This window comes from Chenopodium album, chromosome 15 (assembly GCF_948465745.1).
Source record: "Chenopodium album chromosome 15, dcCheAlbu1.1, whole genome shotgun sequence".
Lineage (NCBI taxonomy): Eukaryota > Viridiplantae > Streptophyta > Magnoliopsida > Caryophyllales > Amaranthaceae > Chenopodium > Chenopodium album.
Genome location: NC_137848.1, coordinates 13,576,146 through 13,648,234, shown reverse-complemented (window position 1 = coordinate 13,648,234; position 72,089 = coordinate 13,576,146). Strand labels below are relative to the sequence as shown.

Here is a 72,089-nt window from a genome sequence, read left to right as displayed (position 1 = left end):
CATCACCTGAAAAGCTTATCTCTACCTATTTCCACTACTCTCCATTAAAAATGGGTCATCATAGGGCCAAGATAAAGACAAGGCCAACAAACACACAAAACACACAATCAGCAAAGCTGAGTACATAAGCGCAATTAACACACTAGCATAAAATTCTCTATCAATACACTACTTACCTTGTTGCACCTGTTTTTCAAGCATACAACATTCAATACAAGTTCTCACTAGACACTAAATAATTTATTTAGCGTTGATTACGCATCGAACGGGTTTCCCACTAACCTCCCCAAAATAAATTGAGGTTACTGACACGGGAGTTAACCGTGCCAGCATCAAAAACCACACATAGGTGGCAGAATTCCTGCGCATAATAATAATAAAAGGAATGTACAGCGTCCTGTACTCCAATAGAAGTTATGGTTAAATATAAAACCCCATAACTCCCCCCATATGTTCATACTCAAGGTATATACGTTCCAAGAGTTTTGGTGCGTGATCTCTTACACTTTACGTTATTTACCGATTATTAAACTTGGTGATGACTCTCAAACCATAATCATTCAATCAACAATAATTATTCAAACAATTCAATATACCAATTTAATTCTTGAATAATTAGTGACCATATAATACTTAATGTTGAACCCTTTTAATTCTACCTCGGTGTCAAAGACACCTTAAACGCATAAAGCGCCACAAATCCTATCCCTCGGTGTTAAAAACACCTTAAGTGCACTAAGGCACCAACATACAATTTATTCCTCGTGTACATAGACACTTATATAGCTCCTTCCTCATGCTTAAAGCATCAATAAAAATTATATGAACCATAATAAACTTCCTTTTCAATATTCCAAACCAAATTAAACATTTAGTTTAATTAAACATGCTCTCTATCATGCCATAAATAAATATGTGGTTCATAAATAATATTCCAAGCTATTATTTTCCATTCAATAATCCATCACAAATAAATCATGCTTCATAATCCAATCACCAATAACATCCAAATCATAATTTCCAATCCAAACCTAGCATGATACTACTTGTAATCAATCAAACACATTTAGCATGTTATTACATCAACATAATTATGCTAAGTACGCGAACGTACCTCAAATAAGCCCTTAAAATAGCCGATTACACTACAATAATTCCCAAATCAAATCTCCTACATAAAGGGACAATAATACTATATTAATTCTCCTTGTATACACAATTTCCAGCAGCTTAAATTTACTTTAGACTACTTAAAAAATCTGAAAATTATTTAAAAACCCCTAATTAAACTCCTTTTTAATGGGTAATCACACCCTTTCATTAAAATCACAATTATACTACTCTAAATAAAATTCCAGCATTTTAAACTAATCAAAAACCCTTTAAAACTCAAGGATAAAATTTAAAGCATAAAAAAAACTTCGTCAAAAATCAAAAACTGCCCGAAAATCATATTTAGAGGCTGAATTTGGCCACGAGAGAATGAGTTTTAAAACATTGTTTCCACATGAAAAACACTACTTTTTTATCAAAATCGGATGAGTTCAGAACCTAATCGGGATTAAAACGGGATTAATATTAACGAATGGAAATCTAATAATTAAAACACGAATTTACGTGTTCAAAATATTATGGAATTAAGTTAAACTAATCAGTAGTTATAATCACCAAAATTTCAAACATCATTACTATAAAAGCCCTAAATCAATTGTTCGTAAAAACCCTAAAATCGTGATTTTCAATAATTAAAAACCTTAGGTTATAAAATTTACAAAATCTGAAAATTATTACATTTATAAAATCTGAAATTATAAATTTTAATCATCAAAATACAATTTGATACTAAGTAAACTAATTTCAAACAATAAAATCAAAACCCATAAATCAATAATTATAATTACACAAATTAATAAAACAAAGGAGAAAATAAGACTAACCTTTTTGTGTGGGAAATTTTTGGGGATTCATGGTGTATTTATAGAGTAGAGAGTGTAGGGTTAAATTTTGGTTTATAAAGATGTGGGCTTAAGTTATGGGTTTTGGAATGGGTTATTCCAATAAGAGTATGTAGGAATAATTTACATTGCCCAATAATTAATAAACATTTGGCCCAAAATATATTTTACTTTTATAAAACCTTATATTTAAAATAGTTTAACCCTTTAAAATATTTAATTAAAATACTTGAGCCCTTAACAATACATTTTATTAATACTTAAATACTTTATAAAAATACATAAAAATACGGGGTATTACAATTATGCCACGTCACTACTACTCCATATAAAAACATAAGCATAAGGAGATTTGAACACCCAACCTCTTGTAGGAAAGATGGTTATTTAACCATATAAGCCAATTAACAACCAAGTATAAATATGAAAGTAAATGTATATAATTGAAGAAAAGACACCAAAAATATTTAATTAAATACATATAATCACAAAGTTCAATTAAAGTAACAACCTGGTGCAACGCCCGGCTATACACTAGTTTAGTTGGAAAAGAAGATAGGGAAGTGTAATAGGATGATGACATGTGTCTTTCCTAATTTGATCTTTAAAATACTAGGTATAGACTAGGTACAAATGTAAGTCTAGTGTAAAACTTTTTAATAATGTAACGAGGTTAGAGGTGATTAACTATGGACCGGCTAAAAATAGGGCGGATTTAGGCAAGCCTAAAAATGCAATTTAGTTAAAATTCTAAATTAGGCCTGTGCTTTGGCTTGACAAGCCCACTACTTTTTATAGAGTTATGCACGAGACATAATGTTAAGGTCAAGTGCGAAGTTTCGATCACTTGAAAGAGGTTCAACTTACAAAGAATATGAAAAGACACAAAAGACATTACTAAATGTATTTTATGACAAAATCAACTAAATGTATTTTATGACAAAATCAACTAAAGATATTTACATATTCTACCAAGTAGATAGTATTGAATTAATTAAGGGTAATAAGCCATTAAAAACTCCCTGAAAGAAAGGGCGCCCTCTGTCGATCTCGATAGTTTACCTACTGGTGTTTGTCGGTAGCGCGACCGCTATGGTTGGTTTTTGTTCTTAATTTCGGGGATGGCGGACGATTTTCTAGAACAATATGTGAACCTTAACATTGGAGATGAATCTCGAGAAGCGATTGATTTAGGGGCTATAAACCCTAATGAGAATGAATCGAACCTGGCCTTAATGCTAATGGGACAGGTTCTTACTGAACGAAACTTTAATGTTGAAGCCTTCAAAAAGACGATGAAGAGCATATGGGGGCCTGCTCATGGTTTGGTAATTCGCACTCTTATTTGCGTTTTAATTCTTTCATTGGCGTGACAAGGAGAGGGTTTTGGAGGGTGGACCTTGGTGCTTTGACAACATGTTGATTTTACTAAAAGATATTGAAGGGGATGAACAACAGAGGAGGTGAAGATCACACACTCACCTTTCTGGGTTCGTGTTAAAAATTTGTCGTTCAATTGTTGATCGGATAGTGTAATCCCCCATATTTTCAACTTAATTATAATATATTTATTTGTTATTCATACAAATATTTTTATGTCGATTTCATTGAATAAATTATTTTTATGAAAAGATTTAAGTAAACTAATATGTTTTTGACTAATTTAAAAACAATTTTAACTTAATAGCCCAAAACCTCAAGTTTTACTCCTAATCTAATTAGGAAACCCAAGACCCAAATAAAACCCCCAAAAACCCTCACACCCTTTTCCTATCTCATGTAAGATTCATTCACCTCTTCCTCCTCACTTCTCCTCCGGTTTTCACAAAAAAAAAAAAAAAATAAATAAATAAATAAAAGAAACCTACTGCTCGCTACTGCCTTCACCGCCCAGCCACTGCCGCACCACCACCACGCCACCTACCGCGCCGCTGCCCAGCCGCTAGCCACCACTGCAGTTCGCCTCCTTCTTCCTCCCTTTTCTTTACTTCTTTTTATTAAATTGATTAAAGTTTCAATCTTTGTTTAAGTTTTGTTCTAAATTATTATTATTATGATTTGCTTGTATACATGGGTTATAAAAGATTATGAATTTATGAATTTTGACATGTTTAATTTATGATACAAAATTTCAGATTTTATATTATGTATAATTTAGGGTTTAAATGTTGATTTTTCATGTTTTAAGGCTTGAAAACGTGTTAAGCAAGTTAATTATCAATACTATGATTTCATAATGACAAAACCCACAATTTTATACTTAAAATTAATTTCCAGATTATATATTTTGTGAAATTGGAGTTTTATGTTGTTTATTTGAAGGATTTTAAGGTTTTAATGTGTAATATACTATTCTAACTATTGAATTATGAAAGTAGATCTTTAAAAGTTTGAAATTTATAATTTAAATTATTTTTCAGATTTTATATAATCTGATTTTTATTAGTTTTGAGCCAAAAATAAAGGTTTAGAATGCTTGTATATGTTTTAAACAACTATTTATGCAATGTGATAAGTATAGATTATTTGAATTGCAAAAACTATTAATAAAACAAATTTTCAGCATATGTTAGTAAGTTAAATTTGCTGTAATTTTGTATTATACACTATATTTTCATGGTTTTAGCATATAAACTTATAGTTGGAGTATTATATTATTAACTTTGACTAATGGGAACAATTTAAAGGCATTATTTTGATGGTTTAAGAGGTTTTAAAATAGTTTGGTATTGCTATAAATTTATTTGCTTGGGTGTTGATTTAATTCTTGTTGTTTGGTTTAGAAGAGGACTTTGTAGAAGGCGACTTCTAGTTCCTAAAGTGGCCAACCGAATCGTTTATACAAGGTACGTACGAGTTACGAAACCTTGCCTTTAGATGCATGTTTAAGGATGTATCGAGAACTTAGTATCATGTATAGAGAAGATTGGGCTAAATTGTTTGGTTATACATTGTGATTTCCGTATGTTGTGCACTATTCTACATTGCAAGTATTATTTATGCATTAACTATGTAAGATGCGCTTAGAGGCAAAGGAATGTGATTTGGTGAAATGATTTATTTATTACTCGTTCATAATTATTGAGATAGAATGAGTAAAGGAAGAATTTAAGTCTGATAAGACGAGGTTAAGATTGTAGGCTGCTTTATGCACTCAAGGTATTTATACACCGAGGTAGTTAAAGGAATAAATAATAAATATTGCTTGTCACTAATAAATCAAGAATTGAAATTGAAAACTTCCTTTACTTGATTGAATTGATATTGGATTGATTGTATTGTATTGTTTTGCATATGAGACATCACCAAGTCTAAACTTGTAAATCACGTAAAGTGCAAGATGGATGAGCAATAAAACTCTAGATTTGTGCACATCTGGAGTAATGACAATCAGGGGTTGGGGTACACGGGGTATTAGCCGTGCACTTTTCTAGAGGTCGTTTGATCTACGAGTCTCTTATTTCAAATACTTTTCAAAAACTAGGAGTTAGATGAGATCTCATACTAACTACGGTCACGGAGTCGCGCTTGTGGTCGTTGGATGTTTTTATTGATGTTTTCGAAAGGAGGCATGGGGTTTTTCTTTTATTGATGTTCCAAATGGAGCACGGGATGGACAACCTTGTCTATTGCTTAATCCAATGAATAAAATGAAATGATTTAATTACTATTAACTAATGAAGTATTAGTAAAACTGATAGTTGAGTCGTGTGTTGAGTCTATAATTTAATGATGCATGATGATTGATTATTAGTAGCATGCTAAGAATTTCTTATTATATTTCGAAGCTTGTATGTACTCAGCTTTGCTGATTGTGTGCTTTGTGTGTCTTTCTTTGGTCATGGCCTTCGCCTTTCAATGACCCTGTGACGATCCAATTTTTACACTTGTAATATTGGGGAGCAGATTAACCACAGGTTCTTACACATGCAGCATTTGCATCTAGGTGGTGGGATTTTGAGTGGAGTGTTGGTTGCTTTTCACAATTTATTTTGCTACTTACTTTTGAAGTTATTTAAACTCGATTTCATTTTTATACTACTTCTACTGGTTTGAGTTTTGAATAAGGGCCTTAATAGTTCCAAGTTGTAAGACTTAATTTGGTTTTGTTTGTTGGTTTTGAAACTTATTTACAACTGATTTAGTTTTTCCACTGCTACTTTCTGATATATCCTTAACGTTTGAACACATGCGCGGTAGCACGCTAGTAATTCTCTTGGATTTTGTTCAGGGTACTTACAGGTTTAAGAAGAGAATTATTGGGGTGTTACAGATAGTCATGTGCGTTCCTTAGTAAGGGGCATGGGTTAGGTGCTTGAGATCGAAGAAGACTTGTTGGGAATTGGTAGATATAGACGGGTGAGAATCATGCTGGATACTTTTCACCCCCTGAGAAGATTTTTAGCATATCCTTGATAAGAAGGGCCGTGAGATTAATGTGGATTTTTCTTATGAAAGGCTGCCTTTCTTTTGTTTTGCTTGTGGAATTATGGGACATTTTGAAAGAGATTGTCATGTTGTCCCAGAAGAAGAAAAGAGTAGCAAATTGGGGTGGGGAACAAACTTAAAAGCCACACCAAGGAAGGGAAGATTTAAGGAGGTAGACGAGATGGAGTTTTTGTCAAAGAAGAAAGCTCTTTTTGTTACTAAAGAGGAGGGTGAGGGAGATAAATTAAAGGAGAGTAAGTTGAGTGAGAAAGTTCCTACTTTAATTATTGGAGGGAGGAAGAAAGAGGTGGATATGGAGGGACCACTTGATACTAATTTTGAACTTAGTAGTGGAGAGGAGGGGTGAGAGGCACAAAATTTGGTGGTGAGCTAGTGTTGAAAAGGTGGGCGCTAATCCCATAGTTGAGCAGCCTTTTATTTTTGTGAGTGGGGGAAAGAAGCAAGGGGGCCATCAAAGGTTGGAAAAGAGTGGTCAGGGAGGGGGTGGTAAAGTTGATCCTGCTACTCAATCCCAATCACAAAAACATAGCTTGGAGAATGATGAGATGGAGATATAGGGCTTCGGTGTTGGTAAGAGAACCAAGAAGGAAGACCAAATTACTTCAATTGTTAGAATGGTGGGTGTTGGCGATGACCAACCCCGCCGGGCCCAATGAGTCTTCTATGCTGGAACTATTGTCGAGGTATGGGCAATTCTCGCTCAGTTCATCAACTCCGTAGGTGGAGTAATCTTTATTCCCCGGACTTAATCTTTTTATCAGAAATATGATCTAGAAAAAAGATGCTGAAAATGTGAAAGATCAACTGGGATTTTCGAATGCTTTTAGAGTTTCTAATCGAGGGAAGGCAGGTGGTCTTTGTTTATATTGGAGGAGCGATATGGACTTTACTCTTATTTCGTTTCACAAAACCATATTTGTGGTGTGTGAAGCATGATGGTGGTATTGTTTGGCGGTTTGTGGGAATTCACAGGTGGCCAAAGGAGGAGGACAAGCATAAAACATGGACTTTGTTGAAACATTTGTGTGAGGAAGTCGAGGTGCCTTTCAATAAGGGGGTAACAGTAGCAAGAAGAGATGAGCTGATGGAGGTTCTTAATATGAGGCAAGTTGACAAGCAAGAAAAATATCTTGGCATTCTGACTATCACGGGAAGATTAAAAAAAAGCAGTCTTTGGGGCTTTGTTGGATAGCATTTGGAAAAAGTTGCAGGGTTGGAAAGAAAAACTCTTATCTCGTGCGGGTAAAGAAATTTTACTTAAGGCGGTTATTCAGGCCACTCCGACCTATTTGATGGGCGTCTATAAAATTCCTAAGACTGTCATTAATAGCATTCACTTGGCCATGGCAAGGTTTTGGTAGGGTAACTCTGATACTAAGCGGAAAGTCCATTGGAAAAATTGCGAGGGGATGTGCACCCCTAGGTGTTTAGGGGGGAAGGGCTTCAAAGCCTCTCTATCCTTAATCTTGCTTTGCTTGGAAGAAAGGTGTGGCGCCTTACTCAATTCCCGGACTCTTTCATGGGTAAAGTTTTAAAAGTAAAATATTTCCTGAATAGCTCTTGTTTTGAGCCTGCGGTGAGGCCTAGTGTAACACCCTAGAAATTCCTTTCTTTTAAAATACCTGTTTTACTCTGTTTAAAACTTTAATTAGGAATATCTAAGACATTACCTCCACCGTGATAACGAATAAGGCAACTATCAAAGATACACAGCGGAAGACAAATTTCAAAAACCTCTCAAAACAAGTCAACTTAAAAAGTCAAACAACGAAAGTAAAGTCAAACCGAAGTCAAACGAAGTAAATAAACTCAACCTACAACTTTGAACCATTATAGTCCCTTATTAAAACCAAACCAAATTCAAAACCTTTTCGTTAGCCACGCATAATAATATTATCATAAATAATTAAAGCGATAAACACATCATAAACTTATGGAAACTAGCATGATACGCTCTTCACTCATGCCCATTCATGAATATGCTTCAACACCTGAAAAGCTTATCTCTACCTATTTCCACTACTCTCCATTGTAAATGGGTCATCATAGGGCCAAGATAAAGACAAGGCCATCAAACACACAAAACACACAATCAACAAAACTGAGTACATAAGCGTAAATAGCACACTAGCATACGATTATCTATCAACACACTACTTACCTTGTTGCACCTGTTTTTCAAGCATACCACATTCAATAAAAATTCTCACTAGACACTAAATAATTTATTTAGCATTGATTACGCATCGAACGGGTTTCCCCCCAGCCTCCCCCAATAAATTGAGGTAACTGACACGGGAGCTAACCGTGTCAGCATCAAAAACCACACATAGGTGGCAGAATTCCTGCGCATAATAATAATAAAAGGAATGTACAGCGTCCTGTACTCCAATAGAAGTTATGGTTAAATATAAAACCCCATAACTCCCCCCATATGTTCATACTCAAGGTATATACGTTCCAAGAGTTTTGGTGCGTAATCTCTTTCACTTTACGTTATTTATCGATTATTAAACTTGGTGATGACTCTCAAACCATAATCACTCAATCAACAATAATTATTCAAACAATCAAATATTCCAATTTAATTCTTGAATAATTAGTGACCACATAATATTTAATGTTGAACCCTTTTTAATTCTACCTCGGTGCCAATGACACCTTAAACGCATAAAGCGCCACAAATCCTATCTCTCGGTGTTAAAAACACCTTAAGTGCACTAAGGCACCAACATACAATTTATTCCTCGTGTACATAGACACTTATATAGCTCATTTCCTCATGCTTATAGCATCGATAAAAATTATATGAACCATAAATATCTTCCTTTTCAATATTCCAAACCAAATTAAACATTTAGTTTAATTAAACATGCTCTCTATCATGTCATAAATAAATATGTGGTTCATAAATAATATTCCAAACTATTACTTTCCATCCAATAATCCATCACAAATAAATCATGCTTTATAATCCAATTACCAACAACATCCAAATCATAATTTCGAATCCAAACCTAGCATGATACTACTTGTAATCAATCAAACACATTTAGCATCCTATTACATCAACATAATTATGCTAAGTACGCGAACGTACCTTGAATACGATCTTAATATCGCCACAATTAATAGAAATCACTCACTTCAAAGTCTCCTACAATTTAAAATCATAAAAGAATATTAAAACCCACTCTACACAAATTTCCAGCAATATATACTATTATAAAACTCCTCATAATTTATTTAAAATAAGCTGAAATTATATTTAAAACATCATAATTCAATCTCAATTAATGGGTAATTAAAATTCCTTAAAGAAACTTGATTTTTGATGCTTTACCAAAAATTCCAGCACTATATTTTAATTAAATCTTGCTGTAATTTAGTCTTAAAACACTTTAATCAAAGGTTTACACCATTATATATCATAATCCTTCAATAATTTATAAATCAAGAACCTAGGGTTTCAAAAATTGGGGCTTTTAAATTAAAAACATAATCTGAAAATTAATTAACATAATACTTACAATCAAACATCAAAATCAAATCACAAAACCCATAATTAAAATTTAGATCTAGGATTAAATTGATTTTTAAAACAAAATTTAATTTTTTTTTATATTTGAAAAAGAGGGAGGAAGGAGGTGGCGGCAGCCACCACGCCGGCTGCCAGCGCCGGTGGCCGCCTGCTGGCGGCGGCTGACGCTGCTGGCGGCGGCAGCCACCTGCTGCCGGCGACTGGCAGTGGTGGTGTGGGTGGCCGAAAAAAAAGAAGGGGAAGGGGAAAAAGGAGAAAGAAAAAAAAGAAAGAAAATAAGGAAAAGGAGAGAGAAGTTTACCTTGGGTTTTCTCCACTATGGGCAAAGTTTGATTTGCCTCATATGTGGGATATTTATACCCCTTCTCTAAGACCCTTCTCCCTAAACTTTCCCTTTTTAATTTTCCTAATCCCATTCCTAATAAAACTTTACTAAAATAAATTTTCCTAAATTAAACCCCAAGTTAATTAAAACAATTAATTAAATAAACTTTCCTTTTATAAAATATTTCCAACTTATTAAAATAAATAACTAAAATACTTTAAATAAAACATTTAAATTCAATTAAATACTTCTCAAAATACTTATTTTAAATAAAATACGTATAAAAATACGAGGTATTACACCTAGTTACAATTTCTCTTGGAGAAGTATTCATACTGCATCCCGACTTGTTAGTGAAGGCATTTTATGGAGGGTGGGAAATGGCTCAAATGTAAATGTTTGGCATAACCCATGGATGGCCAACGAGCTGGGGAGGTTTATTCTGAGCAGTGAGGTTAAGGAAATTTCTAGAATGCAGGTTCTGAGTGATTTCGGGAAGGAGTGGGATTTGATACCAGATGCATATTGTCAATTCCCTTAAGCAGTGTTGATCAAAATGATACCATCTCCCGGGCTTTTTCCAAAACAAGCGAGTACTTAGTCAAAAAGGCTTATATGTTGGGTAAGGGGTGCAATTTCGATTCTTTTCACCAAGCTTTTGTTAACATTTAGGGATTGAATGTCAGTCCTAAATCTTGGCATTTTCTTTGGCGAATTTGTGCCAACACTTTACCTGTGAAAAAGTTGTTGCGGATGAGGTATATGATCAAAGTTGATGACTGCCCTTGGTGCCACAATGTGTGTGAAACGATACAAATGTGATTTTTGATTGCTCGCGTGTAAGTAAGCTCTGGGAGGATTGTGAGTGTACAACCATGACTGATTGGAGCACTAAGGATTCCCTGTGTGATCTTGTTGAAAGTTGGAAGGACCTTAACCCAAAGGTTGTCCAAAGAGGCGTGTTTTTGGTTTGGTGTATCTGGGGGGAGCGCAACAATATGGTGTTTTGGAATAAATCCACCCCTAATAGCATTCTAATCAGTAGAGTGTAATGATTGGTGGATGAGCAAGGAAAATTCGCCAAGCGTATTTACACCAAGCAGCTAGGGAAGATGAAAGAGAAGTCTAAAACATGGGTAGCTCCGCATTTGGGGCGTGTTAAGGTGAATGTTGATGTGTCTCTGGCTGATGAGGGTTGGGTGGGGCTTGGAGAGGTTGCTCGTGACGCTGGTGGTGATGTGATTTTTGCTGCGTGCCGAAGACTGTATGCCTACTGGGATCCTGAAGTGGCTGAAGTTAGAGTGCTTGCTTTGGCTATCAAATTATGCAAGAGGTATGGGATCAGAGATGTTGTGCTTAAATCAAACTCCTTGTCTTTTGTTAACAAACTTGATAAGGGTGCTGTATTTTTATCAGAACTGGATATTGTTCTAGGGGAGATTCTAGCTACTTGTGTTTCTTTAATTTTGTTAGTTGGTCACATGTAAAAAGGGATGGCAATTTCGTTGCTCATCACTTAGCTAGGCTCATTCCGTTTGGGGTTGAACAAGTGTGGGAGAATTGTTGCCCCCGGAAATTTTCCATATGTATTACTTGACAATTTGTCTTAATGTTATTTCCAATTTGTCTTTAAAAAAAAAACTAAAGATATTTACATGTAAAGAAAAACCTACATATACTTAAAACTAGGAAAAATTGACATCTACTATTAGCGAAAGCACTCTATGTCACATTTGCTACCCATTTAAAAAAATATCTTATTTTACTACCACCTAAAATCACATAATTATAATTTCACTACCACTTAACGGAATCCGTTAAGATTCCGTTAAGTTTATTCAAAAAAAAAAAAAATTAAGAAAAAAAATAAAACAAAGTAACCCAGCCACCCCCTCCACCTCGACTGCCGCCCCCTCCCCCCCTGCCGGCGGCCAGCGCCCAGAGCTTCGGCCAGCGTCGGCGCGAACCCACCCCCCTCCTTTCCCCCACCCTACGCAGCCAACCTCCACCGAAAACCACCTTTTTCCCCTGCCCCAATCCCCACTGACAACCACCCTTTTTCCCTCTCTCCACTAGAATCAGCCCTTTCCCCGTAATTGCTCCACCGAAATTGACCCCCCTCCCCTTCCCTTACCCTTTTCGGACATCCCAAACCCTAAACCACCACAAGCGAAACCCTAAAATTCGTTTAGGGTAGTTTGGGGCTGGTGGTTTAGAATTAGGGATGGCCGAAAGGGAAGGGGAAGGGGTCGATTTCGGTGTGGGGAATAGGGAGGGGGGCGATTTCCGGTGGGGGAAAGGGAAAGGGAGTGGTTTCCGGTACGGGGTGGGGGTCGGGGCTGCAACAACGGGGAAAGGGAGGGGGGTTGTCTGCGTAAGTGGGGGAAAGGGAAGGAGTGGGGTCGCGCTGGCAGGGGGGATGTGGTGGGGTCGCGCCGGCAGGGGGGAGGGGGTGGCAGTTGAGGGGACGGGTGGCAGTGAAGTGGAGGGGTGGCTGCAAGGTGGTTGAATGGTGGCTACACCCAACTAACAGAGACAGTAACGGCATAAGCATGTGGTAGTGAAATATATTTTTTAGGCATTTGTGTGGTAGTCAAATAAATTTTTTTTTTAAACGGATAGCAAATGTGACATATGATGTTTTCGCTGGTAGTAAATGTCAATTTTTCCTTAAAACTAAAAGAGCTCTAAATATCTTAATCCCTAAACCCAAAAAAAAGGGAGGGATTAGAGAAATTTCGAAAGTTTTGAGTTTTGTGGTTGAGAGGGCATTTTCGTTGAAACGGCGCGTAGCATCCATCTTATATCCCCAAAACGCTATTTTTCCTTTTTATTAGCGGAATCCTATTTACATTTCTCTCATCTCTCTCTACATTTTTCCCAGCTTATTCTCTCCTAATTTTCCCCCCTTTCCCTTTCTCTCTCCTCTTTCTAGGGTTAGGGTTTACTTCTTCTGCTTGGCGATTCAATTTCAAAGCTCCTACTATGGCGATTGAGACTCCTTTGTCTCCCTATCATTGCTCGGTATCTTCTCTTTCAACTTTTTAGATCAAGTTATGACTTGATTCAGTGCTTTTTCTGGTAATTTCTCACTGCTTTTTATGAAAAACTACTTTTTTTGGTGATTTTTTTACATGGTAAAATTCTCTTTTTTGGATTCAATTTTGGAATTTTTCGCTGTAGTTGTTATTGAATTTTTAGGGTTTTGAATTGTTTGATTGTTTGATGGAGGATTGTTATCGAATTTGGGTTTAATTTGTGAAGTTGTTGTTTTCTGGATCTGCCAGTGTTTACAGGTAAAATTGCTGTAAAATGGGGTCCAATTGCTAGTTTAAAAATTTAATTTTGGTGTTTTCTGTAAGATTTTTCAATTTCGCATTGCCGTTTTGTTCTTTTCGTGTTTCTAGGACTCATTTTTTATTCCTTTAATTTGGGATTTTTGTTATGTGTTGTTTAAGCTCAATAAACGAAGTTCTCCTTTTTGTTGAAATTGAAGTTAAATTTAGTGAATAAAGTATGCTCTCTTTTCATGTTTTGAAGCATGCTATGCAGATGATTCTCTGTTATTATGTGTTATTATGTGTGCAATTCTGGTATTCACTTACAATTTTGACTTCTGAATGAATGCTATTTTATAGACTTAAGATGTGGTTGATATGTGCTGATTTGGTATCTGTTCGTTTGCAGGGTGGCAGTCTTGGATTTGAGATGTATACTGTTTCTGATGATGGAAATACTGAGACTTACATGGTATGCTGTTTGTGGATTACTAGTGATGTAATGGATTTTGAACTGTCATGTGTATGTATTTGTAACCATTTTGGTGTGTTCCTTTATCAGATGCCAGGTACTGAGTTGAACCCGCGCTTACCCAGTCTAGTTATCGAAAACTTTCAAATGATGGCTAGTGATGGATCTGCTTCTGACTTTGTTGTCGATCCGAGTTTATACTATCCTGCTGCCCCCACCTATGGCTATTATTGTACAGGTGTTGCATTGCTCTATTTGTTGTTTTAAATAGAAGCTGAAATTAAATAAGGGTCTTACCAGCCTAATTAAATGTGCAGGATTTGAATCACCTGGCGAATGGGATGACCACCATGCAGTTTTTGGTGTAGATGGTGCAGAAATCCAATATGCGGTGAGATTAGATTTTATGCTGAGCTTTATATTACCATGGATTACTTTCTTTACTTTCGTGCTCTTCTAAATTCAAATGTTTTTCTTTTCCATTCAGGGTGCACAAAGTGAAAATATGCCTTATGTGTATTATACTCCTAGTTATGGAATGGGAGACACTCCATTTAACCCGTACAATCCTTATATACCTGGTGCTATGGTAGGTGTTGATGGGCAATTGTTGGGGACACAACCTTACTATGCCGTATCACCATATCCCAATTCTGCCTCGTCTTCTGGATACTTCCCTCTTCTTGTCCAATCTGGTCATGATGCTGCAAGTAGTGCTACAGACACTATGTCAAATGTTGTTCCATCTACCATGAATCGATCAAATGGTTCTGCTGGAAAGGGGCGCACTCATTCCTCTTCCCCTGCTGCATTCTCCATGAATTCTTCTAAAGCTGCTTCCAGCCAGACGCATGCACTCACAGGAGCATCACAAGGTTCTAAAATTAGCACTGGAGCAAGCAAGAGGCCTATGAGTAGTAGAAGTGGTGGTTCTATTGGGTCAGTCCATGGAGCTTCGTCACATGTACCTCAGGTATGCTGTTAATGATAGGGCATTGTCCCTGTGAATAATAAATTGCTTATGTTTTCTAATAGAATTGATAAAGGAGATCCATATTTCATGACTTGAGAATGACTATTGTCTGATGCACATTTTCAGGACTTGAAAATCATAATTTCTTTGTTTATGTTTATGTACATTGACAGATGCTAATATCTCCCATATTTCTGTGCTAGGATGTGTTATCTTAGATTTTATTCTTGTTTTTTAGTTGGTCAAATATAAGTATGCCTTTTGGCATTGTTTTACTTGTTTAGCCTTTTTTGTCCTCACCATTCTTATCTTAATATTTTTGGTTGAGGTTTTGTTATTTGTGTTCATCGCCTTTCTCCTTTTTAATCATTCTGAAACTGTTGTCATCCCATATCTTTACAGGGTGGAAATGTTCCAGAATCGTTGCAATCTGCAAGGAACATTTCATATGGGAAGCTTTTATCTCAAGCTAATCAAGTCAAATATTCGTATCCTATGGGTGGTGGTTTGTCAGACTATGGAGCAAGTACCAATGGTCAAGCTGTTTTGAATGACTGGTCCAAATTTTATTACAGAAGACCTAACGATAGTAATGGTAATCTTGATCAGTTGGGCGAGCAGAACCGAGGGCCTAGAACCAACAAATCAAAAAATCAACTTATTGTAAAAGCGTACACAACAAGGGCCGGGGACCGCAATGCTGAAGGAAATATTGTAATATCTGCTGATCAGTACAACAAAGATGACTTTATCGTGGATTATACCAATGCAAAGTTTTTTGTCATAAAATCTTACAGTGAGGACGATGTGCATAAGAGCATCAAGTATAATGTATGGTCATCCACACCCAATGGGAACAAGAAGCTAAGTAGTGCTTATGAAGATGCTCTAAAGATAGCTAATGGAAAACCAAGAGGCTGCCCAGTCTTCCTCTTCTTTTCTGTAAGTGTTTTTGCTAGTAGGTTGAAGCTTAGTAGGAGTGTAATATACTAATATTAAAGACTTTAAATTTATCTATTGTCTTTAATGTTTTTTACTTATCTGAGTTGTCTTATATGCAGGTTAATGCAAGTGGGCAGTTCTGTGGTGTTGCAGAGATGATAGGCCCTGTTGATTTTGATAAGGATATGGACTTTTGGCAGCAAGATAAGTGGAGTGGAAGCTTCCCTGTTAAATGGCATATAATTAAAGATGTGCCAAACCCCACTTTTCGTCACATAATACTGGAGAACAATGAGCATAAGCCAGTGACTAACAGCAGGGATACTCAAGAGGTATATCATGTTTACTCTCTATATATCTCATTGAACCTGTTGTGGCTTAAGGACTAGATTAGTATTTGTTTTGGTTCAGAAGGGGGGTGGGGGGGGGGGATGGGGGTGGTCAATTTGATACAATTAATAGCCTTGACACGTGTTATTTCACGTTTCCCCTACAATGCTCTCATTTTATTGACGTTAAATCTGAGTTGTATTTTCATCAAGCAAATTATGAAGTCAGTTGATGATAATGGGTGGATGAATTTTCTTGTTGGATTGTTGGCACATTATTTAGGATAATGTTTTGTTGGCTATGTGGTGAACTGGTGATATCTGATGGATTCGTTTTTCAGATGTTACGTTTGATTTGTGTGTTTTTTCATGGTTTTTGAAAAGCAGTAATATTTATATTTGATTTGAACTTGAACACCTTGTTTGGATAGTAGAAAATGGAAGGAAGAGAAAGGGAGGGGGACAAACTCTCTTGTTTGGGTAAAGTATTGGGGGAAGGAAGGGAAAGGAGAGGGAGGGATTTATTTTCCCTCTCTCTTTAATAAGCATAATCCCTCCAAATTTGGAGAGATTTGGAAGGGAAATGGAGCCCACCTGCCCCTCCCTTTCTTCTCTCTTCCCTTCCTCTTCTATCCCACCCTTTTCTTTCCTTGTTTCCTATCCAAACAAAGCGGAAAGACAATTAGGAAATTTAGCAAAGGTAGCATCTGTAACTATGCAAGTCTTGGCAGATGTAATTGAAATGGGAATGATAGAGTTGATTTGCCATGTGAGAGAAAAAGCACGAACCTAGCTTGGCCTTTTGGATAGAAACTGAGTGTTAGAAATCACTTAAAGCTATACCATCAAGTTTTGCTTTTTGAACAAGTTTGGAATCTTATTCTTATGATACTGTAAGCAGAAGTTGGCTTATGAGTAATTGGTGTTGCATTGATTCTCTTTTAATATCACTAGAGGGGGGGGGGGGGGGGGGGGCTAACGCGTGCGATGTGCCCGCCATAGCTAGCCATGTCCGTAGAACTCTTTTCAATTTGGCCTTATGTCACAAATTTATTGACAACATTAATGAGGGAAGTTTTTATTTATAAATATTTTTAGGAATATAAATGTCGGAACACATTTTTTAAGAGTTAATAAAACGAGGCAATTAACATTAATGAGGGCAAATAAGTAAATAAACATTTTAAGGGTATATTTGGCCAAACAATTCTTAAGAGTATTTCAAATTTTTTTAAAAGGTAGGGATACTTGATTCTTTAAAGGTCTGGGTATGTGTTAAGTTGATTATGTTATGCTTTACATGAACTTAAGATTTTGAATATTGTTTTGTGCAGATAATGCATAGGCAAGGTGTGGAGATGCTTAAGCTATTTAAGAACTACACATCTAAAACTTCTTTACTGGATGATTTTATGTACTATGAGAACCGACAGAAGATTATGCATGAAGAGAGAACTCGTCTATTTCGCAGGGCTAATGGACATGTTCATCCAATTGAGACTCCTCTCAAGCATAATTCTGCTATGGATCATTCCCAGAAAGTAGATGAGGTTGGTACCTGGGTTGAGAAAGGTGTACAGCCTAGTAATTCAAGTGGTTTGAAGACACTGATCAAGTCTTCAGAGGTATCATCTGGTGATGGTGTTCATGTGCCTGTTGCAAGCACAGTGCAGGATCCCTCAGAGTTGCAGACAGGCAATGTTTCTACCTTGAAGATTGGTTCGTTATGTATCCATCCTAAGCCAAGTGAACGGCAGTCGACAGCACCTGCCACTTCATCTGCTGCTGCTGCTGCTGCTGCTCCTGCTGCTTCTAAAAGCTCTAATGCCACGTCGAATGTCGTAACAGTAGGTTCTATGCCGATCAAAGTTGATGGAGCCAATGTATCGACAGAAACACTTACTATTGGGACTATTGCACTTGATCCAAAAGCATTGCAGCATGGAAAGGTTGGTTCTGTTAAAGGGGGTGTACGGAAGTAAATATGGCAGGGGAGTATTGTGGAGTGTGGGTCCGCGGGTGTCTATAATGTGGTTGATGTCTTGGAGTTGTTGAGGGTTTAGTTTTTGTTTTCGACAAAAGAGTGTACCATATCCTTGTCTTGTGGCAATATTGCGGTAGTTCTAGGAGTTTTACTTTATTTTCTCTATGCATTTTTTTGGGGAGGTGGGGGGAGTGGGTGGGGTTTGGCCGGGCTGTATTGAGGGAGTGGTGGTAAGGCGGATTGATGTTGATGTGGACTTTGAAGGGTTTAGGATTTGTTCATGGAAGCAGCAGTTCTTTTGGGTTCACCTTTTGGCCATTTTAAGTTCTTATACTTAATGTAACTGTTGAAAATTCCTGATTTTTGTTGGCAAAAAATATTGCTGATGGTTCCTGTTAATTTGGATTCTCTAATGTCATCAAAATTCCAATACATTGTACCTGGAAAAGATCTCCAGTTGCTAATTTCAAAAAAAAAAAAAAAAAAAAAAAAAAAAGAGAGAACTTTTATGTGAATCATGTTTCCTTATAATACTGCTTATAAGTACTTTGTAGTTTTGTGCTATGAAGATTTCTGAATGTCCTCTTTTTCTCGTTTAACTTTGATTAAAGAGCTCTCACCAAAAGTAGTCAAATAGGCTTAAATAAGTTTGAGAGACTATTTTGTTTTTTTGTTTTTTTCGCTGTTTCTTATTATTTATATGTTAAACAACCAAAAAAATATATTTTATATCTCATTAATAATTCTTAGAAAAGGAGAGAATATTATATTTTGAAATTGCATTATTGCATGCCACGTACCTCTTGTGGTGAAATGGTTCACTCTTGTTTTGAACGATCTTGTTAGAACGCACTATTCACAAATGTGCGTGTTTGGAGTTTAGACTTTTGGATGGATATGAAAGGGGACAACCCATACCATTTAGACCTACATAGAAGTATATTTTGAAATAATTAAATTTGGTAATTTTATAATTTTACGTGTGAGTCGGTGTAATCAATGTTTATTTATACTTAATATTTCTTTTTTGGGTAATTATGTATGTAATCGGCTACATATAAGCATATAATCATACAATAGTCGAGTGAAATTAATGTTTATTTATCTTAATATTTCTTTTAGAGTAATATATATATATATATATATATATATATATATATATATACGTAGTCGAGCTACATATAAAGAGATAAGCATTAAACTAATTTCCTTAACTAGTACGAAGTATAAATATGAGAAATCATGTTATAAACACGTGTGAATCAATATAGTTAATGCATATTAATTCTTAATATTTTTTTTATACTCCCGCCATCCCCTTTTGATAGTCTCTTATGGGCAAATTTTAGTCCCAAAATGTTCACTCCATTTGCTTTTTTCAACAACCATTGATATTAATTTTTTTTTATCAAAATTCCCTCCAATTTGCAACAATATTTGTGCAAATTTAACTTTTCCATGTAAATTTTGTTTTCCCATGTACTTTTATTACTTTCTCTCTCTACTTTTTTGCATACCCAATGTCAATTTACTTTTTCAATGTACTTTTACTATTCTTATTTGTGTTTATTAATTCCCGTGAAAAATGCCCATAAGGGACTATCAAAAGAGGACGGAGGGAGTACTTCTTATATTTTCATTAAAAACTTCTTATACGTAACCCTTAAGAGTTAAGACTTTGTTTAACAAGTTTCTTTAAATTAAATAAGAAGTTTTTCATATAACAAAGACCCGAAATAAGTTCTCGATACTCGAATTACTCACGGGAAAAACCGTAAAAGGGTTCATTTATTTTAGACCCTCTCCAATAGTGAGACTTGAGTGAGTTTTTTTAGGAGAGAGAGAATATTTTTTGCAAAGGATACCAATAAGTTGGTATCTAAACTTAGCAACTCCAAAAGAAAGTTGCTAAGTTTAGATACTCAACTTTGAGTCTTATTTGACAAAAAGTGTGGACCCTTATCAATATTATAATATGTTTTGTAATTTATTTAAGTTTTAATTTTATTTTTTTTCTAAAAAAAACTTAAAATATGATTTGGTGGGCCATAAATTAAAAGTGACATTAGTATATTTTAGAAAGTCTCATCATTGAAAAATTAGACTTCACATGTAAATTGAGAAGTGGGTTAGGTATCACCATTGAAGGTAAAAAATAACTCATTTTGTATTTCAATATTCAAAGTTGAATCTCACCATTGGAGATGGTCTTATACTACTAGTTAGAAGTTACGTACAACCAGTCAAGCAAAAGAGTACAAAATCAAACGTTGGGTTCGAAAAATGTTAGTGTCAAAAAAACTCAAAACACAAAAAAATTAAAAATTACAAATTAAAAAAATTCCAAATTATTTAATTGAATCTACGGTCAAAGCTGTAGTCATACACAAACACACACGCGCACACTCACTTTCTCTCTCCTCCGCCGTCAGCGCCACCTGACGCCGCCATCTCCACCGCCGCAATCGCACTCTACGCCGTTGCGACGCCGCCATTTTCGACCACAGCATCGACTGACACAGGCGACGACACTGCTGGATTCTCTCTCATACAGTTGCATCCACTGAGTTTGCATGTCGTAAATTCGCCATTTTCTGTTTGTGAGGTTTGTGAGAAACCCTAACTATTTTCCCCCTTTTGTGATTGTTAGAATTCTTGTTTTTTGGATGAATTTTGGTCTGAGTTTGCATGTAAGTTTGGTGTCTAATTTTTTTTTGTTGTTGAATCATAATTTTGATTTTGGTGTCAATTTTTTTTTTTTTTTGTAAATTCTGTCTCAAATGTAGAAAATTGGTTCAATTAGGACTAAAATTGAATTCTTTGTTTCTGTCAAATATTATTCCGGTCAAAATCTGTTTCGGTTCGGTTCGGTTCGGTTTTTGGCATTCTCATTGTTGTTCAAAATTTTTTTTCAAGAAAGCTTTGATGTTGAGCCATCTTGAGATCATCACTTGTTTGCTTAACTTTTTATACGTGTGAACTAGAATGTGATGTACCACGTATTATATTGGACTATTGGAGTTGTGGGCTGGTTTAACAAAATCGAGTAGCGAACGGCCTTGCCTTACCTGTTCAAGGTGTAGGAACGTATTGTCTTTGGCGGTGCTATGAACATCTTAGTGCTTTTGTTTGATGATATTGTTTTGTTGTTGTCAATTTGGATGATTAAATTGAATGTTGCTCATGCTGTAGGCGATTTAGTTAGAATGTGCCATTCACATATAGTGTGCTTGGATGTGAAAAGTTAGAGGGAAATGAAGGGGAGATAGATTGAATGAACGACCCATTTTTGTCTTGTTTTGGGTGTGGAATGAGATAGGAAAGGTATTGATAGGTATCCAAACTTAATGTAAAATAATTATAATATTCTCCTATTTTTTGTGTTTTCCCGTGATGGGGTGATCGCTTTTTGCTCATATTTCAAATTGTCCTACTTATCTGGTACTAAATGAAGGAAATCCAGGATATGTGCTTTGTTAATACATTATGGCGTTGTTTTGTGTCTTTTTCCTTCTATTAATAGTACTTTTTATAAGCACAATGCTAGTATTCCCTATATTAAATGGCTAATCCACTGTATTCTTAAAATTTTTTGTCTCTTTAATTTCATCTGAAGAGTTAAAGTAATTAGAGTATATTTCATTTTTTAAAATAATAATTATTATTTTTGGTTGCTTCACTTGCATGTGTTTGTGTTTTTTTTTCAGGAATCTCAAGAAAGTGCTCAGGTTGTGTAGTTTGGGGGATCACCAAGTACACATCTTGAGCACTGTTGCTACTATTGTGTCTCATGATGGTATGCTCTCAAATTTTCTGTTGATTTAATAGATGATACATCATGTCCGCAATATGTTTTTTGGCTAATATATGTATTTGTAATTATTTTTTCTATGGCTCTTTCAGCCTAAGGTTTTAAACATCTCAGATACAGAAAGTTTATCTGATGGGGAGGATGAAAACCAAAGCATACGTGACATAGATGGATTGGGATTTGAAATGACATCGGAGGTTGCAGCTCCGAGGCATCTTGGGGTAATGTGAAATTTTCTGTTGTTCACTTATTCTAAATGTTGAATGGAGATATTGCAATCTGTTAAATTGTCCCCCCTCTTGCACTTGTAACCTCCTGTCCTCCTAACTGTGATATATGTATGCAAGTTCCAAAAGTAACATATCAACATTATGATGGTTTTTCCTGGGTTAATTATTTAGTGGTCATGCTAATGGCAATATATTTTCTATCTTTTATACATTTGTGGTTCTAAGTTTTGGGGACTTGCTTTTCTTTGCGACAAATTTTAATTGCACTGATGTTGTGCAAATTTGAGGATTTGGACTCATGTTTCTGGATCAGAAGGTTTCTTTCAGGACATATTAACGTCTTTTTATTGATATCATATTTCTCAGGAAAATGTTGCAAGCTCATCGGGAACTAATTTGAGATCTTCTTTCATTGGCATGGGATTTACTCCTTCTCTAATAGATAAAGTGATTAAAGAAAAAGGTAACAAATGTGATTTTATCTTCGTGAATATTTATGCAATGTATGCTGCAATATGTCAAATTAGAAAAAGGAAGTTGCAAGAAGAAATTGACCTAGTATTAGCTAATTCTGTTTGTGAATATATTTATGTGATTATTACTGATAAAATATATCTTTCTGAAAACCATAGGGGAGGAAGATGCTGGCTTGTTGTTGGACACTCTCTTTGCATATTCAGTAAGTAAGAATGTTTTGTTAGCTCTATCTCGTATGGTTTTTTGGTTGAGGGTTTGTTTATTTTGTGCATTTGATATATAATTTGCATGACTGGCTATTAAGAGATTTCCAAGCATTGCAATTTTGTCTATCACTTTCTTATCATATTTTGCTTTTCCTTTTACAAAACTTGTGTTAAAAATCCTATAATTTTGACATACCTATACACTTTGCTGCTAGTTATTTATTATCGGTATTCAGGAAAAACCTGTAGGTGGAAATTCAAGAATTGCATTGATTTGTAATTTTAAAGCAATATCATGGTTTTTTTTTTCCCTCTAATTTGTCACATGATTTTTGATGTATAACTTTGAAATTATTAGGGTTAAATAATCAACCTCTTTCGTTCTTTAAATATTGCACCATGGGGGGGAGAGCACAATTTTTTTTAGTGGGAAAAAAGAAGAGAGAGAAAAGAAAAAATACAAAATTGTCTATGTGATTGTAAGCATAAACTAAATAAACAAGTGCTAAAAAGTAAGGGTATATTGGGTATATGCAATGTGAATAGAGGTATTTTTTTTTTTTCCTAAAATGGTTATGGTGCAATATTTGTAAAACAACTCTAAAAGCTAGGTAGTGCAACATTATTTGAACGGAGGAAGTATCTAATTTTCTTGGTCAAATCGAAAAAACCACATTCAGATTGTATTATATAATTAAAAATTGACAATTCAAAGATTATGGGTAGTATTTTGTGTTCAATTAGATTGTGGTTGCCTAGAGGTTGTAGTTCCTAATGGTCCAAGTTCCAGAAATTTGTTTGGATACAAATTGCACATATAGGCTCTGTTTGGCAACTAACTTTTAGGACTAGCCGTTAACTATTAGTTGTTTGCATTAGCTGATTGTAATTAGCTATTTGTGTAAAAGTGTTTGGTAAATAGTTGTTAGCTATTAGCTTTTTTAGTGTATAAACATTTAAAAAGCTAAAAGCTCTTTAAAAACTCCTCATATGACCTTTTTAAAAAAGAGTTTTTTTTTTTCCTAACCTGAAAAGCTCTTTTAAGAAGCTCTTTACCAAACACACCAAAGAGCTTTTTGAAATGGTCAAACATCTTTTTTGGCTCCAAAGGCTCTTTTTACTCCAAAAAGCTCCTAACCAAACACCTTCATAGTGGCTAGTGATGTATGTTTTTTCCTGTTATTTTGTTGTGTGCTTAGCAATGGTGGACCTTTCTTTTTCTCAGCTAAGAATTTACTATTTAAATAGATCACATGAGATATAATGGGGATTTACTGGGCTTGATAGCAATTTCTGTGTTGCATTTTACTGGATAATTGTGGAAGCTCTGGGTGTTCTAATTGAACAGGGTAAGTATTTGGGTATACATGAACTTGTTTGGTGCTGTCCCTAGATATCATAAAGTTCTGCAACATAGTCCCATGGCCCATGAATGGTGATTGGTGAGCAGCAATTATATGGGATAGAGTAGTCTACCTTTCTTTTTTTTTTTTTTGTATTACAATGATGTAAACTGTGATATTGATGTCAAACGCCTCATTACATTGTTTGTATTTCCTTCACAAATAGTTACTGTCTTTTTGGGATTATGGGGTAATTTGAAAGCTTTAAACATTGTAATTGGTAGTTCTGTGTATTTTTTATTAGTCGTACAAAGTTGCTTTTTATGCGGATCTTGTATCTTTAGGTTTAAAAAGAGTTGGACACACCAAGGTGCTAAGGGTCCTTGGAGCCTAGGCGAGGGCGCATGCCTTTCGTATTTGAGGCACATTTTTTTAGTTTGAATTTTATTTTTAATCTACTGTTTTTCTTGTGTTAAATTTTTACAGGGTATTACGTATGGGATGATTAAATGGCTGATGGGTGCCACAACTTTAGCTTCGTCATTTTGTTTTCTCTGTTTTCTCAGTAGAAGTATTGATATTGAAAATTATCCGCTTAACATTGGGATATGAGATTCCAACGGTGCAGTGCCGTCTCGGACTTTTTTGGGGCCCGGTGCGAAATATAAAAGTGGGGGCCCTAAACAATGTAGATGTAATTCATAAATAATATATCGCCAATATTATATAAATTTCATATTAAAAAAGTTCACCAAAATTATGAATTACATGAGAATCATTTTAAAAATCTTGTTCTCCTAGCATTTTTGGAAGCAAATTTTATCGATCAAATCCTCACAATCTGTATTATCTAATAACTCATTCTCAATTGCCACCATAGCTAGTCCATTGAGCCTATCTTGAGACATAGAATTACACAAATAAGTTTTGATCAACTTCAACTTTGAAAAGCTTCTTTCAGCACTTGCTACAGTCACGGGGATGGTCAATAATATCCTGTAAGCAATTATAGCATTGGGAAAACAATCAACACGTTTTATAAGTTTTAATATATCAAGTGCCCCTAACTTTTCATTAGGCAAAAATTGTTTAAGCAACTTCAACTCCACATGTAAGTCACTCTCATTTATATCACATTTATCACCATTCTTAAGTGCTTCTGCCAAACAATAACAAGAAGATTTTAAGCTCAAATCATCTAATGAATGCAACTTGTTAGAACAAAACGGAAAACCAAACAAAGTTTCATATTGTTCGTATTGTTCAAACCTCTTATCAAGAGATACAATAGCTTGATCAATGATGCAATTAAAAAAATTAATTCTAAAAGACTCATCTGCAAATTGTACAACATCATCTTCTAAACTCTCATCAAATTGTTTTTTTCTTTTAATTTGACGCTTTTGAGGAAATGTTGGATCAACATCCATATCAATTGCAATTTCCTTAGCAACTTCAAGAGCATTAGAAAAACCATTTTCTCTATACTCTTTAATAAATGCAATCAACTTCTTCACATTTTCAATGGCAACACCAAGAAGCATGTCTTTTGATTGCAATTTTTTGCTAAATGAATTTACACTGCATAACAATTCATACCAAATAACAATAGAAACTATAAACTCAAAATCACCAAGCTCATTATTAGCTAAAGATTTAGCTTCACTTTGAATAGATAAATCATTGTCATTTTCGGAAATTTCAAGCAAAGCTTCTCTAAAATATGAAATTTGCAATCTTATTGCTTTCACACTCTCAACACGACTCTCCCAACGAGTAGAAGACATTGATTTAGGAGTATACTCTTTCACATTCTTTTGTAAAATCTCCCATCTCTTTGTTGATTTAGCAAATATGGTGTAAATTCGTTGTATTATACCAAAAAAGTCCCTAGCTTTTCTAGAATTAGTGGCCATATCACACAACATCAAATTAAGGCTATGGGCACCACAAGGAGTGTAAAACGCTCTAGGATTGATATCTAAGAGTTTTCTTTGCACTCCTTGTTTTTTTCCTTTCATATTTGATCCATTATCATAACTTTGACCACGCACATCATCTACATTAAGATCAAGAACCTTTAGCTCATTTAATAAAACATCAAAATGTCCCGGGTGTCATTCACATTCAGAAATCCTAAAAAGTACTCCTCTATGCTAACACAATTAGAAGAAATATCCACATATCTTAAATTATAGACATTTGCTCTTGGTGGCTAATGTCAGGAGTACAATCAAGTATAACAGAAAAATATTTAGCCTCTTTTATTTTCATAACAATTTTAGACTTAATAACATTTGCAAGCAAAAGAATCAACTCATTTTGAATGTTGTGGCCAAGGTAATGAATATGAATCTCATCATTAGTAATGCGCTAACATTCTCTTGCATAATAGGATCAAATTCAGCTAGCATTTCAATCAATCCCAAAAAATTCCCATTACTACTTTGATACAATTTCTCATTAGTACCACGAAATGCTAAACTATGTTTTCCAAGAAACTTCACAATTGAGATAATTCTCAACAAGACATTTTTCCAATGCACTTTCTCTTTCTCTAGTTGCTTTTGAGCTATTTGTCAATACCTTCTACCTTTTGAAGCCTTAGTCGTAGCTCATACCAAGTGGTCATATTTTGGATGTGTTCCATGCTAGTTTCATGCTCTCTAATTCTAACACAAAGATGTGCCCAATCGTTAAAACCCTCATTTGCTATTCGACCTCTACCAACCCCTTTCTTAAATAGTTTACAACAAAAACAAAAAACTTTATCAAGTTCTTTTGAATATACAAGCCAATCTCTATCACATTTCTCCCCATTTGGTAAAACTCTAGTGTAGAATGAAGTAGAAAAATGTCTCCCTGTTTTGTCAAGACGGCCTTTCTCAAAAGATAAGTCTCTTTTAGGCCCTTTTACTGCCAAAATATCAACCATGTGACGATCTAAGCCATCCATGTTCTAGGATCAAATATACCAGGCATATGAGAAACATTTGATGGCATTTGATTGCTGACATCATCATCATTTTGAGCATCAATTGAAATATTATTAGTAGCACAATCACCATTCTCATCATTATCAGAGCAAGCATTTTTAACATTCATATCCACATCATCATTTCTAATTTCATCATCTAAGTGGACATTATCATCATTACTAGTAGCAATATGATCAGATATGTCGACATCAGTAGGCACATTAGCATTTTCATCAACCACATCAACAACATTTTCATTACTAGTAGTAGAAAAATCCGATTTTTTAGAAAAGAATTTATCAATTGCTCCTCTTTGAGATCGAACTAACTCTTCTTTCTGTTTTTTCTTTTTTCGCTTTTCACAACCCGATTCATATTTTCACTTATGCTTCATAATTAAAAAAAAAAAAACAAATAAATGAAATAATAATACAGAATAACAAAATATAAATAATTAAAATTCAATCAAACAAAATTAAAAAAACAATTATAAAACATACAAAGTATGAATTCAATTATAGAAAAGATGAGTAGGAGCAATAAAACCTGATTTATTTTTCTCCAATTCGACCAATATAACCCTAGATTGCGGATATATGCTCTTGATATTATTGAAAATTGGTGTTTAATTTCAATTGCAAGCTTGAATTGCAAATAATTTTTTCTGGACATTGTATATATACCACTGCTAAAGGCCATGAATATGGGTTTAATTGGGAAAAAAATTATGAACGTTGAGTGAAGAATTCTAAGAGTTGCAATTTTAAGAAATAAATGAAGGGAGAGGATTAATAGGAAAAAATAAGTAAGAGTTTCTTCTTGGAGAATGAAGATAATCCTGCTTTCCTTAGAAGAGAAGATGGATGGGCTCAATTTAGTCTACTGAGCGACAAACAGCTTTATGCATTCTTTATTTTATTTTATTTATTTATTTTTTTAATGAAACAGATTTTTTTAAAAAGATGTGGGCCCCACAAAAAGGGGGCCCTGAGCTGTTGCTTAACCAGCTCATGCTAATAGCCGGCCCTGCAACAGTGTGAAATACTTTCCAAATAGGAGGATGGCGAGAGGTTTTGGTTTTTGTTATAATAGTGAAGAACTCTAATCGAATTGTTTAAACTAAATTAGTTCTGACCAACATCCACTTTGAATAAGTTTTTTAATTTTGATCACCTGGTGTTTTATCTATCATGTAAGTAATAAATTGTCTTGCTAACACCATGATACTTGGCTTAATTGTTATGCTGGTGTTAGTTGCTGACAAGTGGAAAAGACAATGCTTAAGAGCATCTTAGGAAAAAGAATAGAAAATGAAGGTGTTATGTCATCATGCATGATGTAAATAGAATTTATAATGATCTAGTCATTGTTTCTCCCTTGGTTGCTAATGCGTCAAAACCTTTGTCACTTTGTATTATTCATTGGTAGTTTTTCTATATTTTAAGCTACAATGGCTAATTATACATGTTTTTTTTTTTCCCTTTCTATAGGCTGATCAAAAGTCAAATTCTGAATCATCAGATTCGTTGGGTCCATTGGTTGATGAACGTAGTTACAACAGAAGCCCACCTGTGTCTGATGCTCGGAATCTTGTAGAGAAGGTATTTTATAATTGGTTTTTCTGCATCTTTGGAAGTTCTCGATGTGTCCTATTAGGGCTTTTGTGAATTCATTAGATTCCAAAGGAACTTCTTAGTTCTATTTTAGTTCTTAATGTATATGAACCTATACCTCTACTATCCATTTTATGATGTAATATTCATGTGCCATTACTTTACTTTTAAATTTAAATGGAATAAGTTAAAATGGCTCGCTATTTTACGTTGCATCTTAATTAGCGTGAGTTTGAAAATGGGTACTACATGCCGAGGACAAGTGGAAAGTTTGGGTTCCATACATTTTACCTTCATTACCCTGCCTGGGGTGAGATCCTCTTTTAGAAGCATTAGGATAATATTGATGTTGATATACAAATATGAACCTATCTCAACCATCCAAAATGTGCGACAAAGGTTAATTTCCCTTTGTACAAAGCATTCTATAAAGATTATTATGATGAAAAAAGAGAGACACAGAATGAGATAAATGAGCTAATGAATTGCCACCTTCCTTTCTAATTAATAGATCAATCAGCCTACGGCCTTAGTATGCGTCGGTGACATTGCAGTTGTGAGATGATATTTCTGCAACTTCAAACTATCATCATGAATGTGATTGCAGGCATTGCAGCTGCAATTTTTTCTGCATGCTTTCAAGTTTCAATCCTAAATGACCTATTTTACAGAGGTTGCAATATCATAATTCTCAATGAATGAACTTACATATGGTAAGTTTTCTTAATCAATCTTCCTTAATAAGAACAGACTAGGATACCTGACCTGTAAAGTTTAATCTTTGATGAGTGTTGACAAAAAAATTTGCTTAGGTGTATCTTTTGTCTTGTCAAAATGAGAGCACTGTTTAGGAAAGTTGGGAAATGATCCTCTATCTAAACGTGTCTCTGCTCAGTTGCAAATGATTTTATTTGTTAATATATCAGATCCAGATAATAACTTATGAAGCTACATTTGGTATACTTTCCCTATCATGTCTCATCTTTTCACACTGAGTCAATCATATCTTAACTTTGTCTCATTTTCTTTTTTTATACACAGACTCTGCAAGGAACAAAATCTATGTCATCAGAGTCATTAGATAGCTTGTTTGATGATGATAAAGATGTAGAAGCCATTACATCTGCAGAATTTCATCCAAAGCAGGTAATCTATGGTTATGTTTTTGTAGTTTGTTTTTCCATGGCGTGACTCATTATTCTACGTAGTTTTGCAATGAGAAAGAATGAATGCTACACAACATAGGAGCAAAGGAACAGTGATCAACTTGCCCATGGTTTTGTTTTTGTAGTTTGTTTTCTCTTTGTGGAGTGAGTAATTTATTATGTAGTTTCTACTATAAGAAAGTATGAATGATACTAACGTTGAAGAAAAGCAATTGTCCTAAGGTTATACATGCTTTTTAGGAAAGGAAATACTGATGAATCTTGCCACGTAGTATGATTTAGGTAAATGGGTGAGTAAATTATGCAGTGCAACGAGCGTGGTGATTCAAACAGAGATAAATGGACAGAAGGATTAATTTCGATTAATAAAGCATCAAGCTTGCGTACATAACAATGACTTTAGGCCATTACTCTCAAGTTTCTTAATACAATTTCTGAATACCTTTCTCTACCATAGCCTTCTCTATTTATACTACTACTACACTAGCCGTTGGCAAGAAGCCTTAATTGCTACTTTTACCATACTTTGTCCTCTTCCTAAGTTACCACAGTGAATGCCAATAATCCAACACTGACTTCTGTCCTGCTGCTCTAAGGCACCGTTGCTTGGTCTTGTAGTGGGGATGGTGTGTTGTTGAGCCCTCTATTCTGCTGCAGCTTTTGTCTTCGGTGGTAGGTCAAGATGATTGGAGGTGGTGGTGAGTTCATTGCATGCAGTGAAGTGGATGCCTAGAGTTTGAATCTTCTACTATCTTATTTATCTGTATGAATTGACATAGAAATACTGCACTTAACAGTTTGAACAGACATTCCTGCTGAGTTATGTATTTGTTTTGTTATAGGGAAATATTCTATCAGATGGCGTTAGATGGCTTTATTTTTTTTAAAAATCTATTACTACTTGCACTGGCAATCTGTCGTTATCATTGCTATACCCTATAGTTATAGTAGTTATTTTTTCACTTCTTTCTTTCTCTTTTTAAAAAGCAAATATTGAATATATTAACAACTACAAAATGGACAACATTACTGGTTAACTCAGTTTGTATGAAACTCATCAAGCAACTCTTAAAAGGCCAAGCCAACACACTTTATAATGACACTAAGTGATCTTGTCCCACAACAAACTAGAAGATAAAGAAGCTTGTGAAAAGACGCTGTAGTTTTGGCCCTACCAAACTTACCATATACTTCCTCCGTTTTTATTTACTTGACCTATGGCCTTTGGCGCAATATTGAAAGAAAGGAGAGAGAAAGTGTGGTTGGTGCACATGGTTTACTTCATTACCTTAAAGAGCAGATGAATTGTTGTCCCCTCATGAATTTTATAAGGGTAATTTATTGAATTTGGCTACCAAAAGTTTACTTGATATAGTATGGGTCAAGTTATATGATTTTCCCATTTTAGGAATGTTAGTCAAGTAAATAAAAAAAGGAGGAAGTAATTGCCATAGAAGCGTTATGCCATAGCGACTAGCTAGTTACCTTTTTTTTTTTTAAGAAAAAAAATTTTGCAACCTCAAGTAGGTGAACAAGTTACTATCAGCTCTGAAAATCAGACAAATATCAGGTGAAATAATGAACCCCTGCCTTCACTCTTGGAGCATATCATTAGTATTATTCCTACCCAGTGCCAATGTTCACTATAGATCCTCACTAGAAGAGGAACCGTTTCCTTCTAAATAAAGTTTGCTTTTGGAATAGCTGGAAATCAAGGGGCTATGATCAAGCCATCAAAAAGAAAATAGTTTGATTTAATTGGAAAGGACCTTGAAGAATTACCCATCCCCATTATTTGCTTTCTAGTTGAACAAGATTTAGTTCAATCTTGCAATGATGTTTTCTTCATGACTTGTCAGTTAGTCTAATAAAATTTACTTCTGGTTTGTGTTTGTAAGATACTGTCAATGAGTGCTTAGGTGGACCATGGTCTATAAAATTTACTCCCTAATTTCTCCTTTATAACCACCATCCATTGTGCACCCTCCATCGCCTAAGAAGGTTAATAGAATAAGTTAGCGTATCTAAAAAATAAAAACGTAAAGGGATTGAAATTGATTTAAAGCAAACTTACCAAAATTTCTCAAGGTTGAGAGAAAGCCACTCACAAATGCTTGACTTTAGGAATTTGAAGATGGCCATTGAGATGCCGGAGTCTTCTTGGTTGAATTTGACCTTCCAAAGGCTGGTATGCTTTCTCCCAGTAATATTGATTGGTTTTTGAATGTGTTGATGAGATTGTCTTAGAAATATATATATTTTCCAATTATCTCCTATGTTGTATGTGCTACTCTTTCTTTTTACTCAGCTTTGCCTAACTGAAATATGTATTATTGTTTAAAAAATCCATTTATTGCTTGATGACCTCCACTAGTGTGTCTGATTTTAGTTCTTTATAAGTTATAGCGAGTGTTCTTTTGCATTATCTATGCTTCTTGAGTTTCACCTTTGGTCACATTGTCCGTAGGAGCCTGATGCAGTTGAGGATCTTGATGGTGACAAGAGGGCATCATTATTAATGATGAATTTTCCTATTGCTGATGTTGACTTTGCAATCAGTAAACTTGGTAAGCTGAAGGTCCACCTTGTATTAGTTAATTATTATTATTTTTTTTTTTTCAAGTTAATATTATAGCTCATATTGCTTTTAAAGAAGATAGTTACGTGTAATTTTGTACATATGTGGCAAAGTTTATATGAAGTATTATTTAGAGCCAGTTCTCCTAATTAAAATAAAATCTGGAGACCAATTAGGATGTGACACATGGCATTTAAAATATATTTATTAATGTCATTTTAGGAAGCCCACCCCACTACGCATTTAACCTGGGATTTTTTTCAGTTAATCAAAAGGTGGGACAATTCAAAGAATGAATGTCAGGATTGTTCTTTTTTTTTTTTTTTTTTTTCTTCCCATTTTACATTCTATTATTTATTACTCAAAAGTCTTACTTTTGAGTTTACGGAGTAGAGATTACCAATGTGCTGTTTGACACCAATAGTATATGGTAATATTAATATAGGACAGGTACTCTATATATATATTTCTATTTTATGTTTAATCCTTCTTCCTGAACCTTCTGGCTGCTTGAATTTTTTTTTTTTTTTTTTTTGTTGTAGACTGAAATTCAGCAATATTAATTTGGATAATTGAAGCAATGTTTAGAGGAAAGGTTGATGGTGTTTGATTGAAAGTAGTCAAAGGATTACAATGATAGTGAATAGCTTTAGGCTATCAATCTCATGGGTAACTTGAGGTTACCAAACTCCACCCAAAGTCTAAACATCAAAAGGCATACCTTTCTCTACTTCCCTCCTTTCCTATATATTACAAATTACTACTTAGAAAGTTGACTACCAAAAAGTAGATCACTCCTTTTCATTACTTGGATTTTACTACTAAAAGAACAAACAACCTAATACTCTAATTGTCTACTTTACTACTAATGGCTGCATCACATGTTTGCCTTGGTTGTTGTTGTTTGCTTAGTTGTTGCCGTGACCTTGCTGCCCTTGCTGCTCTTTGGACCTCCGTGCATAGGTTCGGATAAGTGGAACCAATGGGCCTGGGCTAGGGTCCATCACATTACCCCCCCCCCCCCCCCCCCGCGTCAAGATCCACCTTGTCCTCAAGGTGGAAGGAGGGAAACCTCTCCATGAAGGCTGTCGCATCCTCCCACGTAGCCTCGAAGCTTGGCATGTCCTTCCACTTCACTAGAACCTCGACCTTGTTACCCCCTTTTCGACGAGCCTCTAGTAGTGCTTCCGGTTCCACCACTAACTCTAAATCTAAGGTGAGCTGCTCCGGAACTGTCGGGTTCACTGGACCATTTTGGACAGCCTTTTTCAATTGAGATATGTGAAAAACAGGATGAATTTTACAAGTAGAGGGAAGCTCTAACTTGTATGCGACCTTGCCTATGCGTTGGAGTATCTTGAAGAGGCCATAATAACGAGCTGCGAGCTTCTTGAACAGACGCTTGGCTAAGGATATTTGGTGGTATGGCTGCAATTTCAGAAATACTTCATCTCTAATTTCGAACTCTCCCTCTCTTCTCTTCTTGCCAGCATACCCTTTCATAATCTGCTGGGCTCTAGCCAAATTAACCCGTAATTCCTCCAACACCCAATCCCTCTCCTTAAGCCAATCTTCTAAGCTGTCCACCAGGGTGTGTCCTCTGCCTAAGCGCAGCAGCTTAGGAGGTTCTCTGCTGTAAACCACTCGAAATGGGCACATTTTCGTGGTGGTGTGTGGTGAACTATTATAAGAGAACTCGGCCCATGACTACCACTTCACCCATTCCTTTGGTTGCTCCGCAACAAAACGTCGCAAATAGGACTCCAAGCACTTGTTCACAATTTCGGTCTGCCCATCGGTTTGCGGATGGTACGATGTACTGCGCTTCAAATCAGTCCCATGGAGATGGAAGAGCTCCTTCCAAGACACACTCATAAAAACTCGATCTCGATCCGACACAATCGAATTAGGAAAGCCGTGTAACCTCACAATACCACGAACAAACAAATCAGCTACCTTGAGTGCATTAAAAGGGTGTTTCAACCCGATTAAATGAGCATACTTCGACAATCTATCCACCACCACTAAAACCGCATCAAACCCTTTCGAAGGCGGCAACCCTTCAACAAAATCCATCGAAATGTCTTCCCAAATTGCATTGGGGATTGGTAGAGGTTCTAGAAGACCCATGGGGCTGCGTTGGTCGCTCTTACTTTGTTGACAGATCACTCACTTTCGCACATAGTTTCCAACATCCTTCTGCATTCTGGTCCAAAACCATTCGGCTGCTATCCTCAAATAAGTTTTCACCTCCCCATCATGACCCCCACTTGACGTGTCATGGTACTCGTTCAAAATGGCCGGTATAAACCGTGATGATTTTGGTAGTACCAACCTACCCTTGTACATAATGCGTCTCCCCTCCACTGTGAAACCATGAGGTCCCTCTTCCCTTGCCTCAATTCTCTGCCGCAAGTTGCACAGCCAACTGTCCCCCTCTAACTCTTGCTCTAACTCACCCCAATCCACCATCTGTGTACAAGTCAAGCTTCCCAACTGCCCCATTGCTGTTCCCTTGCGAGAGAGTGCATCCGCCACTCTATTAGCTCCGGGTTCGGGTTTGTATTGCACTTCGAAATCAAACCTGAAAACTTTCCTCATCCACTTTTGGTAATCACCTCCCGCCTTACGTTATTGTGTGATATACCTCAAGCTTTGTTGATCGGTTCGAACCACAAAGTGCCTACCCATTAGGTAATGCCTCCATTTGAGAATAGCAAGGCATATAGCCATTAGTTCCTTCTCATATATGGATTTGTCTTGAGCCCTCACTCCTAATAGCTTGCTATAATAAGCTATAGGTCGCCCTTCTTGCATCAAAACAGCCCCTGACCCGAACCCGGAAGCATCAGCTTCCACCACAAACATCTTCTCAAAGTCCGGCATGGCAAGCACCGGCGCCGTGGTCATGGCTCTCTTGAGCCTATCAAAGGCTGCCGTAGCCTCTTTAGTCCACCCGAAATTGTCTTTTTTGAGTTGCGAAGTTAAAGGACTTGCAATTTAAGCATAATGACACACGGATTTTCTATAATATCTGGTCAACCCTAGGAAACCCCTCAACTCTCTCTAAGTTTTTTGGCACTTCCCAATCAAGTACGACCCTTACCTTTTCATCATCCATTGCAACCCCCTTCTCCGAAATAATATGCCCCAAATACGCCAACTCCACTCTCCCAAACTCACATTTCTTCTTATTTGCATACAACTTGTGCTCCTCTAACTTGGCTAGCACCATTCTCAAGTGTTTCTCATGTTCCCTCACTTCGACTATAAATAAGAATATCGTCGAAAAATACAAGTACAACCTTGCCCAAATAGGTCCGGAAAATGTCGTTTATCAACGATTGAAAAGTGGCGGAGCATTTGTGAGCCCAAAAGGCATCACGAGGAACTCGTAGTGACCCTCATGGGTCCTAAAAGCCGTCTTGTGAGTGTCTTCGGGTTTGACCTGAATTTGGTTATAGCCCGATTTGAGGTCATGCTTGGAGAACATTTTCGCCCCATGAAGTTCATCAAGGAGTTTGTCGATTACCGGAATGGGGTATTTGCCCGGAACCGTTTCCTTGTTGAGGGCGCGGTGATCCACACAAAATCGCCACGAGCCGTCCTTCTTCACAAGGAGAACTGGACTAGAAAATGGACTTGTCGAGGGAATTATGATGTCGGCGTTCAACATTTCTTGGATGAGCCTTTCAATCTCATCTTTTTGGATTTGTGGATATCAGTACGGTCTCACACTCACAGGATTGCTACCCACCTTGAGTGTGATGGCATGTTCGTGGCCTCGGCTTGGAGGTAGCCCTTCCGGCATGTCAAACACCTCACTAAATTCCTCCAATACCGCCAATAAAAATTCAGGTTGCGCTTGCTGCCTCTCTGCCATCTCTCCCTCCACCTGATTAATTTCAACAAGCACTCCACTGCCCGTTTTGCTGATTGTTCGGAGCATGGCCTTCAAGGAAATTTGTGATTTTTCCAAGGCAGGGTCCCCCACCAATGTCACTGGTTCCCCTGCTACCGTGAATTTCATCACCTGAGTGCGCCAATCAGTGGTCACCGCACCCAATTTTTCAAGCCACTGCACCCCCGATATTAGCTCCGTCGTGCCGAGGCTAAGCGGCAGGAAATCTTCAACAATCGTCAATCCTGCCGCCAATTTAACTCGTACTCCACGGCATACTCCCCTTCCTCGCACCACGTCACCATTGCCTAGGGGAACTCCGAATTCTTCTCCTCCTTCCACCGGAATCTGCAGCTCCTCGATCACCGAAGTGGCGAGGAAGTTGTGTGTTGCCCCGGGGTCGACCATTACGACCACCCCTCTTCCCTGCACCAAACCTCTCAATTTCATCGTTTTTGGATTTGAAATCCCCACCACAGAGCACACACCGGGATACTCCGATCGGAAGTTCATCCTCAACGGGGTCCTCTGTGTCAGAAGCGCCACTCTCTTCTATCTCAGCCTCGTCGCCTTGGTGTCCAACCACCATGATCACACTCAACTCTTTTCTCTTACACCGGTGGCCCACCCCCCACCGTTCGTCGCACCGGAAACAGAGGCCCTTTGCCCTCCATTCCTAGTACTCTGCTTCGGTCAGCCTCTTGGTGTTGTTCGATGTTTTCTGGGCATTTGATGGAGTTGATGTTGCTTTAGTCATGTTGACTGAAGCCTGGGATTCAGTGGGCTGACCCAATTTCTAGTTGGGCCACTTTGGTTTGGCAGCCCATAAGTGCTGATCAACCCAGATCCACTTGCCCTACTACTGCTCCCAGATGGGTTATAGTTGGGCTGGCCTAACTTTTGGTGGCCCGAACAGAACCTTCTTTCCACACTGGGTCCGATTTTTTTCTTCGATTCGAACCGCCGTCTCCATAGCCCGCTCCAGATTAGGTGGGTTCAATAATCTCAGCTCGGTTTTAATTTCCTCTTTCAGCCCGTTAATAAATTGACCTAGCATGAGGCTCTCCGCCATCTCAATGTACCGGCGACGATAATCCGCCACCGTGTCGTCCTGTGACACCGCCAACTACTGCTCGTGCAAGGTTCCCGAGTGTGAAGGCCTGAACTCGTTAAGAACTCGTTGTTTGAGGTCTGCCAGCCATAAAATGGGCAGCGCTTCTGTTCCCACTGGAACCATTTAAGTGCCGCGCCGTCCATTGCAACCACCGTGGCTTCTATTTTTTCCCTCTCCGTCAGATTGTAGAATTTAAAAAACATCTCAACTCTAGCGGTCCAATTATTGGGGTCGTTCCCTTCAAAAACCGGCATTTCCAGCTTTCTATGCTTCCAATGGCCGCTGCCGCCGTCGCCACCGCCCCTCCAGCCACTGCAGCGCCCACCACCACTGCAGCGCCCACCACCCTGGGTCAGGTGGTAGCCATTCTTGATCCTCATATGGCCTATCCCTCACCGGGGTTCGAATCCGCTCTGTCTCATGTTGCGGGCTGTTTTCCTCCATCACAGGAATGGGTTGAGGAACAGGGTGAGGTTGCGCCTGCTTCACCTTCTCCAACTCTTCTTGTAACTTAGTAATTTTCCCTAGGTCAATTGCCGCTTGAGTATCCACGGTGACCCGGAAGCAATCGATGCGATCCTCCAATTTGTAAACAGTAGCTGCTAATGCCTCCTCTGTTTTCTTTCTCTCTTCTTCGATTTTCTTGCGTTCCTCCTCCATAGCTGTTCTCACAGCCGCCATGACCACCCGCGTGAGGTTGTCGTCTGGTGACTTCAGTTTCTCTTCAATAGCCGTCATCTGAGTTTTCAGACCGGCGAGTGTCTCTTCCAAGGTGTCCAGCCTCTGCTGAGTGTTAGCCTCCATGTTCTCTCTCTCTCTCTTTTTTTTTTAATTGTTTCGGGGTGGTGGTTTCCGGTACTAACGGTAAGGAACACCGCTCTGATACCAAGTTTGTTGTAGACTGAAATTCAGCAATATTAATTTGGATAATTGAAGCAATGCTTAGAGGAAAGGTTGATGGTGTTTGATTGAAAGTAGTCAAAGGATTACAATGATAGTGAATAGCTTTAGGCTATCAATCTCATGGGTAACTTGAGGTTACCAAACTCCACCCAAAGTCTAAACATCAAAAGGCATACCTTTCTCTATTTCCGTCCTTTCCTATATATTACAAATTACTACTTAGAGAGTTGACTACCAAAAAGTAGATTACTCCTTTTCATTACTTGGATTTTACTACTAAAAGAACAAACAACCTAATACTCTAATTGTCTACTTTACTACTAATGGCTGCATCACATGTTTGCCTTGGATGTTGTTGTTTGCTTAGTTGTTGCTGTGACCTTGCTGCTCTTTGGACCTTGATAGGTTCGGGTGAGTGGAACCAATGGGCCTGGGCCAGGGTCCATCACATATTTGCCCTAATATTATTGTTTATTTCGATTTTGTGCTATATGATTGTAACCTTATTGTGCTTTCTAAGCATTTGAGACAAATGATCCATTAAATATAAAAAGTTTGTTGGGATTACTGTATTTTCTATATAAGAAATTAAAGGGTATTGAAGTATAGTTTCCATACATCTTTAATTGTAAATGGATGGATTATTTTGGTGCTATAACCAGGTAAGAGTGCTCCAATCAATGAGCTGGTGGACTTCATCATTGCAGCTCAGATTGCTGAGAGTGAAAATGGTAACAGCCTGCCAAATGGTGATCATGTGGACAGTAATGAGGTGTGCTGTTTGATTATGCTGTAATATTTTTTTTGAAGCTTGGTATTACAATTTTCTCTTAAAAAGTGTATGAACTAACTTACATTTTAATGCTTGAATTATTGGTTTTCTTTTATGCTGTGTGACATTTTTGAAGCTTGGTATTACAAGTTTCTCTTAGAAAGTGTATAATTGTATGTTACATCTTAATGCGTGAATTCACTGAATTGTTCATATATCCAAGCTAGTACACTCTATCCCAATTTAATGATCATAGGAAGGCTTGCACAGAGTTTTAGGTGATAAACTGTTGTTGGCTTATCCATTAAATTTTAATTGAAAAGCATGGAAGATAGTGGAGGAATATCTTTTATTGAATGAGAGAGTGTAGATCCTTACTACTTTTAATAGTGGGAAGAAAGAGGTAATAGAATATTGGTACAAGGGAGTATGAGAATTAAGTTGGGACAAGGGAGTAATCTAATGTTATATGGGGTAAACAACTACCTAATATAAAGTACATACAAGTATGTATATATTTGTTTGATGCACCAACACAACATAGCTAGGCAAGACAACTAAAGAGAGAAAAAGAGCTCTCACAATTCTATTAACGATTCTGTATGGCTTTCATCTCTTAAGGTCCCCCCAGGATCCTGTATGATGTTTTTGTGTCCTGATGGGAACCTATCCTGCTGTATCCCTTGCATTTTGGATTTATTTATTCGAGTTGGGATTCTGGAATTAAATTAAGACCCCCACATTCTACTTTTTGTTTATGTGGAATCAAAAGATCCTAGTACGGATCTGGGATCATGTGCACTTCTTAGATCATTGCATTACAAGATCCAGAATTAGGTTTCAGCATCCTTGCCATGTACAGTCAAAGGTCTGCGGGAAATGGTAATCCATCATGGGCTGGAGCAGCCTTGTAGTAATTTACTAGGATAAAGATGTGTGGTAGATTCACAGAGTTGCATGATTTTCTTTTAATTATTTAATACATTTTGAACTACAGAATTGCAGTACAGATGCTTTATTTGGAACCATGGACAAGACTTTGCAGCTGCTTCAAATGGGATTCAACGAGCAAGAAGTTTCACTGGCTATTGAAAAGCTGGGTAAGATTTCTTTATGATGTATGGTAGCTGGCTGTTTGGAGCCTTTTGTCAGAGATAAAAGGGTGTGCATTTGGCTATGTACCTCTGCTATATATAATTTGAAAAGGCTATTCTATTTGATTTCAAACATCACTTAAATAAATGCTTTCTGGTGTGGGTGGGTCAAAGGGTCAAACCAAGGTTTGATTTTTAATTCACTAAGGGGGGTCATTTTGAACTATCTAACAATAGTAGCTGTGTGCATGGTTACGGCGAGCTTGTTGCTTGTCGTTGATTTTGCTTGTGACCAAAACGAAGGTGCTCATTATTTTTTAATTTTTTTTTCTTCAAGGTTCGGAAGTGCCGGTCATAGAGCTTGCCAACTGCATATGTGCTAGCCAAATGGGTGAATCTTATCGCCTGAGTACTAAGGTTTCACAACTCTTTCCTTCTCACATTTTTATGTTTGTGTATACAATATGTGTAAACTTTGTTCATAGTGAGTAAAGTTTGTGTATACAATATGATATGGTTATTATGGTCACTACAAGGGCTTTGAAGGCCATTTAACTCCTAGTTTCTCTTTTCCTCGAAGTCCAGTTTGTTATTTAATTTTGTGTTTTTATACTCTAACTTCACTATCTATGACTTGCTAAGAATTAAGCTTTATATCTTTACATCCTCCTCTAGAGGTAGGTCTGTCAACTCCATACAAGCTGGCTGCTGCTGCTGCTGTTGGTTTGGACTTTGGTTACTCAAAATTTTATAACTCAGTTCATTGGTAAAGTAAATATTTCTTACTCAAGGGTCTAATAGAAATTGAGACATTAGCATCTAAGATTATGTCAATTGTCATTCATAATCACACTTCTACCCTTTACAATATGTTTGGATTACAATAGTGAAAGGAAAGGGAGGGGAAGGAAAGAGAGGGAAGAGAAAGGGAGGAGAGGAGAGGTGTGGTGAGGTAAGAGAGTGACCTTCCAAATCTCTCCAACAATGGAGAGATTTTGTATATTAAAATGGGAAGGAAAATGGATCCCTCCATTATCATTTCCATTCCCTTGCCATATGTGTTATCCAAATAAGGGAAATTATATCCCTCACTTTCCCTCCTAATATTTCTATCCTAACATAAGGTTTATAGTTTATCTTGATTACCTCTATAATATGTCCCTTTATTTCCTCATCCAAATAGGAGCCTGGAAGTGAGTTGAGGGATAGAACGTCCTTGAGGAAAATGGATCCCTCCATTTCCTTTCCCTTCCCTTGCCCTATGTGTTATCCAAATAAGGGAAATTATATCCCTCACTTTCCCTTCCCTCCAAATTTTACTATCCAACCATAGTGTTAGGGTATACGGTTTATCTTTGATAATCTCTTTGATATGTCCCTGTATTTCCTCATCCAAATAGGAGCACTATGATAATATGATTTATGTGTTCTATGTGCTTCTTGTGCATTAGAGAGATAAAAGAGTGAATGGAAATCAACAAAACTGGTAGCATATAAATCAACTACATGTGAGCCTATATGGAAGACCTAGAAATAAGACAACTTGTCAACTGTGTCACTGCTTGAGAGGGAGGTTGGTCAGATTTGTGCTTTCCAATTTGCTCATGTATTTCCTTTGCTTGAAATTGCATATCACTTTCCAAATGGTGTGGTATTTGCTGGGAACCTTTTTGTGGAAATGAACAAGGATGGGGTGTTAGTACTTTCGATAATTTGTCACTCGTTTTAGGGTAGATAAGTTAGGTACATTCTTTTGTGCCTTTCATGTTAATATGTTATTATTGTTTCTGACAGATATAGAGGTAAAAAATGGGTAGTTTTGATTGGGTCTGTTCAGCATTTGGTTAGGCGGATTAAAATCGAATTGGTGATTATGTATCGAGTGGGTATTGGGGCGGGTTATCATTTGGATTTGTTGGGTTATTCGAGTTTTGATCGAAAGACTCTTAACTGGGTCAATTTTGCACGAGTCAGGTCACCATTGAATTTTTTCTTGATCATTTATGCAACGACTGTAGATGATTAATTTTCTGCTCCGATGTGGATTGGGACCTACTGCCGCAGTTGATTAGGCTGCATGCTATATTTTACTGTACTTTTGACAATAAATCTTTCATCGCTCTTAAGAAATGCTGCAAAAGAGAGATGTCTGGGTCTCTCTTTTTTCAATTTTGAATTAGTAGTTCACTAGTTTAGTGAAAAGATCAAAAGACTAGTTTTAACCTTGGCAATTGTATAGATATCTATTTCTGTTATTTAATTTGGTATTAATTCAATGAGATTTACACTTCTTTGTTGTGGACTTGTGCTTTATCAATTATTATGCTGTTAATCATATTATCCCTTTGTTCTATAATGGTTTACACACTTTTCATTCAAGTTTTTCCTAGATTAGTTCATACACTTTATTTATTGTATCTATGCCAAAATGGGCCACTATCACAATTAACAATAAATCGTTCTCTGTTTTTAAATTAATAAAAGCACCACACTCTCTCCTATCACATTTATTTCTCTCACAAATTAACAAAAAAAAAAAAAAAATAAAAAAATAAAAAAACAAACAAACAGTTAACCTTTCTGAGATAGAGAATATCAATTAGGTTTTCATTTGCAATAGTTGAAAATGTAATCTGCTATGTGGAGAGCTGTCAAGACAAGAGTTTTAAAAATATTTACTTCGTATGAAAGAACATAAATAAACCATTGTTAGTGTTTGATTCAGTAGTGCTCTGGTCAACTTCAATTTGGATCGTTATCAGGACAACTAGCAACCTGGTCCTATTATTGGGTCAGCTAGGTGCTATATTTTAGATGCATTATATTTAGGGGTGGCAAACACATCAGGTCGGGTCACTTTCATGTTCGGATCACTTCGGTTTCGGGTCAAAAACCTTCAACCCGAACCTGACCTGTTTAGTATTTCGGGTCAAAATGCTTGACCCAAATCTGATCTGTTCGGGTTCGGGTCGGTTTCGGGTCAACCTGATTTGGCCTGAGGATAGTTTTGGTTTTATATAGATAGATTTACATTTACAAACTCATTACGAAGAATCTAAAATCGCAAAAATTAAACGGAATTCATAAGGCAGGATTAGAAATAAGAAATTACAAAATACAAGTATGTTTTTATTTTTCAACTACAGGTGTATTTCCATCCAAACTCCAAAGTGCATTGGGCTTCTGACTCTTGAGCACAAGAAGCATAAGAAATAACCCGAATCTTGTGCATGCACCATCCAATTAAATCACAAAGTTAAACGAAGTATATACATATATTCAGTATAAGGTGGGTAAAATTCCAATAATCTAAACTATATTTAACCCTAAAACACAATTTTAGAGAAATTATTTCTGTAACAAAGAAATAAACCACACTCAAACAGAATTAGATAAATAAATAATTCGAAGTTACGAAACAAAGTGGTGTTAAATCGATGATGAATTGAAGTTGGATCGACGATGTGGAAGTGGAGTAAATCGACAAGCTTCAATGGAGTTTAGAGTAGCTTTAAAGAGAAACAACAATGGAGAGGATTTTCAGGACTGAAGAGAGAGAAAATTTAAGAGAGAGAGAGAAGGGCAGAAAAAACGGCTGGGAGAAAGTGAGAATAAAGATATGATTATAGGGTTTTTGACTTTATAAGTAGGCTCTTTTCGAATTTGGACTGAAGGTTTCTTTAGGGTTTTTTTTCGGGTTATCAGGTCGAGTTCGAGTTGACCCGACCTGATAATGACCTGATTTATTTTTTGGGTTATGTGGGTCATTTTCGGGTTGAAATTTTCAACCTTAACCTAACCCATTTATTTTTGTGTCGGTTTCGTGTTGACCCATTTAAGTTTTCGGGTCGAAAACATCAACCCTAACCCGCTATTTTTGGGTCGGGTTCGGGTCGGGTTTTCAGGTCAGGTCAGCTTTTACCAGCCCTAATTATATTTGCCCTTGAACAGCATGATCAAGTATATTCTCTTCATTGTGATTGCTTATTTTGCTTTTTCTCTTGTTTTCTGTGCAGAATGCTTCGGTGCCTTCAAAGATGAAGAGTTCATCTCATGATGGTTCTTGGTATCGTATCAAGGGAATGCATGGGCATAATGGTGGTGATATATTTGCTGTTAAATCTGAAAAACTTGATGAAGACTTTTTTTCTCAAAGGAGCAGCATGGGCTTAGGGAATATGTACGAAGGTATAAAGCCAAAGGAAGAATATTTTGATGAGCCGAGTTCTTCTATCAGGGATTTTGATTTAGCTGATATAAAGGGTAAAAGGCCAAAAGAAGAATATGAAGATTTGAGTACTCGTGCTTGCTATTCTCGGAAAAAATCAAAAACTCTTACGATTGGCAATAATCCATCACCGCAGGGTAAAACCTTAAGTGACAATTCTGGAATACCCAAGCTATCAAGGCCCTCTGGAAGAGGTATTGATAAAGTGCTTCATGGACCTCCTTATTTCTTATACGGAAATTTTGTGAATATATCTGCCGATGAGTGGCAAAAAGTATCTCAATATTTGTATGCACTCCAACCGGAACATGTTAATACTCAACATTTTTCCGCCTTAAGCAGAATGGAAGGATACATACATAATCTTCCTACTGAAGATCGGTTTCATGTTGATCCAAAGTCGCCAATGTCAATTGAAGAAGCGATACCACATGCGAAGAAGTGGTGGCCGTCATGGGATACAAGGAAGCAATTAAGCTGTATAAATTCTGATAATGTGGGATCAACTCAAATTTGTAGTAGCTTGGGAAAGATGTTAGTCAGCTCTCAAGGTGTACTTTCAAGTGAACGTCAAACAAAAGTAGTCTATTATTGTCGTACGATGAATCTTGTTTGGGCTGGCCCACAAAAGCTTGCCCCCATGGAACCAGAACATTTGGAACGCATTCTAGGATATCCGATTTACCATACTAAAAATCCTGACATGAATTTAGTGGAGAGGCTTGAATCCTTGAAGCTTTGCTTTCAAACTGATACATTAGGATATTATCTCTCTGTTTTGAAGCCTCTATTCCCTGGTGGGATAACTCTGTTGTCTCTTTACAGTGGGATTGGCGGAGCAGAAGTGGCATTGAATCGGCTTGGAATTTATTTGAAAGCTGTTGTTTCAGTGGAGTCCTCTGAAACCAAACGTAAGATTTTGAGAAGATGGTGGCAGAATACTGATCAAGCAGGGGAGTTGGTACAGTTTGAAGGTATTCAGAAGCTGACAATTAATAAACTGGAGTTCCTCATGAAAAAGTTTGGTGGTTTCGACCTTGTTGTTTGCCAAAACCCATGTACATCTTCAGAAAAAGGCTCTAAGATAGTTCCTGGAAATGGTGAAGATGTAGGGTTGGACTTCACACTGTATTATGAATTTGTTCGTGTCCTGCAACGGGTAAGAAGTATGATGGGAAGGACATGACAAGCAATGAAGTCGCTATTCTGCAAGAGTTTAGTGTAGCAGACTGGAATGGCGCTGCATAGATAACCCATTTTTCAGAGCTTGAGAATGTAATAAGCTGTCATAATGTATCTCAGTTTCATTTACTGAGTGGTGAACAAATCAAATGAACATCAAATGCTTATAAGGAGCGGCTCTACAATGTTAATCAAAGAAGCATGCTCCCCAGTTTGCTAACTAGTAATTTTTTTTAGTACTGCTCGATTAGCTGATAAATCATGTATAACTGTTCAGATCTCGTATAATTATTATTAATTTCTAATCTAATGATATCCATCTTATCTTATTGTTCAAAGCCATTTGCATTTGTTTCAAAAAAAAAAAAAAAAAAAAAAAAAGAACATATTTGCATTTAGTTTGTCATTGGAATACTACTCCATTAGTTCCCTATTATTTAAAAAACCTAACCACTGACCTATAATTTTCTCTAGATTTATTGCAACAAATAGGGATTTCCCTTTCTTTTCACTTGTTCTGTAAACGAGAATCAATTCATAATTTTAGTCCATTTTGTAGGTTCTAATGTGACAGGCGACATTAGATTATACCAAAGCCTAGATTTTCTTTAGCACTTTGGTTTGTCCAAATTCATGCAATTTTTGGCTAAAACTCCTAGACAATAATGCGCTGTACATTTCCCTTAGCATGCACTTTGAAGAAGAAATTAGATAAGATAAAAGCAAAATATTTAAAGTAAATACTTTGTAATAACCATAAAACCTCAATTCTTGGTATATTTAAGCAGTAACTTGATCATGGAAAATAATGAATGAAGGGTGAGATCAAATAAAAGTGCTTCAATCTATATAAACATATCAAATCAATCCATACAATAGACATAATCATGTCCCATAATTTCATCACACAACAAGGGAGAAAAATCCCAAATGGGATGAACTATTACTACATTGTATCCTAACAAATGAAAATCATCAAAGCCCCTCCAAAAAATAAATGCAAGGACTCTATGTTGTATACATATATAGATCCATTCACCTATCTAAAAAAAATGTAGCTTCAAATAAAAATCATAACCAAACACTAGAAATCAACACCCATCAACATGTTCTCCAAGCGAAAGCGGCATACCATCTTGTAAACATTCAATAGGAGGGATAGTTAAAGTCTCTTGAATCCCATAAGCATTCCAACAAAAGGGGTCATCCACAAGCTCCCCTTGAGCAGGCAAAAGTTCGACTTCCGACATGGTTATATTGGTGCAGGGCACTGCATCACTGCACGCAAAGTGAATAGGTGCACTACGAACGTTGTTGTACGTGCCCTTGATGTTCTTGTAAGTCACTCCTGAGAGGTAAACAGCCGAGGTTTCGTTCCTGCAGGCCTTTGTAAGGCAGTAGTATTGGTCTATTATGATGCTGTTGGTTGTGTTTTCCATCTGAATATCCTGAAATGATATGTCTGAAACCGTGCCTGACCCTCCTTGCCATGTCTTGATTCTTACTCCATTGTCCGAGTTCTTGATCAAGGCGCCTTTAACCGTTATGTTTGATACACACGAGCGTGTATTGTGCACTCCAAGACTTCCAATGCTAACAATTAGAGAAGACAAGGAGTGTTGGTTAGCTCAATATCTTTGGGAAAGGAAATAATGAACAAAATTTCTTAGGCTTTGTTCTTTTTATACCAAAATAAAAAGATTAGAGAAAAATAAGGGCTATATGTATATATTAAGTGTAGATATGCGCTACTCAAGTTAAATTAATACGCTGTATATAAAAGGCCAATAAATTTAAATAAGTTCGGATATAAGTTTTGTGCAGAAAAGCATATGTGTTCTTATTACAAACAACGTAATACTATACACTTTCTATATCATCAATTTGGTGAAACAAATTTTATTTTTTAATCTTATGAGCTTCAAAATTGATCTCTAAGCTATTATTTTAAACTTAAATAAATTTAATATTAATACTACATCTTATATATTCTATGGAAAATATTATATAATTTCAGGCTGAATTTTCAATTGAATTCGGCTGTTTCACTGAACACCATGAATATTGTATACAATTGAACTTAGTAACATCCAATTACACTAATTCCAACCAAACATAAAAAGCCAAACAAAAACACACCAAAAAAGTTCTTTTCTAGGAAGTTCTTTAGCATGAAGAAAAAGACAATTAAATTCATGTGTTAATATTAATATTGTATAATTGAAAGGAAGAGAGTTCACGTTAAATAACACTATTCACCTGATCCCGTGACTATGGTCGCACACCACCCCTTGTATATCCACATCCGAACAACCTGGTCCTATTGATATACAATCATCTCCTGTCATCATTTACATAATTAATCACATTAATTTTGGCATCAATCACTAATTAAAAGGAATATACTTACTAACAATGAGCTAATCACAAGACTAATTTTTCCGTGTGCCACTTGGAAGTAGGGGTGCAGTACAGGTGAGTGGAAAAGATCTTTAGCTCGATAATCTTTTTATAATTTTATAGGAAAAAGTTAAATTTCTTTGTTTGGTCCCGTTAAAAAAAAAAAAAAAAAAAAAGAAAAAAAAAATCTAATTCGACCCTGGTTGTAAGACAAATGAAATTCCGTGTGCCACTTGGAAGCAGGGGTGGAACCAAAGGGTGCGGGTTGGAAGTTGAAACCTTACTCTACTTAAAATTTTATAAGCAAAAGTTAAAATTTGTTTGTTTGATCTCTTAAAATAAAATTTTAGTCTCGACTCTAGTTGAAAGACAAATATTAAATTTACTTTTCTAAAAAACATACAAATCACCACAATATATACATATATATTCAAGAAAAAGTTGTATTTGATCTTTGGTTAGTTTTTGACCTTAGGAATAATTATTTAATTTTACTAATAGTATTAGCACTAATACAAAAAGACTAAGTAAATAATTTGACTTACCATTAGCAATCATGGAGTTGTAAATGCCAACATTTCTAGTGTCCTGAACATGGATGCCATCAGTGTTGGGACTGCTTTGAGGAGAATTAATTTGGATCTTGTCTATTATCACTCCATCACATCCATCAAATTTTACATGAAATTGTGGACTGTTTTGAATTCTTAGGCCACTCACTCTTGTATTGTTGCTCAAAAAGAACCTAATCATCTGCATTAAAATTAAAATTTTTAAGTACAAAATACGGAAATTAAAGCTCATAATAACATATGTAATTATATTTGTGATATGATCATACATATCACGGTTATAAATTGGAAACTCCTCTCAAAGGAGCAAACGAGTCAATCCCTTTGAATTTTTTCAAGAACATGTTGGTGATTAATAATCCACGGGATTAAATTTTAACTAACTTAATAATTCACGAGATTAAATTATATATATATTCTGAATTATTTGAAGTAAATATCAACTCACTTAATAATCTACGTGATTGAATCCCATTTACATCACCTACTTTGCGACTCAATGTCCAAATTAATTCACTATTGGCTACTTAATCCTTTCCTATGTACATTCCTTCTCAAAGTATATTCCATTCACATGTGTAAAAACAAAATGCTCAATTTAAGGATCAAAATTTCATGAATAGCAAGATAACCATCCTAAAAAAAAGTGAATTCCCCCAATAAAAATCCAAAAAATCAAATTTAAATTTATTTTTCCGTAGCAAAATTATGTTAATAAATAAATAAAAAATGTAAAAGTAAGAAATGGTAACTTACAGCAGGACTATCACATGGTCCAGGCAATGGTGATCCATGTGGACCCTGAAACATAGAAACAACAACACAAAATTGTTAAACCCAATTAAGATTACATTACTAAAAAAAATAATAATATTAATTAGGTTAATTAAGAAATAATTACCTTGTGAGGTTTACAAGGTAGGTCCCACCATTTTTGACCATTACCCTCAATGGTTCCAGTGCCATTTAAGGTGAAGTCATTTAATCTGTAAAACACTAACCATTGCCTTTTGCTGTCTGATTCCGGCCAGCAATCTGGTCCGTCTGGTGGCATTAACATACCATCAATCTGTACCATACAACACACGTTTCATCTCTTTATTACATCAAGCTCGACTTTCGAGTATTTATTACGGGTATTCAATTGGACTCAAAATTAACAATATTTCACGTCTTTAAATTAAATGGTGATACGTAAATATGACAGCAAGAATGTAAATTTTCGAACTAGAGAATATTTTTTCATCATCAAATAATAAATATAGCTGCTTGTGTAGTTGTGTATCACTTCCAATTCTCCCCACATACTTATTTTCATAATTTAATAAATGCTTTAATTTCTTTAGGCAACATAGTAACTAATATTACGAATATGTACCCATATTGTAGTATAAACAGAATTCGAATTGGCGCGAACTATATAGGATGAGCCAACTAATTAAATCTAGTGTACTATTTTCTAGCTCTATCAAAATTTAAATTTGTGAGAACATATATAATAAATTAGAAAACTTGTATATGTACACATTTCTTATGCTTAAAAAATTCAAAGTATGAACTATAAAACTATTACTCAAATGTAAGTTTAAATTTAATCTTTTCCTTATAAATCTCAATTAATTGTTAATGTAATTATTATTTCTTAATCTAATTATAGCTCCACACACATCCCCTACCTTAATTTTTTACCTTTTTTTTTTCTTAGTTGTTACTCGTAAATTAAATATAGTACGGAGCATAACTTAAATAATAACCACCCATATATACAAGTATACAACTTAGGAGTTTATTAATTCACTTATTAATAATTTGAAAGTGAAAAAAATAATTTTTTACAAGGTAATTAAATTCCCAGTGACAACACTATGATAAACTTCAAAACATAGAGTTTACCTGCAACACAAGGCCGGGCTTACACGGGCCACTAAAAATAGAAGAAGTGATCATGAACTTCCCTCTAGTAGGAACAAGAACAACACTCGATTCGACGGCACACGGCGCCTTCCAAGCAGCCTGAAATGCATTAGTGTCATCACTCGACCCATCTCCGACTGCCCCGAACGAGGTCACGTCGAATATGCACGGCCCTTCCGAGTCGGGGCTCGGGTACGGAGTAGAAGGAGCAACAGGAGGAGGAGAAGGTGAAATTTGATCATCACCACTTGGAACAGGGGCATAACTAGGAGAAGATGGTGCGAAAGATTTCCCGCCTTTTTTCTTATGATAATGAGCTCTTCCTTCTACTAATAACACATTTGTAAAATGGTGGGTTAAAATTATCGATATTAATATGACAAATGTATAATACGAACAATGCTCCATTTAAAAATAAGGAGTGAAAAAAAAAGAATATTATGTTTAGGTTAGTTTTGTTATTATGTGTTTGTGAAAATGAAGTGAACTTCAATGAGTATATATATAGGGGAAAAAAGGTGTTATAGATAAGTAAGTGAAATAGAATTTGACAACAAAAATTGGTATATTTTATTTGGTTGTTGAGTAGTTATATAAACAATGGGAAGTAATTTATGGAAAATATGTAAATAGAGTTAAATGTAAAGTGTCAAAAGAAATGAAGTATGGGACCATTTTCATGAAGTTGAGGTTGTGAAGTATACTTGGAGTTTCAATGCCGACTTGGAACACCAAAGAGTTGTGCTTGCACTGGAAAAACGACACGTGTTGGGTTTTGGTTGATCCAAGATCTCTATGAAGAGACTATGTTTTGTATTTGCAGGGAAATAATTTTAGTAGTTATACTAATTTTAATTTATATTAGTCAAATTTTGAATTTCTCTCGATATCTTTTGGTCATATCATATATATATACATGGTTTGTTTAAGTTAATGTATGTACTAGTAGCTTCACCATTGGATCATATAGATGGTATAATGACGTGAATTGAATAAAACTTATTCTTGATTTGTAACGCGAAAATAAAACTATTACTTCGTATTATGTAGTGCATATTTTGTAAATCCTAACTCTTATTTTGTATATTGATGGAGAAAGTTAGTGTATTATTGAATAGTGGGTCTCTCACATATACATAGGTATATGATTTATGTCTTTTTTTACCATTATCTTTGTCCTCTTTCAATATAAGATCTTAAAGAATTTTAGATATTTTTTTTAGCCAATCATGTCTAACAAAATCTTGGATTATATACCAATTGTTAGAGTTCAATAAAAATCTGTCTCAATCTGCTGGCACTTTCACAAGAGTTATACTTGATAATTTCCTCTTTTAGTATAGGGTTTTTATTTTTTAATAAAAAAAGGAATAATGAAATTCCTTCAAGCAATAGAAAGAATAATTATAATTGATTTGTATTTGTATAATAATGTAAAAATTATTATACCAATACAATCCAAACTTATTGTTTAGAAATTAATTGGTGAAAGCTCTAATATCTAAATCTAACACCTCATATTCGATCGGTATGCTTCTTTGGTCCAAATACTACAAAATAGTTGCCACATATATATATTTAGAGGCAAAACTATTGTATGATCAGGCAATGCTCCAGTTTGTTACTTTGACTGTTGATATCTTATTGTACTTTTGAAGTTCCAAAATATAAAATCCTTGTTGAAAATTAGCAAATAATAAAAAAAGCTAATGAACAGAGTAAACACACAAAATAGACATACCTCAATACAAATTGTAGCAACATAAGTACATAACCTTAGAGAATGTAGATGTCACATTTGCTTCGAGTTTGGTTCAAGTTTAATTTGCTCGAGTAGTTAACATATTTAGGCTAGCCCAATCTTCAATTTATGTTTATAACATATAGAGTTGATTGACGTATCACATAAATTGTAAGCTCAAATTGTTTTATACGAACAATTTTAATTCATATCAAAATCAAATTATCTAATTCCAAATACAATAATTTCAAATCGAGTAATTTATGAGTAATAATATAATTCCATTTGCCACATCTATACGTACATTTAAACCAATAATATGAAAACTAAGAAATACAAATTGGCTCCATAGTACAGTACCTAAAATGGTATTATACATGACGTGCCTACTGTCTAGTTTGTACTAAATAATAGGAAGAACTTCATATAGAATTATTTATTAAATGAGTCGGCCTCTATTTTTAGTGGCATTTTTTGGCATCATGTATTTGTTTTTATTAACTGAAATTTCTACCAAACTTTTGTTAAATTTTTTTATTTTTATGTTTATCTCTTTCGTTCTATGTTTTTAGTGAAGTGTAAAAACAAGGTAGTAGTAGAAGTATTGTTTTTGTTGTAAATTTTGTGGCTCACAAACTATCTAAAATGTCCCACTTTCTACTTTTGATCCCTGTTATTTTTAAGTCCCCCCTTGTTTGTCGAAGCTTTGGAACTAGTTCATTGTACAATATGATGCAATTTCCATTTCCTAGCCTTTTCTGTCCTTTTAAGGTTCCTAGAGAGCTCAACACGTCGGTAACTCTATTGTATACTGCCAGTGCGAGCTTACATACCTCTCCCCATACTCTACTTATAAAAAATAGGGTTTGGATGATAATGGGTCGAATACTCGAACTGTTATTGTTATTGGATATGGCAAATAATGAAATAAGTCATTATTTCATATCCTAGAATATTAGGTAACCAATTTTTGAATCGGATATTGTATTAAATACCAACATGACATCCATATATATAGTCGGATTAATCTGATATTAACAAATTGAGTACCATATTTTTGGATTTGATATCAAATCGAGTTCTTTTCTCTCTAGTTTTTCTATTATTCATCTTATTACACTCAATATATACTTTTTCCACCAAATAAGACTTGACTTAATGGAAAAATATGTAATACAAAAAAGTTCTATATAAGAAATTGTTTTCTACGAAAATAAATTTTACCAACTTTCATATGTGGTTGGCCACACGGTGTGGCTAGCCATCATGAGGGTTACTTTGTTAGTGTTATAGAGATTACTCCGTCAGTGTTACGTTATAGGGGTTAATCGGTCAATGTTATAAGCTTTACTCGATTAGTGTTATAGAGTTATCGTATTCTTTTACAAGCGGCACAAAAAACGCGCTACCTATCCCAATATTTTATACACACTCGGGTGTATCGTGCATTTGTGCACCCAACCAACCCGAAGTTAGATTTTTGCTTTTCATTTGATGATTAAATGAAAAACAATCATCAAAATAAGAATAAAATGCTCATGGGTACCATGCACCTGGGTATATTTAACAATCTCTCCCTTGAAGGAATTAAACCCGAGTAAAAAAAATCAGAAAATTTTCGACTTGACATTTTCCCTATCTACTAAAAACAGTACTGTATGTATTTATAAGTACAATTTAATTCAGCACTCAGGTGGATTAGAGGACAGGGTGCCCATAGTTTCTTTAAATGAAATTAGTTGTTAGTGGTTTTCTTTTCATATTATTAGGGACAATTCACAATTGTTTAGTTGGTACATGAATGATAAATTGATAATATTCCCTCGTTCTCCTATTAATTACTTCGTACTTGGTCTTTAATTTCAAAATATGATCCAATAATTAGAAGTATCATTAATGAACAAAAATAGATTGGGGTCAAATTCGTTTGGCCTTTGTACAATTGTACGTCGCTTCATACAGAGCACTACGTACGGAATATTTTAAAGTATTTATTTATTTATTTTTTTGAAACAATTTTAAAGTATTTATGATATTATAAATAAATAAACTATAATATCATAAACTATAATTATGATAAAGTATTTATTTATTTATTTATTAAATTACTTTTACTATGAAGTATTTATGATATTATATTTTATTTATTTATTTATCATATTATTTGTTGTTTTTCATTTTTTTTCCACTTGTATTCCGTAGTAAAGAAGAGGGAAATAGTTGATTTACTTATTATTATTATTATTTATTTATTTATTTATTTATTTATTGTTGTGACAAAAATGGTTGAAGTACTCGATTAAGACTTATTTTACTAAAACTTTTTAAAACTTATTTTTAGCATTAACCAAAACTATGTTGTATATAAAGATTGTATAAAATTGTATGATACACAATTACATGTGTATTGATCAATAAGAGTCAAATACAAGTGTTTCTATTTCAATTATCTGTTTGATAAACATTTCAATTCATTGTAATTAATTTCCTAACACATAAAGTTGTGATCAATTAGATTTGACGTACATCATTCTATTATCTTCTTCAACGTATAAAATGTCATGTGATTTCAATAATAGATTGTTTTTTAGTGTAATAAAAGTGATAAAGAAAAAACTTGATAAGCATTGTTTGGACAATTTGATGATGGAAAGAAAGAAAGAATAAAAAGAGGACAGAAAGATAAATCTATAATCTATTTGTTGTGGTTCATGTCAAATAACAATTAGTCTAACCTAAAAAATAAAAAATAAAAACACAAAATCTCGTGACTCTTTTTTGTTGGATTGCTTCTTGTGGTTGGAAGATAGAATATTATAGGCGTAGAATGAAGAGATGAGACAACAGAATTAAACGATTCACGGGCCAATTTGGAACTCTCCACGTCCACTACCAACCATGTAAAAAGAAAATATAATTTCATAAATAAATAAATAATAATATCATAATGACTTGAAAATATGTAAAAATTAATGATATATTTATTATTGTAATTTTCCAAGAATATTTGCCTCTTTGAGCTGTAATTCTAAATAATAGTCATTTTTTTAATTTGACATGAGTTTACTATTATTTGATTGTATTTTTTTTCAATTAATCTCACTTATACTTGTTTTACATTGTTGTATTCTCACGTATACAATATTACAATCATTGTAGTTTATTTAGGAATGAAGGAGTGTCATACAACCAAACTTGCACTTAGTCATACCTAGCTTAATTCGACTAGTAATAAATAATCTATAAACCGAATAACGAATGACCTAAATCAATCCGATCTGAACTTGATTCAAACAATCTATTTGCCATATACTATTAGTTTATGTCTATTACAAACTTCCTTTGTTCTTTTTTACTTGATCCACTCTTACTTTTACACTATTTATCACTCCTCTTTTGACCGTCTTTTATGAATTAAATGAGGAAATTATGGGATTTTGATAGAATCATCTCAATAACTACTATCATATTATAAAACTTCAGTAATTTCTTCTTACAGAAAATTAAAATTATGAATAATTAAAATTTATATTAATAAGTGCGAAAAATAAAACAGATCAAATGATAAGAAGGGAGAAAGTATTCTTTTACCAGCCGAAATCATAAATCCATATCAGGGAACTAAAAGTATGTGACATGTGCCCTGGTAAAGCTGTATTGGTATCTACCAACTACCAATGAGGCAGTAATATGCGTGACCTATCAAATTATTTTATGATGAAAAGTTTATCAAAATCAATGTAATTGTAAAGTTATAAGTTTGTATGTTGCATACGTCTCTAGTTATGTTCATGGATCATTAGATCTACTGCTGGAAGATTGGAAATTATAAACTAACAATTTATTTAGTCTTCAAAATCTGTTTCTTTGTATAGATCCCCTTTCAATTACAACAAAACAAATTATCCTTCTTCACCACACTGCCAAATAGGTACAGAAAATGTGAACAATGTTGTACTAAATAATACTTTGTAGGTTATACCCTTTGAGAGCCCTAGAGCTTGTATTTATACCATAATGAATATGTTTAATTTATACTTAATTTTTTTTAGAACTGTTTATACTTAAATACTTACACACATATATGATTAATGCCACAATTTCTGCCAAGGGGCACCTATTGCATGCATAGATCAATGAACAATTAAGGATCAAAACTCGTCTAGAATGTGTAAGAAAGAGATCTCCTGAGCAATATATCCATGAATATATGTTTGTGCGTAAAGAGAGACACTGATGCAAAACAAATTCGATATTTAAGTACCACTCTCAAGACTTTAACCAACTAATCTAGTTGGCATCCACATGTTCATGAACAAATTAAAGTGATGGTTTATATTGTTGTGTTTGTTATCATGTTGAATTGGATTCATTGTTTAATAAGTAGAAGAGGTATTTTCACCGAGAAGTTTATTAAATTGGACAAACCACAAGACCGGGCTCATATTATTATTACACTTGTAACTTTGTAAGAAGGCCAATTCTAGGAGAGGTGATTCCCTACTATAATAATAAGTTTGGTGAGATTCGATCCTTGGCCTCACGCCTAGAAATTAAAGAGCTAGCTAATTCACTAGCCTCTTATCTCAAGACGGCGCACGGAGCTCATATTAAATGTATCATACCCATAGTGGTAGCCACATAAAAGATAAAATTAAATATAGCATATTTATTTGCACTAATTTAGCTAGTATCTTTATATTCTTAGAGCAATGAAAACCTAAGTTATTCCTCTTAAAGATAGCATAATTCGAAGCAGCACGAGAGTTGTTAGTGTAGCCTATGCAATCAGCACCTGAGTAGACATATTGTAAAGGCATCCTTGGAAGAACAAAATCGAATAGAGTCCGTGATCCAAAAAGTATTTTGCAAGTATAAATGAAGGGTGTCTTGCATGTACTCGTATTAACTAAGATACAAAGTATCTTGCAAGTAATACTAGGCCAAGTCATAGTCAAGTATTGTAAGGCTCAAACCATAAATTTGTATTCGATTAGAAGGATATAAAAGTAGTTCGTCATCAGTTAAATAGATTGTTGTACAAGACAGAAGAGGAGTACACACATGCCTCAAAGGTATACTTGTATAGTTGTATGTATTAAGATTGACAACACATATAAACACGTTTATATAGCTTCATCAATGGATTTCTTAAATAGATTTAAAGGAATTCTATAGCGCGCATTCAATGTGAAAGGCTAAATGATCTTGGCTTACAGTGATAAAACCAGAATTAGTTCTAGGTGAAAGAACTACAAAATTTTATGGAAATGGAAACTGAAGAGTGTTTTTCTTATGACTGTGATCCAGTCTAAGGAGGGTGGAATATCAGAATGGCTAAGTATACCTTTGCAACTGCTCATTCGAGCATCTGAAAAAAGATATATTCTACTTTTTATACATCTTCAGTAACAAAATCATTTGAAGATAAGATAGAGAATTCATGAAGGGTGGTGAACCAGGCAGACAAAATCTCCTAGTGGCGCGACAACTTTTCTTCCTTCTTTCATCACTGCTTCACAGATAATCTCTCTGTTGAGAAGGAAAATAGTGTTAATAATAACAATGGTAAAAGAGGTAAACTTAAGAAATGAAAGGAGCTTGTTAAGTACTGGCCTGGTAGTATACTAAATGATGATTACCTGTATAATCGACATATATACAGAGTTAACAGATTACAGCTATGGAGTATATGCATGTATATGCCAGGTTACTATCAAAAGACATACTTAAGTAAAGATTTCCTATGTTACCATACTCAAGTATCCGTAATACAAAGTCTGATGATCATCCAAATTATTGAAACAGGTCGTCATTCTTATTTTGCCCTTGCAGACAAACTATCCACACAAAAGCCTTGATTATTTTTTAGGACCTTTATTTTCCAAATCATACAGGACAGTGGAAACACGGTGATATATGATGCAACAACATAATCAGATACATTCTTTTTAATCCAAACAGCACTTAGAAAAATGGAACTATTAAAGCTGGCTGTCAGGAAAGAGTTTTGATCTGTGTCCAATTGTTCATCATTTCCACAAAACAAACAAGATAATATTTTGATGGAACGAAGAATGCAGCAGACACGATTAGGAAGCATGGAGCAATGATGAAAAGTCCAATCTTGATAGCATTTCTTGTTTTTTTTAGCTTTAGGGTAATTAGAAGTGTTGTGGGGGCAGGGTTCCGAATATAACAGTCAAGTTTGGATCATATTATCGAGTTATGAAAGTGGTCAAGACTTAAGAGTTCCTTGAGAAAGTATGCATATGCTACTTTCATTGGAATACATAGTGAGCTAATGAGCTATACTGATACAATTTACCAAAAGCTGTTTCCTTTAGAAGTTAAGTCATACGAAGTATATATATTCCTAAGATTATGATGCAATACAGTTCATGTGCTTACTTCATCTAAGTTTGTCTCTGTACTCACCTTATACTTGAAGGTGCAAAGACTATTAAAACACGCCTGATATCACAACTGTTACTACTTACATACTAGTGATGCAATACAGTTCATGTGCTTACTTTATCTAAGTTTGTCTCTGTACTCACCTTATACATGAAGGTGCAAAGACTTAAAATGCGCCTGATATCATAACTGTTACTACTTACATACTAGTGGAGTGTATCATATAACGAAGTATAACATAATGATAAGCATGCAGGTATTTGTTAAACAATTAATGGTGCAGGTTTCCTAACTTAGCAGAAAATGTAAAAATTTAACATGTTTAGCAGGTTCTATGTACGGCAAAATGAAATTGCACAATGCAAAATGTAAAAAACAATGGAAATATTAAAGATGAAGAAACAGACTTACTTATCAGCTCATAAGTAACAATCATTGTGGTTCCATAAAGTGACATATTTAAGAATCGCGGTCCAAAACCTCTATAAAATCCCCACCATCCATCTTCCTTAAGAAGTGCCTTAGTTGTTTTGATTACTGAAGGTCTTACATCGCCATAATTGTCCATGACCTAATCACACAACTAATCCGTTGAAAAAACACTAAGAAAAAAAATTAACTGCAGCAGATTAGCTTAGCCCCATCCTCAAACATGAATTATTTTTTATGCTTCAAACATGATCACCTGAAGCCGTGTCTTGACAGTGTCTATAGGAGTAGTAATCATCGAGGAGGCAGCACCAGCAACCATTCCTGCACTGGCTTGAACAGTTACCATCTCAACAGAAGATGGTTTCTTCTCTACTTTATCCGTATATCCCAAGCTCCTAAAATGGTTAGAAAGACATTAAGATCAGTAGATGTCTATCATACTATAGTGTGTAGGATCTAATTTGCAACAGTTGGGGAATAATTAACAAAGCCCGGTAATAATGCAACTCTTACCTCCAAATCATATGTTGGGCTGCACCATATGTGCCCCACCAAAGTGCTGATGCAGGGGATTGAGTTAAAGCTGTCAATCCAAACCCTCTGTAGATGCCACGGATCCCTTCTGACCTCATCACTTTACGTATAACATCAAATGGTCCATTGCAAGGCATGGTTCCTGGAAGTCCTTGAGCCATTAATCTTTGGCACACCTGTACATACATTTTAAAAAAAAACGAAGTTGAAAGTGATGCGTATTGAAACTTAAATTGTATAGAAATCCTAAGTACCTATGATAGTACAGAAAGATTCCTGTAAAACATAAGTCAGTCAAAAGCTTAAGCTTAAGCTGATGGTTAAGGCCTAAGAATACACTCTATGCTCTATCAATTTTCACCCTTCAAAATTCTATGCATAATATAGAGTAGGAGTCAAACAAAAGTTTTATCCAGAAAGGGTAAAAATATTTTACCTACCACATCCAGTGGAACAAAGTATACACAGGAAACTAAGTTCGATAACATGCCTGCAACCCCGTTAGCAATGCCAAGACGAGTTGCCTCTGGCATATTGGATCCCTCTAAATACTTGAGTGTCATGTCTTTAGACATTTCAAGAGAACTCAAGACCAGAACCCTCCCTGGTATTGATCCAATGGCCGAAGTGCCAAAACCTCTGAAAATACCAGGAATGCCTTCAGTCTTGAGTAATTGTGCAAACACTGATACTCCTCGCATCTGAGAAAGGCCTGAACCAGCCACTTGCATTCGAGTCTTGACAACTGCAGTAGGATGTAGCAAGCCACACTGAACGGTAAACAGAATAGCACCTATAACATGAAACCTTGTCTTGTCCAACCTGTTTCAGATGCATACATTGTCATGTATTCAGCATTTTCATACACATAGACCTTAAGTATCAGCTATGCCAGAACACTGAATCTAGTGTATAGATTATAGTGGCATGTCCAATATAGTTCTGCTAATGGTGACATTAGAAGGTCACATTTTATATTTGCTATTCGAAACAGAAATGCACTTACAATAATAATGTCACAGCTCAAGCTCATTCCAAGGTAATAGACTACAAATTTGCACTACACCAACAATTACTCAATCCCTTTTTTCATCCCATTTTTATAGGCATTATAATGAAGAAAGGGTCGGAGAAGATAGTATGTGGTTTGCATCTTGTTTTACTCCCTCGAGACAGAGGTTTTAATTCGCCATCCTCCATACAATACAAGAGGGGTTCCCCTTCCTTTAATTTGCCTCTGCTAGGGGATTGATAATAAGATGAGACAACTCACAAGTTACTCGAGCTTGACTCAATCAATCAAAACTCAATCTCAATTTACAGTGAAGAGCTTGAATCAAGACACTAACAAGCTGAACAACTACTAACTTGACTAGAAAATCTCTTGATGAGAAACTAAAGTTATTTTATATTTATGAAGTATATATGTTAAGTTCATCATTCTAAAAAGTTATTTAGCTTAATGTTTAGAAGTGGTTTCGATATCATCACGAGTTTACAAGTCAAGCAGCTCAAGCTTCCATTATTTTCGATCCCAGCACCAACCTCCTCATGCAGTCTAAGTGTTAGATTTCGGGAAAACTCCTCAAATTGGAGTGTGTACCATTGATCACTTTATATAATGTTACAAGGCGATTCCTAATCCCGTTAGGAATCTAATAAGATAATTATACAAAATATATACAAATATATCCGACAAATATTATCTAAAAAATAATATCTATCACACCCCCACAGTCGAAGCGGTAGGAGGACGAACGCAGAGACTGGATCTGAAGTCTAAAAATAGCTCCCTTGATAAGCCCTTAGTGAAGATGTCCGCAAACTGAAATCGTGAAGGCACATGTAGAACCCGAACTTCACCCAACGCTACCTTTTCCCGAACAAAGTGGATGTCCAATTCCACATGCTTGGTGCATTGGTGATGAACCGGGTTACTAGAGAGATAGATTGCACTGACATTATCACAATAAACGATGGTAGCCTGTCGAAGGGGACAATGAAGCTCCAATAATAAATTACGAAGCCAACAAGCTTCAGAAACCACATTTGCAACGCCTCGATACTCCGCCTCTGCACTTGATTTAGACAAAGTAGGCTGACGCTTTGTTGACCAAGAAATGAGGTTGTCCCCAAGAAAACAACAATAACCCGATGTGGAACGACGGGTGTCTGGACAACCTCCCCAGTCAGCGTCAGTATAAGTAATCAAGCGAGTAGGAGCAGAAGGATATAAATGTAAACCGTGATCAATAGTACCCTGAATATAACGCAGAATGCGTTTTAACGCATCAAAATGCGGCTCCCTGGGATCATGCATTAATAAACACACCTGTTGTACCGCATAAGCAATATCTGGACGAGTAAAAGTAAGATATTGAGGTGCGCCTGCAAGACTGCGATACAAAGTAGGATCCCGGAACGGAGAACCCGAATTCGCACTAAGTTTAGACTTAGTGTCGACTGGAGTGGCGGCAGGTTTACAGGTACTCATACCTGCACGCTCTAATATTTCCTCTGCATACTTCTGCTGAGACAATAACATATAGTTGGGTGTGCGAGTAACTGCAATCCCCAAAAAGTAACTCAATGGCCCTAGGTCAGACATAGGAAATTCCATCTGTAAACTAGAAATAATTTCCGTGCGCAACCTGTCAGAAGAAGTGACTAGAATAATATCATCAACATAAAGCAGTAAATATGCCAAGTCATTCCCTTGCCGAAAAGTGAAAAGAGAAGTGTCACTCTTAGCAATGACGAACCCCAACTTGATCAAAAAATTCGCAAAACGTTGATACCAAGCCCGGGGGGCTTGTTTCAAACCATATAGAGCCTTGCGAAGACGACATACATAGTCAGGTTTACTCCGATCATAGAAACCAGGAGGTTGATGCATATAAACTGTTTCCTGTAAGTCACCATGCAGAAAAGCATTTTTAACATCTAATTGATGAATGGACCACTTTTTAGCCATGGCTAAACTGAGTACTGTGCGAATAGTTGCCGGTTTAACAACCGGACTAAATGTCTCATCACAATCAACGCCAACTTCCTGCGACCTACCATCACATACAAGACGAGCTTTGTGCCTTTCAAGGTCACCATTAGACTTGTATTTATGCTTAAAAAGCCACATGCAATTAACCACATTCACCCCCATAAGTCTAGGTACCAAATCCCAAGTTCCCGTTTTAATTAAAGCACTATATTCATCAAACATTGCGGCATTCCAATTATGGTCTTGCAAAGCTTGTTTGTGATTTTTGGGTAATGGGGATTTATGCTCAATGGTCAAATGGGCATATTTTGGATTTGGTTTAGAAATGCCATGACGAGATCTCGTCTGCATTTGAGGTGAGGAAAGAAGGTTGGGTCGAAATAGCATGGCTGATTGGCGATTTGAGGTGGAAGGAGGTGGGGTAGGAGTGTTTTGATGAGATTGGGCCGAAAAAGGGGAAAGAAGCCCAGCAGAAGGGGAGGGACGGCCTTGGGCCGCTGGTGATCCAGCGCCTGCTGGACGTGGGCTGCCACAGTCTGGCTGGGCCGTTGGATTTCCAGCGCCCGCTGGCCTGGGCCACCAGCGTCTGGTTGGGCCGCTGGAAATCCAACGCCCAACGGCTGTGGGTTTGTGGTTGGTGGACTTTGAGGTGTGGGGTGAGCTTGAGGATTGGGCCTGGCTGCTGCTGAAGCATGAAATGGGTTAGGAGAGGAGACCGATCATCAAACCCCAAAAAATCATAGTCCTTAAGCTGAAATTTCTCCAAGTTTTTAAAGGGAAAGGAAGACTCATCGAAAGTGACATGTCGAGATATGATGATTTTCCGAGTTGTAAGATCTAGACATTTATAACCCCGATGGTTGGAAGGGTACCCTAAGAAAACACAAGGAGTGGACCTAGGAGCAAGTTTATGTGGAGCAGTTGCGGAAAGATTAGGAAAACAAAGACAACCAAAAACCCGTAAATGGTCATATGATGGGTTTTTACGAAACAAAGCTTGAGCCGGGGTCATGTGTTTTAGAGATTTAGTTGGCAAAATATTAAGAAGATAAATGGCCGTCTCTAGAGCATGTGACCAATAAGAAGGGGGCAAGCAAGCATGGAATAATAAAGTTCGTTTGACATTATTGATGGTTCTAATCATCCGTTCGGCTTTCCCATTTTGAGATGAAGTGTGTGGGCAAGAAAATCTAAAAACCAATCCATTGTCAAGGCAAAATTTTTTGAAGGGGTCATTGTCAAATTCGCGACCATGGTCACTTTGAAAGCATTTAACAGGACGTTCAAATTGTGTTTGCACATATTGTCGAAAATGTAAGAATGATTGGAAGGCTTGAGATTTATAAGCAAGAGGGATAGCCCAAACATAATGTGTGAAATCATCAAGTAGAACCAAATAATATTTATGACCATTAATACTCCGAATTGGAGAGGTCCACAAATCAGCATGAATAATGTCAAAAGCAGAAACAGTATTATTATTTGAATCATAAAACGGAAGTCTAACATGTTTTCCTATTTGACAAGAATTGCAAAATGAGGGGTCGTGCTCCTTATTACAAGAAATAAAATTATTGCTCCTAAGAAACTGTAAAGATGAAGGCCCGGGATGTCCTAGACGATCATGCCACGGGTTGACTGCAGTGAGAGATGTGGCTAGACATGTGCTTGGAATATGGGTTGTGACTGAATAGAGGTCCCCGGCACTATTGCATCTCGTTATTACCCTCCCCATACGAAGATCCTTCACAGAAAAACCATTAGGGTCAAATTCAATAGACACCGAATTAACAGAAGTAAATTTACGCACAGAAATTAAATTTTTGATAATTTGTGGTGCAAGTAGAACATTATTAAGCCTAAGGTTATTATTTGGAAGGGAAGTATGACCATAACCAGTAATTGGAATGTGATACCCATTGCCGACTAAAATATGATTATTAGTGCTTAAATTAAAAAGGGGAAGAAGAGTACCGGGATTGTTTGTCATGTGAGACGTTGCACCCGAATCCATGTACCATCCATTTTCCGTAGTTGATAGACTCATTGATGAATACGCACTGCCTAGCTCGGTTGGATTCATCGGTGGGCCATAAGAGGTAGGCCCCATAGAGTAGGCTTGCTGAGGTGGCCTACTAAGAATTGGCCTTGGCTGAAATTGGCCTGTTGTTGGAAACGCGGCAGGAGGCACGGCCCAAGATTGTTGTTGCTGCCAAGCCTGCTGAGAAGTGGGCCACTGCTGCTGTTGGGCCCATTGGGGCTGCCAATAGGATTGGGTTGAGAATATTGCCATTGTTGAGGTTGTTGTTGCGTGTTCTGTTGCTGTTGCGGGTTGGGTGAAGCTCCACGACCCCCTGCCTTACCACGACCTTTACCACGGCCCTTGGCGCCGCCGCGACCCTTCCCGGAGGTTCCGCCGCCCTTGCCGACGGTGGATTGTTGCGGCTGCTGCTGCACAAGATCGGCCTGCTGTCCCGGTTGCTGTTGGGCAACGAAAGAAGAAGCTGGTGGAGCAGAGTCGGAATTCCGACGAGTTTCCTCCAATAAAAGCCGAGACCTGACCTGGCTGTGTTGAACGACGGTAGAGGTTCGGATTGTGCTATCATCGTGGCCACTGTATCGAAATCAGTTTTGTTCAATCCCGCAACCAAACGAAGAACCAATTTTTGATCAGAAACAGGTTGATCAACGTTGGCTAATTGATCAGCGATGCTTTTCAATTGTTGACAGAACGCAGTAACATTGGCGAAGTTATCAAGATGAAGAGTATTAAATTGATTCTCGAGGTATACCGCCCTTGTACTCTTGTTATCTTGAAAAATATCCTTAATACGATCCCAAATTTGTTGAGCAGTAGCTTTCCTAGACAACACAGTGTTGAGAAGATCAACGGAAATCGTTCCATAAATCCAGTGTTTAACTATCGCATCCAAACGAGTCCAAAAGGCATCGGAGATGTCAGTGGGTTTGGGAGTTTTTGGATCAATGTGGTCAAGAACGTTGTATGCACAAGCATGGTTCTCAAATAATTCAACCCAAGTGAAATAATGGACGTTAGTGTAGTCTGGTGTAATCGGGATCGCAGTTTTGATATTATTGACCGCGAGGGCCAGGTGAAATTCATTCACTGGTGTTTTTGGCGGTGGAGGAGGGGGGGTTTCGCCATCTTGAGACATAGTTTCAAGCTATTATCAAGGATCAGTGAAGAAGAATGGGCGGCAGTAAGGTGTAGCGGAAGCAAGAAGGGAAAAAAAAAAAGAATAAAACCTAGGATCGTAACCTAAAGTTGTGATACCATGTTAGATTTCGGGAAAACTCCTCAAATTGGAGTGTGTACCATTGATCACTTTATATAATGTTACAAGGCGATTCCTAATCACGTTAGGAATCTAATAAGATAATTATACAAAATATATACAAATATATCCGACAAATATTATCTAGAAAATAATGCCTATCACTAAGCAATAGCACTCACTGAAAAGTATTAAAAAAATAAAATGCAAGACATCCCAAAAATATTCATTAAGAATTTCATAATACTCAATATTTTACATGATCTATTCTATTGTACAGGCAAGCATACATCACAATTTACAAATTTATACTCTTACCCTGCATCAATGTATATCTGCTCTGATCTTATATCACGTCATACATAGTAAATCATGGCAGTATATGCAAAAATATGTACACACTACTAATTACTACTTTAACTACTACTCAACAATAAAGTTAAGAAAGGGTGAAAGAAGGAAACCTGTCCCAGTGAATATTGGTGTCAGCAAGAGCTTCAGCCAACTGAGGTGGTGTACCTGCCTCGGCCGCCTCGAATGCCGCCATAAATAGATTAGCCGGACAGCCAAATACTTATTTGATCACTACTTGCTACAATATGTCGCTTATTATAAGTGTTTTAATTTTCTGGTGCAAACTGCAAAGTAACACGAGTTTTTGAGGACAAGAAATTTGATTGTAATGTACAGGTATTCTTGTTAGTTGTTACTACTGTTATCTGGGAGACTTGAGAAGTTTCTATATTATTTGAACAGTATCTAACAATTAAAGAATATTGAAGAGTACTCCAGTAAATAAATTATATTATATGCAAAGGAAGGAAAAGGCAAATGTTGTATTATTGGCGCAAATAAAGTATGGTCAGTTTGAGAAGCTTATGTTGACTAATCTTTGACGCATTTTTTTTAACCAAGCGGCTATAAGTTTTAGCTGCACCACGCTCTATAAAATAAACATATTGAGGCTATGTATTATGTATATTTCCTCCGTTTTTTTAGTTGATACCGTTTGATTTTTACACCATTTACACAATATATTTTGACTCGATTTTGTAGTTTATAGATACGATGAAACATATTCATGCGGGATCTTGTTTGAATCGTTTCAATATATATTTTATTAATATCCCCTTTTTTATAATTTTACAATATTGATAATTAGAAATATTAATCGTTAAAAACATTCGTTGGCAAACGTGATAATAGAAAAGTGTCAACTAAAAAAACAGAGAAAGTATATATGAGGGTAATAAAAATGGAAAGTCCCAGTTTATCTTCTTGATAAACAAATTTTGTTGACAATTTTGTCTAATTATCATGACATTTTGGTAAATAAATCAACAATTTTTTCTAATCATCATGGTATTTTGGTAAATAAATCAAAAAGTGTGGGATCCATATATGATAAAAAGGTTGTTAACTTATTTACATTTTTGTAATTTTGTCTAGTCATAATGACATTTTGGTAAATAAAAAAAATAAAAAAACTGTAGGACCCATATATAACAAAAAGTTGTTGATTTATTTATATTTTTGTCATTTGATAAACATATACTTCCTCCGTTTTCTTTTACTTGCAACACTTTCCTAAAAAGGAAATGTCACAATATTTGCAACACACTTTAAAAGGAAAGTTACTTTAGGGAAAAACTATATTATTTCCCATATTTAAAGCACATGGCCCACTACATTACACTCCTAACAACCACTCATCCCATTTTAAAGTGTATTATATCATGTAAACCCCACATTTCTTAAATACCGTGAAAAAATATGTGTTGCATCTAAAAGAAAACGGAGGAAGTATTGTATAGAGTTAAACTTGTATTTTCTCAATAAAAATAGATTAATAAAAAAGGAATATACTATATGTAGTATTACGTATACGAGGCTAATATGAGGCTAGCAATTAATTGGTCTTTTTTAAAAATAGTTGTATTAGGAAATTGACTTTAATTGGAAAAAAATGTGGTAAATTTTTAATAGAGGAAATAATGAAGATTTTATTTATTTTTCACAAAATGTGGTTAATCTAAAAATGAATTAACCTCTTGATTTTAACAAATTGTTTTATGAGTTGTTAAATGACAACGTAAAAGTAACTAGAATTTTTAGACAAATTTAATCTTTATAATATAAGTTGAAAGTATTCTATACAAATTAAGGAAGCTAAGGAATTTGCACAAATGCACAATTAACAAATCTGATAAACCATAGGCTCCAGAATTGCCAGAATTAAGAATTTTTCCTAGCATAATTGTGATTCTTATTAGATCGATGATATCAGCTCCGGTTTCTTTCATCAGCTAGAACCTTCATTTTCTTCTTAAGTGGCCAGGTTGTTCCACGGGCGACTTTCAGGCTTTCAGCATATTCTCATTCCACCTCCCATGGCCCTTTAATTATATGGTAGTTGTAATCCCTTGCTCACCGTGGACAATAAATTTATAATCCTCTTGGTAAAGCAACTTCATTTTCAGCTTCATATCCTTTTCAAGTACTCATCTTCAATTGAAATTTTTTTCGTGGAGGTGGATGCACCATGCTCCGTGCATCCGATTTTCTTTAAAAAAAAAAGCGGAATGAACATATAGTTGTTCAATAAAGAACATATAGTTGTTTTATAAAGATCATATAGCTATTTTATAATGAACATCACATATGGTTGTTTTGCAATGAACATAAATTTATTTTGTAAAAAAAAAAAAAAAAAACCAACAACAACAACAACAACAGAAAGAACATCATATAGTATTTTTTTTTTTTAAAGAACATCTAGCTTTTCAATCTTTAAATGAATTATTTTTTCCATAATTGAAGAGTTTTGGTAATAATTTTCCAATCTCAATTAAGAAATTTGTATATTTCTTCATATTTTTAATTTCACTTGTTTGAATTCTTTAGAGAGAGGAATATAAATCTTAGAGAGAGAGAAATAAAATTTACTGAGAAAAAGAAATTCTACTGATAGAAGACGATGGCCGAGCATTTAGATCGAGTTTCGTGGTGCTTTTGAACATTGTTTTGTTAATGGAGTGATTATTAATGAAGGTGAATATGTGGATTTATTAATCAAAGATTGAAGGTAATTTTGTATGAAATTTTGTATTTTATTTTTCATTAATTGTGTTATTTTAGATTTAAATTAGAATATTTGTAATCATAAAATTCCTTGTTTATTTTCCTTTTTGAAATTTGATGAATCTAGATGTTGAATTTGAGAATATTGCAACAAATGTTGAAGATGATGTTCTTTATAAGATAGTGTTATGTTCATTGTTATTAACAGCTCTATGTTCTTTTTTTATATCTCTTATGTTCTTTTATTATATTCTTCATGTTCTTTTATTATAGACGCTCAGAAATTATCACCTTCATTACATTTTAACAATATGTTCTTTTCACTTTATATATGTTCTTTAATCTTTATAATTCTATAACATGTTCTTTTTACTTTAACTAAAGGAAATTTTGTCTAGAACTACCCTGAAGATAAGGTCATTTGTGAACAACTACCCATTTTTTTTTAATTTGTTTAGAACTACCCAGAAGTTACAAAACGTTTGGGTAGCACTACCCATTAACGTTTTCCGTCCAATTAAGACGTTATTGGGCCCACTTTTTCACTTAATTAACTCCCCTAATTACCTTCTCTCTCCTCCTTAATTAACTTCCCCTCCATTCTCACTCAAAAAATCCAAGGGAACATACCCAATCAATTGAACACAAATTCTCAATTATTCAAGTAATGTTTCATACTTTCCTTTTAATTCATTGTTTATTGTATTTGTTTACAAGTTTTAATTAAACGCAATTAACATAATTAAACGCAATTAACATAATTGAGGTGTAAATTAGTGATTCAAATTAGGGTTTATGGGTTTAAATAAATTTGGGGGTTTTGATTTATAGGGTTTAGGGGTTCAATTGAGTTCTAGGTTTCGGTTATTTTGACTTTGAGATTGAATTCAATTGCATTTTATTACTAATTGACCATTGTAATTGGTAGGATGTCTAATTGGCCATTATAATTGGTAGGATGTCTAAATTTGGGGGTTTTGATTTCTAGGGTTTAGGGGAAGTTAAGTAGGGAGGAGAGAGAAGGTAACTAGGGGAGGTAATTAAGTGGGAAAAGTGAAAAAGTGGGCCCCATTAACGTTGTTTTGGACAGAAAACGTTAATGGGTAGTGCTATCCAAACTTTTCTTAATTTTTGGGTAGTTCTTAAAAAAAAAAAAAAAAAAAGTAGTTGTTCACAAATGACCCTATCTTGAGGGTAGTTCTAGACAAAATTTCCATAACTAAATGTTCTTTTCATTTTAGCTAAATGTTCTTTACATCTCTATACAATCTTTTTTTTTTTTTTTTTTTTTTTTTTTTTTTTTTTTTTTGGAACAGATGTACCATGCCGCATGGTACATCCGCCTTCACGAACCACTAATTGATCTTCAATTTTGATTTGGTCATAGTAGTCTCTTTGTGGATATCTTGTAAAGGTCTCTTATCCATTGAATCCTTGTTAGGAAACTTCACTCTTTGAATATAATTCTTCACTTACTCTTCTTTCATCTCTTCAAAAGTCTTTTCTCTATTTTTCATGAATGTCTTCAAATTAATATACAGCTTTGCCGCTTCAACATACTAATCAAATCTCTTTTGTGTATCATCTTCACCATCGATCCCCTAATTTAGCAAAAACTGAAAGGATACTATGAAGGTTGAAATTTTTTAATGTATTTAATCGATCATTTTCACCAGTATTATTATTAGTCATTACATGGCTACTTAATATCAAATCATCACAAAAGAATATCAATTGCTAACTACTTTTGTATCAATGATATATTTTAAAATTTGACATATAGATAAAACATTTATCTTAAAATTTAATGTATCAATGATATATTGAATCCTTGTTAAATTTTTTAATGTATTTAATCGATCATTTTCACCAGTATTATTATTAGTCATTACATGGCTACTTAATATCAAATCATCACAAAAGAATATCAATTGCTAACTACTTTTGTATCAATGATATATTTTAAAATTTGACATATAGATAAAACATTTATCTTAAAATTTAATAAACAACCCGGGCATCGCACGGGACGCAAAACTAGTATCCTATAACTCAATTGTATTTCCATCGTCCAATTCGTTTTAAAAAGTTCTTTAAAATAAGATCAGTTACGTTCATTAGAAATAATTGAAGTGAAATAAAAAATATCAAGTTAATAATAACATAGATATTTATTTAATAATAAAATTACAAAAAGTACACTATATGTAAATAAGCAATATGATATTGTATGTCTAAATACAGATTATCAAAAGGGGTTATAGGATCATATTGAACATTCAAGCTTAAAATTTTAGGACAATCGGGCATCGCCCGAGCACAAAACTAGTTATTTATAAAATATAAAATTTTCTGTAACTACGTAAATATTATATTGCGCATGAGTTAAATATAACAAATGGGGTCTAACTTTTTGATAAATATTGTGTTTGAGGTCCAACTTTTTTTTAATTTTTGTTTGGGATCTAGGTTGGAAATTCCGGTACATTAACTTTAGTTTAACTCACCATTAGCCTAAGATAAAAAAGTTAGACCCTTGTAAAAAACGTTTGACCCTTAATCTAATAAATTTAGACCCTTAATGCATTTAATTATAGAAATAGGTGACAAAAGCTTTATTTATTTATTTATTTAAATTTAGACCCTTGATAGGCGTGTCACGTACCTAACAAAAATAAACCTAATTAGACCACTACTGTGTAGACAGGCAAGTAAGGGTCGGATCCCAAGAAACTATGGTTCAACTAATTAATTAAACTCAAGTAACTACTAAAGAAGTAACCAAATCAAATAAGTGAGAATTAATAACTACTTAACACAGAAGAACGATTAAACTGAATAATATGATAGATCAAATACT

The 72,089-nt window shown here is 35.4% G+C and overlaps 4 protein-coding genes across 7 annotated transcripts; 2 read left to right on the top strand and 2 right to left on the bottom strand.

The window, feature by feature from the left end:
* The first annotated feature begins 13,119 nt into the window (after positions 1-13,119).
* On the top strand, positions 13,120-18,794 carry LOC145582985 (YTH domain-containing protein ECT4-like). Of its 2 annotated transcripts, none has more exons than XM_081640067.1 (8): positions 13,120-13,294; positions 13,958-14,020; positions 14,111-14,258; positions 14,338-14,411; positions 14,508-14,993; positions 15,396-15,935; positions 16,055-16,267; positions 17,599-18,794. In XM_081640067.1, the coding sequence occupies exons 1-8, from the start codon at positions 13,256-13,258 to the stop codon at positions 18,244-18,246; spliced, it is 2,211 nt and encodes a 736-aa protein (XP_081496193.1). In that variant the 5' UTR covers positions 13,120-13,255; the 3' UTR covers positions 18,247-18,794. The 2 variants fall into 2 exon arrangements, with proteins under 2 accessions (XP_081496193.1, XP_081496194.1); XM_081640068.1 differs by having other exon boundaries at positions 13,141-13,351.
* Positions 18,795-20,570: 1,776 nt separating this feature from the next.
* Positions 20,571-46,157, top strand: LOC145582984 (putative inactive DNA (cytosine-5)-methyltransferase DRM3). Of its 3 annotated transcripts, XM_081640064.1 has the most exons (12): positions 20,571-20,853; positions 21,956-22,044; positions 22,152-22,280; positions 22,656-22,752; positions 22,922-22,968; positions 28,784-28,894; positions 29,948-30,052; positions 32,540-32,639; positions 39,231-39,340; positions 40,338-40,440; positions 40,772-40,851; positions 44,451-46,157. In XM_081640064.1, the coding sequence occupies exons 2-12, from the start codon at positions 22,039-22,041 to the stop codon at positions 45,846-45,848; spliced, it is 2,286 nt and encodes a 761-aa protein (XP_081496190.1). In that variant the 5' UTR covers positions 20,571-20,853; positions 21,956-22,038; the 3' UTR covers positions 45,849-46,157. The 3 variants fall into 3 exon arrangements, with proteins under 3 accessions (XP_081496190.1, XP_081496192.1, XP_081496191.1); XM_081640066.1 differs by lacking the exons at positions 20,571-20,853; positions 21,956-22,044; positions 22,152-22,280 and adding an exon at positions 32,197-32,260 and having other exon boundaries at positions 22,684-22,752; positions 22,922-22,972; XM_081640065.1 differs by lacking the exons at positions 20,571-20,853; positions 21,956-22,044; positions 22,152-22,280 and having other exon boundaries at positions 22,684-22,752; positions 22,922-22,972.
* Positions 46,158-46,664: 507 nt separating this feature from the next.
* On the bottom strand, positions 46,665-51,284 carry LOC145581967 (polygalacturonase At1g48100-like). Its single transcript, XM_081639006.1, has 6 exons — positions 50,710-51,284; positions 49,718-49,885; positions 49,573-49,617; positions 48,790-48,997; positions 48,104-48,185; positions 46,665-47,437 (listed from the first exon to the last, which is right to left on the bottom strand). The coding sequence occupies exons 1-6, from the start codon at positions 51,136-51,138 to the stop codon at positions 46,936-46,938; spliced, it is 1,434 nt and encodes a 477-aa protein (XP_081495132.1). The 5' UTR covers positions 51,139-51,284; the 3' UTR covers positions 46,665-46,935.
* Positions 51,285-57,940: 6,656 nt separating this feature from the next.
* Positions 57,941-66,695, bottom strand: LOC145581966 (uncharacterized). Its single transcript, XM_081639005.1, has 6 exons — positions 66,613-66,695; positions 60,295-60,676; positions 59,834-60,030; positions 59,574-59,715; positions 59,300-59,459; positions 57,941-58,003 (listed from the first exon to the last, which is right to left on the bottom strand). Exons 1-6 carry the CDS (start codon positions 66,693-66,695, stop codon positions 57,981-57,983), a joined length of 987 nt encoding a protein of 328 aa, XP_081495131.1. The 3' UTR covers positions 57,941-57,980.
* Between the last annotated feature and the right edge of the window lie 5,394 nt (positions 66,696-72,089).

Excerpts from the sequence above, each read along its gene's own strand:
- LOC145582984 (XM_081640064.1), top strand. Across the intron at positions 30,053-32,539 it reads CAGAATTTCATCCAAAGCAG|GAGCCTGATGCAGTTGAGGA; the intron begins GTAATCTATGGT and ends CATTGTCCGTAG. Across the intron at positions 39,341-40,337 it reads ATCATGTGGACAGTAATGAG|AATTGCAGTACAGATGCTTT; the intron begins GTGTGCTGTTTG and ends TTTGAACTACAG.
- LOC145581966 (XM_081639005.1), bottom strand. The coding sequence starts at position 66,695 with ATGGCGGCATTCGAGGCGGCCGAGGCAGGTACACCACCTCAGTTGGCT. Across the intron at positions 59,716-59,833 it reads GCCCAACATATGATTTGGAG|GAGCTTGGGATATACGGATA; the intron begins GTAAGAGTTGCA and ends TAACCATTTTAG. Across the intron at positions 58,004-59,299 it reads TGTTACTTATGAGCTGATAA|AGAGATTATCTGTGAAGCAG; the intron begins GTAAGTCTGTTT and ends CCTTCTCAACAG.
- LOC145581967 (XM_081639006.1), bottom strand. The coding sequence starts at position 51,138 with ATGGAGCATTGTTCGTATTATACATTTGTCATATTAATATCGATAATT. Across the intron at positions 49,886-50,709 it reads AGCCCGGCCTTGTGTTGCAG|ATTGATGGTATGTTAATGCC; the intron begins GTAAACTCTATG and ends TGTATGGTACAG. Across the intron at positions 48,186-48,789 it reads CAACTCCATGATTGCTAATG|GAGATGATTGTATATCAATA; the intron begins GTAAGTCAAATT and ends AAATGATGACAG.
- LOC145582985 (XM_081640067.1), top strand. The coding sequence starts at position 13,256 with ATGGCGATTGAGACTCCTTTGTCTCCCTATCATTGCTCG. Across the intron at positions 13,295-13,957 it reads TGTCTCCCTATCATTGCTCG|GGTGGCAGTCTTGGATTTGA; the intron begins GTATCTTCTCTT and ends GTTCGTTTGCAG. Across the intron at positions 15,936-16,054 it reads CAGTCTTCCTCTTCTTTTCT|GTTAATGCAAGTGGGCAGTT; the intron begins GTAAGTGTTTTT and ends TCTTATATGCAG.